Raw genomic sequence first — 72,089 nt, 5'->3', positions numbered from 1 at the left:
TCTACTGATATTACTCTTGCTATTGCTGCTGTTCAATTATTCAGCTTTCTTTTGACGTTGGACTTCTATGTCTATCAGCTTTGAATTGTCACATTAGGCAAAATATGGACTCTCATTTTTGCCCCTTAAGGATTTCCACACCTCCTCTCTCTAGAAAAATGGGCTCATGGTGAAAATTTTTCAAATTAACTCAGAAGTGAGTGGAGTTTGTACATTTGGAATCTTCTCTTCAAGACCTTTCCAATGATATATTGCATGATGGGAAATTTTGCATAGTTACATGCCACGTAATCACCGATTTGGGGACTTCTTGAATATGCAAAATTGCCCATCATGCTATATATCATTGGAAAGGTCTCGAAGGGTAGATTCCGAATGTACAATCTTTGCCAACTTTTGATTTGATTTGTAGAAATTTCACCATGAGCTCACTTTTCTAGAGAGAGGAGGTGTGGAAATCCTTAAGGGGTAAAAATGAGAGTTCGTATTTCACCTAATGGCTTCTCAGCATTCTTTTTGGGTATTTTACTTTTGCATTAGTTGTTTTTTCTTTGTTAGCTCATTTCACTGTGCCAGTGAGGTATTGCTTTGTATGTAGCTCAGTCCTTCGATTTATGCATTGAGTGTTTGGCTTTCAGTATTTGCATTCAGCACTTTGCTCTTCGATTTCATCGCGTGGCTCTTGGCTTTCAGCATTTAGCACTTTGCTTTAAATTCAAAAGTCTATTTTTCTACTTATGATTTCCTACCTTCAGTAGTCAGCGCTTCACATTCTGATTTTAGCACTTGGCCAGGTTTACTTTTTAGGCCCAGGTTTGCTTTCAGCATAGTTAGATTACATGTTTGTCGAATCAGGTCTGTTGACACCACCACATCAACATTAGCCCTACTGTATCAAACCTACTGCTTCAGATCTGCTAATGACACATCAGCATCAGCCTTGCTGTTTCATAACTGCTGACTTCTCTACGTCAGCTTTGGATCTAACGATGCCACATCACCTTTAGAATTGCTGACTCCACGTCAGCGTCGTTAGACCTGTTGATTCCACATTTGCTTCTATCTTGCTGATTCCTCGTTAGCTTCCGATCAGCTAATTTAGACCTGCTGCTCCCCAATCTAACTCCGCACACCTGCTGATTTAGCAACCCGCTTCTGGTAAGTTTACACATCTATGTATAGACATTTAAAGTAATTTGACTCCCCTATAGAGATACTCCCGATGTCAGATAGACTTCAACCTATATATTCCTTTGTTGTGCACTATGTCTAGAAACACTAATGAATTGTTCAGCATGTTGTCCATGAAGGATAAGTTGGATGGAACCAACTATCCCATGTGGGTATATCTGATGCATCATGTTCTAGTGGAAAAGAACTTGAGGGTATATGTATCTGGTAGTGACACTCGACCTGTTGAGCCCGCTTCTGCTGTCAGCACGTTCTCTGGATCCGCTATTGGAACCAATGACTCTGGTTCTAGTGGCAGTGTACAGCCTGCACCTGCTCTTCCTACCGCAGAACAACTTAGATAATTTTGGGGCTCCATCTCATGCTAGGCCTAAGAGCAAAGCACCAACCCAATTAGATAACCCTAAGCCCAAAGAGAAGCCAACTGAGAAGAAGAAGAGATGCAATTACTATCAAAAACTTGGTCATTTTTTAGAGGACTATAAGAGCGGAAGGAGAGTGAAAAGAGGAAAAAACAGCAAGGACTTGCTACAAGTGACAATGAAGAGGAAGGAAATTTTGCACATTCTGGCTATGCACTACTTTCCTCTTGTTTTTCCTTGTCAAATGCTAACTAGTACTTAAATTCTGGTGCCACTAAGCACATTACATCATGCAAACTGCTATTTTCTACCTTGAGATATGCTCCATTAGGTGGAATAGTTTTGTGTGCTAACAATGCATCCTTGGCCATTAAAGGCATTGGTGATGTGGAATTGACCTCATTCTCTGGGGATCCTTATACTCTTGCTGCTGACACCACATTGTATGTACCTGAAATTTGCAAGAATCTCATTCTGTCTCTGCACTTTTGCCAAAGCTCGCTTGAAGATTCAGTTTTTTTATTATTGTTGTTCCATTCATGGCAAAATTGATTTTGATGCGCTTATCTTATCTGGTACATTGTGCAATGGTTGGGGGCCGATCGTGGTATCGTATAGTAGTCTACTACAACCCTTTACACTGACAATCAGATCACATTAGCAGTTGCATGGAATCTAGTATTCCATGCACAGACGAAGCATATTGAGGTGCATTATCACTATGTCAAGAAATGGCTCCATGCTAGAGAGATAGCCTTGACCTATGTGCCGACACAGGCCAATGTGGTAGATGGATTTACCAATCACCTTTCTAGGGAGAAGTTTGAAGCTTTCTGACAAGATTTGAACTTATTACCTCTACCAAGGTAGTATACTACACCTTGTATCCGTGTAAATAGATAGAGCAAAAGCATTGAGCTTTCCACTATGATCTTGCTCAGCTATGTGGAGGTGTGAGAGAGAATCATCGCTTATAGGGCCTTGAAACCATCATTGAGCTTTTCAAAAGCTCTCAATCTCTCCAATAAAAAAGGTACCATAGCCTTGGAAGGTGGCCCGCCTGGTGTGGAAGAAGGAAAAGTTGTCAATGAGCCTTTAACCTTAGAGTTTTTGTTTCTTACTATTTTCACTTCACACCCATTAGATTCCCCCACTATCCACCATTGGGCACACCTTACCCATCTACTCATGGACATTATAGTGGACACCAAGAAGAGGTATCAACATGGAAAAGTGGGATTAGTGCATTGTGGTGAATTTTGGTGACTTGATGGTGTGTATATGCATATGTGCAGTGGGCAGCTTTGGGTAGCTTTGGTCATGTTTGTGTATTGTTTAGGCTTGTTCACATTGGGTATGAGGTTTTAGACATGGTGGTGCATTTGTTTGGCATGTTTTGAGCTTGCATTGGAGTTTTTCACATGTAGTTTAGATCTAGGGAAATTTTGTGCATTCTTAGCCTCCTTGATCAGTTGATTTGTGCATTATGGTGGTGTTCACACTCTTGTTGTGTGAGGGGTTTTCACATGCCTCTGATTTGTGGACATTGTTCACATCAGCATTGATACCGAGCTCTTTTGTGGATTTGTTCACACCCATCAATTTTTGTTTAGGGATTCATGATGGGATATTTGGCTGAGATCGAGGATTTTTATGCATCATCGTGGAGGTGCTTTAGGATGATGTGGGCGATGTTGTCACATGTACTCACCACCATGAGTATGAATTATCATAAGAGTTTTGGGATGGTTGGATGATGCGTTGTTGTGATGTTGGTGTTGTTAATTTTTAACCCATTTTATTGTTAACAAGGTTGCCACACCCAATTTTATGCCAAAGCATGAGTAATCTACATCAAATGTCAAGGATGGACATACCAAACTCATGTACAAACAAGCCACGAAGCAATGGTGTCCAAATCTCAAACTTGGACGGTTTCTCATAAAGGTTCAATGGATAATTAATGGCATTTCCCGCTCCAAGAGCGTGTGGTAGTGAGCTAGGATATGTTCTCTAGTGTTATAATGCTTCAATGTATTATGAGATGAAGCAATGTACAAGAAATTGGCCAAAAAAAAAATCTTTGAGTGCCTGTGTGAACATAGTTTAAATGTCTATAAGGCAATTTCTCTCATAATGTAAGGACTCTCTCTTATTATGGAATTGAGCTTTCCCTCCTCCTAAACCTGTCTCTAATCTTCTCTTAAATGCATCCTAGTGAGTGTGTGTGAATGATTTGAGGTGAGAGGATGGAGTAGTGCCCATAGTGCAACGCGACGACGGTGTGATAACGTTCATGGGAGAAAGTGAATGGTAAGATACCCATTGTGGTGTTAAGCTTGGATATATGAAGGGTTACAAGCTTGGCCATTGGAAAGATCCCCAAGACTCATTGAGGTGAGTGGTTCCCTCGAATGTATCTCTTAGCCTTACCATTTTTGGTGCCACTGTCGGGAAGAGATCCCTTGGCTTTATCATTTATTTTTCTCTAATCTATGGTTTACCCATTGCTCACACTCTTGAATAGTGGAGTGCCACAAGTGAGAGTGGGATTATATGGAGATTTATGTGGAAATGGTGTGGTTTTGCTTTCTTTTTACTCTCGTTTTTATGTGTTAAGGTAAAGCTTAGATGCTTAACTTTTACATGATAGGTTTTTTGTTTTATTTGATTGCACTAGCATGTTAGCATTCATACTAGGTAGGTTAATCAACAAAAAAAATCATATAAAATAAAATAAAACTCTTGATTTTTGCTAATTTTTACTAGCACACTAGTTTTTTGATTAGTGAAGTCAAGAGATAAAAATCATAAAAATGGAGTTTCGAGAGTAGATTGGCTCCATTGAATATATATTCATGCTCTTCATGCTTATGAGTCCCATATTGGATAATGTGGTCAAGAAAAAATATCAAAAACTTTACAAAACTTGAATTTCAATGAAATCTTATAATAGGATTTTCTATTAAATATTAATGCAAGTTTAAGTTTGAACTCTATCACCTAGAGGTATCTGAAAATCATGTGTGGCATTTAGACTAAGGGGTCCTGTATGCTAGAAACCTAATAGGAAAGGGAGCTCCTTAGTCTAAAACCCCCGATGAGCCCAGCACAGCTGATCTTCACAAACCTATCCCCACTTAAGGATTCAGCCTTGGAAGACACACCTACAGAAATAGAACGAGAACCAGCAGCATCAATTCCAGTGCAGAGGCTGAGGAATCGCAAGGCATTAAGATAGCAATGGCCCTAGTGTATGATCTAGCATCCCATAGAGATACAAGCAAAAGACCAAGAAGTGAAGAGCCATCAAGATTGAGCAAAAGACGGCGTCTGGAGGGTGAAGAAAGACTACCCCAAATGTCCTTCCTACAAAATGTCGATTATGAACAGTTCATATGCAGGAAACAATGGAAGGTTTGGATGAACTGTTAAACCTACCGCATGCTGGAATCGAAGAAGGCCCAAGCACAAGTGCACCATGGGAGCACGAGCAAAAATTGTGATTTTGCCACCTCCTCACAACACACATGCTGCATGATCATAACGTTGCCCTTTGGAAGCAGGTTAACAAGTCAAACACACAAGTGCGGACCTTAAAGGACCACTTGGCAGTAGTAGAGGCCACGCATCGGGATGTCATAATGAAAAGTTTGAAGGCCACAGAGGAGCAAGAGTCTAGATACAAGGCACTGGAGAGAGCAATAATGTGGTCCTTAGCCAAACCATTGTTTAGAGAATCAAAGAAAATGCAGACCTCAAGGCAAAGTTGGAACAAGGTAAAGAGCAACTCTAGAAGGAGGTCACCCACAACCACGAGCTCATAGCCCTTCATGCCCATCAAGTACAAGAACTCTAGCACAAATCTAGGGCCAAAGAAGAGGAGCTACAAACAACAAATCCAACAGTTATCCTCAAATCTAAAGGAAGCAGAGGACAAAGCCACTCACTTATAGCAAGAGAGAGAACAATCAAATAAGGCACATGCAGAGAAAGTGAGAGCACTTAATGATGCCATCAGTGCCAGTCAAGTCGAGATGCAAAGTATGGTATTAGCACACCAAGAGGCAATGGCACAAATCACGCAGCAATTAGAAGACAGTCAGAAGACAGTCAGAGGCTGGCTGCCGAAAGGCTCCAAAGAATCAAAAAAGCTCAAGAAAGTGAAGCAACAGCCAGGCGAGCCCAAGAGGAAGCAACCCGAAGATTCGAGGAATTGGATGCTGCAAGGATTGTTCGTGAAACTGCAATATCAAACCTCCTCAGCAACAATGATTGTCGTCTTCAAGAGTTGGAACGCAAGTTGGTGATACAAGACCAAAGTCAACGATCAGAGCCTACAGATGACCTATGCCTACTCCTTGAGCGTCTCTCGGAGCTGGGTCAACCAATAACTCCTCGGGCCCCTCCTCAGACTCCTACTCTGTTTTTGTCTACACTAACCCTCTCTTTACTTCAATACTATATAAATCTATATGAAGACCTAGGCCTAGGTGAACTAACCCTCATTAAGCAAAATACTCAATGCGTTACTGACCCTACAATTATAATGGGAATTTTACAGGGGTACAGTCTGAACTATTCCACAAGATATCTTCGTTTATCCATTACATCCTATTGTGTTACACCTTTGTAGTTGGTGTCAGGTACTCCAAAATTCTGAAATTCTAGACAACAGTGTCAAAAAATTAGACATGTTTGTCCCAGATGACATTCCTGAGACACCGGCCAACTACGAGGTGGTAGGCACATAGCTATCAATGGATTATAAGCCATGGGTGGCTCGAAGTATACAATACTCACCAACATCTCAACTTATGTGAGTCTACCTTATATCATCCTTTTAGAATTCTAAAAGTATACTCTAATATCTACAAACACTTAGAATCCATGTTAACCAATGTATACTACAATTTTGATGCCACCCATATTGAATATCCTACCATAAATCCTGAGGATATCCCTGACCTACAAGAGTTTATGAAATCTCACAAGCCTACCCACCCCCCTTAGCACAGGTCATGGTCAGTAAGAAGCCTTGTCTTCATCTTCAATCTCCAATTACCCCATATATTCTAATGTCGCTAGTAAAGTCCTTAATCCCTATCCTAAGGCCCCACCTACTAACATATCTCAAGCCGACTGCATATTCTCTACTTTCACTCCTCTCAGCAGATAGATTTTCCCACTAACCCTCTCGCCCCCGAGGAGATACTGGCACCTCACCCATCTCCCCAATAGCGGCAACCTTAGGAGATACGCTATCCTATTCCCCCAGGACAATATTAAAGCTTTCATTGATGATAAAATTTTGGAATCATTGTCTGCTGGTGCAGAATATGAGGGCTTCATTCGCGCTGGCAATCCTCTATTAAAGCCCAAGTTAATGTTCAAAGTGCTAATGCAAGTAACACCCTTTGAACCAACTCGAAGGATTCTGCCGTGCCAGAAGCCTACTGCAAGGTCACACCAAAACAGCATATGTGCCATACCCTCTACAAGCACCTCACCCTGATTTAAAAGAATCACTTCCCTTAGCTGGAGAAGGTACATTATGGGCTAATGTGGCACGGTACACAAAACTGGCCAATCCCCAATTGGCTGACCTACTAGAAATCAGGATTGTCACTTTCATGATGATCAGCTATTGCTTTCGCAGGTGGAGAAGAAAGGCTCACCCCATACACACAAGAGGCGACTATGCCACAATTGTCACGGTTGAGGCACAGTCCTCGCCCAAACTAGAGGATTTTGGAATACAGCCAGAGTGAGGAAAAGAGTACTTAACAATTCCAGAGTACAACCACGTCTATATGTGCGCGCCACCAACTCAGTGGGTATACCCATTGTACATGCCCCTTAAGAGAATATGGACTCCACTGGAATTTCAGGAGGCCAAGCGGTGTGATTCCTATGTCTGTTACAATTTCTTGGTCTTCATGCCAGCAACCTTTCCAGACATATGGGAGCAAAGGAAACAAATGCTTACTTGGATACGATCATGGCGACGTATCTCCTCGGACCCAGCAATCGTGGCAAGTGTTTGATTTTTAAAATTGCTAGTCGTCCTGATTGATCAATCCAAAGAGCCCTATGTGGCTATGAAGCTGAGCAACTGAAGTTTGACATGAATCAAGGCCCATCTGACTAGGGCATGATGCTCTATTATCATCGTTCTAAGGTGTCTTCCGGCTTACATGCATGTCACGTTCGAAGACATGGTGGGCACAAGGTTCTGGCGCTCACACTCTACATTCAGACGCACCCTCAGAAAGCATCAATCATGCCAAAACTTCTATCAACATAAGTTCAGTGACCAGGACTTTAGACCTCGGTAATAACAGGCTCTGAGGACAGAACCTACATCAGGTAGGGGGGATGTTAATCCCATTTTGGATTAACAAGCATGCTCCTCCAATTGAGGACATTAATAAGTGTCATGAAACGGCACTATAAAAGTTTTACATTATGAGATACTAGCCACCCAAGGCCTAGTTAAGGAAGTTTTGGGCACCAACTGTGAATAAGGGCCACCCAAGGCCTAGTTAAGTAAGTTTTTGGCGCCCAACTGTGAATAAGGGCCAAATGTATATAAGGCATTTTCTCATAATGAAAAGACACAATCCCCCTTTGTGCTATTGAGAGCTCTTCCTTGTGTCTTGAGAGAGATTGAGAGAGAGAGCATTCTAGCATTTGTGCCTCTTCTATGCTTGTATGATTCATGCTTGTGTGGGAGAGTGAGAGAGTGAGATTTCCTTATGCGATGGTGTGAGCGACTCTACAGTGACAGCGTGGAGGTGGTGCTTAGAGGTTTGGAGCTTAACAAGTGAGCTTGGAGGCCTCAAGGGACTCAAGTTCAAAACATTGGTAAGTGTCCTACAACGGTTGTGTTCTATTATTGCTCATCCTTTAGGTGAATGCATTGAGTTCGCTCTTGGAGGTTTGGTAGCCCATAACACGAGACAAAGGTGATCAATATTGGAGTTTAGTCCCAAGTGGAGAGGGTCCACCACTTCTAAATTGAAGTCTGCATATGACAAGGAGAATAAAATGTTATTATTAAGGCATAAATAATAAACTTGTGCTTACCTAAGGAATGCCTTCTCAAAGTGTGTCTTCCTAAAAGCCTTCAGAGCGTCCATGATACCCACCAGTTTATGTCCTCTCCTTGTAAACACTGACTCCATCTCCTTGAGGACGTCTATATAATGCTTTTCAAACATGTCTCGATTTTGGTACTCTCTACTACCTCACTCAAGCAAGCTAATAATCTTCTTTTGCTATGTGCCATCAAATTAAGACTGCAATACATTTCTATTTTAGAAACAACATCTACATAAATCAAAGTACCACATTGTAGGGTGTTTTTGAGGCAAGGACATACCTTGAAAACCAGTTGAGAGAAGAGTGCCATAGGAAGCTTTAGCCATTTAGATTTGTGAGGACCCTAAGCTTTAGATCTTTCTCTTCCCATGTGAACAATCCTCATTGCTAAAATTTGACAACAACAAATGTGGATTGGCTAGCCCCATACGTTGCATCATGAATATATCATGTGCGGTTGTGTATGAATGCTAGTCACCCTTACATGCATAAGAAAATGTTTTTAGTAGAATGATCACATATACATTCTTTATTCATTTTAAACACATGAATAACAATATTAAAGTTCACTTACTTGTTTATCCTACGGAGAACCATTAGGAACTCTGTCTTCTCCACCTGTATGAATTGCACCATCCTACAATTCACCTTTGAAACCATGTCTCTGTCAGGTCATGTGGTTCTTGCCCATTCTTGCCAAGATCTGAGATGATGGTTGCCATACCAGACAACAAACATAATCTCGGCCATGTGTTACCATCCCTCTATCTTCTCTAGTAGCATATCATACTCCCCCAATAGTGATAGTTTGGGGCCATGACAATCAAATAAAATGGGCTTTTTTCTTGGGAAACTCTCCGAGATAATGAACACCACCATTGTCGTCTAGTAAATACTCTCTTCGGATGCTTTTTGTGTGTGTGTGTGCAAGCACGTGTGTGTGTGTGCATGTGTGTGTGTGTGTGTGTGTGTGTGTGTGTGTGTGTGTGTGTGAGAGAGAGAGAGAGAGCTAGTGGGGGCATGCTGGTGGGGGGGGGAAGAGAGAGCAATTCTTGCTTGTTGTAAAGAGGGATTTAATTTAAATTTGACATGTTGCACTAGTGATGTTGAGCTCTCTTTCCTTCTCTTCTTTTCCATGACTTTTTTCCTTGGGATAGAGCTTTGGGAATAGCACTATGTGATGTAGAGTAGTAAATAGAAAACACTACCATTATGTACGTGTATTATGCAAGTACTCGATTATCAATGTGCACATTTTGCACCTTGATTTTACCTCTCATTATTTTTCTTTTTATCAATTTTCTATATGCCTATAGGATTACATATTCTTCATGCAATGTGCACATTTAGGCCTTCACCTTCACATTAAAAAAAATTCCCATTTATTTAATTAGTCTTTTTCTTAAGCCTTTGTATAAAGTTTGACTCTCTGCTAGTTATCTTCTCCTTACACTATCCTTAAGGTACAGATGTATGCATGGGGTTCGGACATAAATTTTCACAAACTAATTTATCTACCTTACCATATTATTTTTCAACTAAAGTTTGGAAGAATCTGGACATATTTTGAATATTCTCTCACTAAAATATTTTTAGAAGTGAAGTTTATTTAGAATTATTATAGATACCTATAAGAGGGATCTTACACTCACAAAACACCCCATGTGTAAACACCACCACAATGCACAAGTCCACCCAATCAATGCCACAATCTGTGTGAAACCACATCACAACATGAACAAGCCCCAATGCATGTGAAACCATCTCACGAGACGACACATGAACATGCTCAAATCTGCTCAAATGACTAACATGTATGTGAACAAACTACAAACAATACACAAGCATGCCCAAAGTGGCCCGCTCTCTGCATGTATGCATGTATACACCCTCAAGTAACCAAAATCCACCAAAATGCACTAGTCCCACTACTACATATGAATAGTCCTTCTTGGTGTCCATTGTAATGGCCAAGAGTAGATGGGCAAGGTGTAACCAATGGTGGATAGTAGGGGAATTGAATGGGTGTGAAGAGGGAAAAGTGTGAAACCCCTAAGGTTAAAGGCTCTTTGACATTTTTTTCTTCTTCAAACCCTCATTGGTGTGGCCACACCTTCCAAGGCTATGATGTCTTTGCCTTTTTTCTTGGAGATACTAAGAGTTTTTGAAAAGCTCAATGGTGATTTCAAGACTGCAGATTCGTGTGGACAGCCGGTTCCTTGAGCAGCAATGATGTGCAGCCAAAAATTGTTGAAGGCTTAGCTTATGCTTGCAAGCTTCAAATACTGTGGCTTTGGTGCTCCTGCTGTGAGTAAGCATGGTCCTATTGGGCTCTCCCTACTAGGGTTATAAAAATAAAAATAAAAATTATCGTGTCTTTGAAGGAAAGCAGCTCAATCCTTCACATAACCTAAGCAAAGACCTTGGAGGCAGACTCAAAGATGGCTTGCACTACCATCTTCTGAGATTCTTCTTGCTTAGCTACAAAGAGAAGTGTTGTTGGTTGTGAGTAGTAGGTCTTCTTTAGTTTTATTGTTTACCATATCTTGCGAAGAACAATTCTGTGGCTATATAATGCATTACATGTCTATTGTGTTGGACATTCGAAATTTGCTCACTATATGCTTGAAGAGAGTGTTTCTACTTATGCTTACTACATGCTAAAGCTTGGGTGAGAGAGCAAGCTAAATGCTTTTGATATATTGAAGCAAATTGAAGATGTCATTGCACCAAAGTAGATAGTTTATTCCATACCATGCTGATGATCTACTGCTCCACAAATTCCCCTCTCTCAATGTTGTCAAAGAGATATGTTGTATCCACAACCTATAGCTATTATGATGGTTTGTTGCCTAATATCAAGATTGAGGTCCTTTACTTGATATCTCATGAAATTTAAAAGGCATCAATATTGTTATACTGGAACAGTGATTATCTGAAGTATTTGATGTAGCTTTTTATAGGCTTTTCCATTGCATATTACTCTGCAAGCTATCCCTATTGTTGACAATTACATGTTGATCTTCTTCTAGATTAGTGCACCAAGATGCCAAGTAATCTTGTTGCTAATCTATTATTCATGTACTATTAAGCATTTATCCTCATGTTGCACCTTATTGTTGATAGTTTGAGTGAACCATGCAATGAAGGAATCCTCCAAGAGTAGTGACTACTATCATTTCTTGCTCACAAGCAACTATTTCTTACTTGGTCCCCTTTTCAATACATGCTGCCCTTGCCTTAATCCACCATTAACTCTGTTAATTACTATTAGGTATTACTAAGACCTCTTAATGTAGTGATCCATTATAATTAGCTTATTGCACCTTATTTAATGATTTGATGATTTGAGTAGGTCTTGATAAGATTAACATTAATCTCATTTCTTAATCAAGAAATTGTCTAAATAAGTAATGTCATATTTATCACTAATCACCTTGATTAAGCCTCAAACTTGCTTAATGTCTGCATAAACCAACATAACTACTTGATGTCCACTTGTTTTGTCCCCTTTCAACCTTTCTTTGCACAACAATGATTCTTTACATAATTAACCAAGACTTGAAAAGCGTTGAAAGACTGATCACGTAATGTATTGCACTCCAAATCTTTGTTGAAATCTGATTTTGCACAAGAATTTTGACTTTGCAGACGTTCTTGATCAAGATTTACAACCAGCACTCTAAGAGATCTTCCACCACAAAGACTTGCATAGCAACTAATCTGCTTGATTTCTCTATCAAGGTTCACACAACACCAAAGATCTTTGACCAATCCCTCATTAAAACAAGAAATCCCTCGAGATTTTCAAGAAAACGGTGGTTTTAGGATTTGGTGTAATACTGTGCAAAATTTATGGTTTAATGAAATTAAGGTTTAATCATGGATTATGGTAAAAAGAACTCTAATCAAGAAACAATGCAGATTAGAGTGTGAAAACTATGATCGACATATACTCGAAAATGATTATCATTACTAATCCACTCTCAACAAAGATCAGAGCAAATTTCATTACTAATCCACTCTCAACAAAGATCAAAGCAAATTTAAAAAACTGTGTAAAACCTAATCCAAAATGATTAAGCACTACACTCCCTAAACAAGGATCTAAGCAAAGCTCTGATACCAATGCAAGAAAGGTACATAGGTAGGGTAAAACTCATTAGCTAGAGTCCTCATAGCTTGCACCTCAATGTCTAGAGTTGCCATAGGATCATGGTGGAGAAAGCCATGAAAACTTGTTTGAGAAGCTACTAGCTCCAAAATGTAAATGTGTATATTATTGTCAAAAGAAACAAAAATTTCCCAATAACTGACTTACATAGTCGCTTAATCTAAAGATATGTCCATACTAGCCCATGCCCAAGATCTGTGTGCCTAAACCCCCATGTGTACATGTGCTAGTGGAAAATAGCTTTCTTACAAGAAATAGTCATATAAAGCCAAGTATGTCACCATAGTAAACATGTAAATAACATTGTGCTAGTGGAAAATAGCTTTCTTACAAGAAATAGTCATATAAAGCCAAGTATGTCACCATAGTAAACATGTAAATAACATTGTGAAGAGTAATCCTCTACTTCTCAACCCTCTCTCATATTATAGATCAAGCCTCACCATTGTACAAAACCAAGGAAAGGCAAGCATGGCTTTAGCTTACTACTATTTTAAGGCTGATTAGTTCCTTTACTTTTTAACAGGATGGATCCCAAGAAGGCTGAGGAAAGTGCCTCCAAATACAAGTCCCAATGCCCATTCACCTTAGAAGAGGAGGCGACCACACCCTATAAAGCAAGGAGAAGAAGGTAGAAGAGAAGAAGACATCATCAAAGTTTGCAAAAGGATGTGGAGACCCCCAAAGGGAGGTTCATTTCCCCTACCACTCACAAGAATGTCTCATGTTCTTGAAAGCCCCAACGTAAAGGCAAGCCTACAAAAGCATTTGGATTAAACAGGTATGCAGAGCAGCAAAGCTTCAAGGACTAGAATTAAAGAGATATATGTAGACATGTATGCAAAGTAGCTACCAAAGATATCAATCCATATTTGTGGGTAGAGTTTTTAAAGAAGTATGACCAAGGCACAAAGACCAGTGAGGTCATTCAGGAATATGGATAGCAAAATAAGGGTAACGAACAAAGAGAATGATATCCAGAATGAAATGCATCTACTACCACCACCAACAACCAGGACACATAGAGTGGAGAAAAAGGACTTTCCATTTGCAAATATGCTCAAAGAGAAAAAAATACAATACTAATAGAACAAAGTATGAATATAAAGAAGAACAAGTTGTAGAAAAGGCCTACCAAGCCTTGTAAATAATAATGTAGGTTAAACCTATGGAGGACAGGTACATCCGGGTGGATCTCTATAAGCTACAAAAAAGTGCATCCAGGTACACAATACGACTAGGCATATTACATCTACAAGGAGATGAATAGCTACCTACAAGCCCATCAAAGCAAAGTAGTAAGTCCTTACCTACTCACAAAGTTGATAAGTGATGTCACTGACATTCCTCTACCCATAGCACCACTGGAAGGAGAAACCACAGCACAATGGAAGGAGAAACTCCAGCACCATGTGTAGGTGGATATCAATGTTCCATCCTTATATTGTATTGCCCAGGCATCGGCTAGCCCATGTTTGTATAACCCCCATTATGAGGAGAAGCCATGATTGTAGCTCGAGCATGCCTAGCATCCTCGTATTCACATGGGATAGTGGCCTAGGAGGCCAGATGATTAGAGACAACTTGGATTAGATTTGGCACAGTTCCAAATAGGCTACACGCTACATTTGACTGTTATCTCATAACAGTCCACACATGGAGTAGGTAGACTTTACACTTGGACATACCTTCACCTGGTATTACGGTGCCCGAATGGAGGCAAGATAAGCCCAAACGGCCGTCATGGGATGTGAAAACATTGTGCAATTTTATCTAGTTCATCTTTATGGCCGGAGTCTACACCGCAAAACAGTGGCACACCAACTATAACCATGGAGCTACATGCGATCATGTCTTGCGTGTATATATATAGGCCTATATAGATAAACGACTTGCCCCTTTCTCCACACACTTCATCAATCTCCATCTTAGCAGCTCCACATCAGCCATCGAAGCTTTTGTCATGAGCACAAGGGTGTGGGTCACTTCAGTAATTCAATGCTCTTCTCTATCTTTATTATTTTGCAATTTGAGTTTTAAAGTTTGTGTTGTGAAAGATCCGACTTCTTGTGATGTGACTGATCTCTTGTATACACCTTACATTCGCACATTTGTATTCTTCTCTATCTCTATGATTGTGCAATTTGAGTTTTAAAGTTTTATGTTGTGAGAGATTCTACTTCTTGTGAATGTTTCCTTGTATACATCACACATGGTGTCCTCTTATATGATGGTATCAGATCTCTAGCTCGGTACAAAACTTCTTCGCTAAATTGCTATCTAGCAATCTCTTAGTAGAGAAATGGCATCTTTCACAAGAACCCGCCCACCACTATTCGGTGTTGATGGAAAGTGTAATAGCACTAATTATCCTCTCTGAAAGTTCAAGCTTAAGGTTATTATTTCCTCCTATGAGCTCTGGGGCACCTTCATTGGTGTTAATGTTCAACCCCCACCAACAAGGGATACAAACAATAACCCTATACAACCTGCTACTTGACCTTGTCCAAGATTGCAGACGAAGGAATGTAGATGCTCTCTGCACCATTGTCACTAGCATGGAAGATAGTATGATGACCATGGGTTCAGCATGGCTTCATAGTAGCTATAGAAGCATGGGCTTTGTTGCAAAGCCAATACCTGACCATAAATCCCTCAAGGATTTAGAATCTCGAAAATTGGCTTCAACAAATGAAGCTAGAAATAAAGGTGAAATGATGGAGAATTTTCTCACAATCAAAGATCTCCGTGACTAGATATACCTGCAAAATCGACATGAGTGTGCTCTCCCTAGATCTCGCTCATCGCTGTCTAAGGGTATTGCTGCCTAAGAATGATAGTTTTTTTACATCAATGTTGGTGATAGACCTACTCTTCTCACATTTAAGGAGTTCATCTTGTTACTTCAAGATAAGGAGATGTGGATGCAAAGTCACAATGGTGGCGCGACGACGATAGGCTTTCTCCGCTAACACAGAAGAAGGGTAAGGATTCTAACTCTTCAAATAACAAGAAAAAGGTTAAATGCTTTTATTGTAACAAGAAAGGGCACATAGCCAAAGAATGTAGGAAAAAGCAAGTAGATACCAAGAATGGCACTATAAGACCCAGGAAGAATCCAATCATGCTAGATGATAAGAGTTGTTTATTGCCATTAGAGTAGTGATAGCTAATGTTGCAGCACTTGATGATTCTTGGATCATCACTCAACAATGGGGCGTCTAGGCACACATGATTGGTATTCCTCCCTAAAGCCTATGGTTGGAGATGACATCTTAATGGCACTGTAACAAGGTAATGTTTTTCTATTGGTTCGGGATGCATTTCTTGGATCAGTAGCACTCTCGTCGAAAGAGGCTGAGTACAAAGCTGCATACTTTACATCATGTGAGGCATTATGGCTCAATAACAAGGCATTATTTTTCTCTTGGTTTAGGATGCATTTATTGGATAAGTAGCACTCTCATCTGACAGAGATTGAGTACAAAGCTGCATACTTTGCATCATGTGAGGCATTGTGGCTAAGGAGGATTCTACAGGATATGGGAGTGGTGCAACCTACAACCTTGCAATGTGACAACCAGAGTTGCATGGCCATTGCTCGAAATCGTGTGTTTCATGCTCACATGGAACACAATGAGATTCATTACCACTTTGTGCCCAAGCACCAGCTAGCTCATGTTTGTACGGCCCCCATTATGAGGAGGATCCCGGGCACCCGGCATCCCTGTATTCACACAGGAAGGTGGCCTAGGAGGCCAAATGGTTTAGAGATGGCTTGGAATAGATTTGGCGCATTGCCAAATAGGGTACATGCTACACTGGACCATAATATCCCAGTGTAGCCTATTTGTCACACTGATAGGCTACATGCTACACTGGACCATAACAATCCACACATGGAATAAGTAGACTTTACTCTTGGACACCATAACAGTCCACACATGGAGTAGGTAGACTTTACTCTTGGACACCATGTCCTGACATTATGGGGCTGAAACGGGGGCCAAGATAAGCTTGAATATTTGTGGAAGGTGGAAAACCTGCATAGCGTTATCTTGTAGGATTTGAACCCAAATGGAGGCTTTTAAATTCATGAGTTCTACCACTTATCATGGTGACTCAAGAGCGCCAAGATTTGAAACCCAAGTGAAGGCTTTTTTACTCGTGAGTTCTACCACTTACACTACACCACCGTGGTGACTAAGGTGTGAAAGTGATATTTGTATTTTATTACAATCCACACATGGAGTAAGTAGACTTTACTCTTGGACACCATGTCTTGATTCGAACGAGGGCCAAGATGAGCCCGAATGTCTGGAAAGCCTACGTAACATTATCTATTAGGATTTGAACCCAAGTGGAGGCTTTTAAATTCAAATGGAGGCTTTTAAATTCATGAGGTCTACCACTTATCGTGGTGACTCGAGAGCACTAGGATTTGAACCCAAGTGAAGGCTTTAAGACTCTTGAGTACAGTAATTTAAATTCAAGTGGAACCTTTCTCGACAGCTCTAGGACTTGCACCCAAGTGAAGGCTTTCAGACTCGTAAGTTCCACCACTTAGGATTTGAACCCAAGTGAAGGCTTTTAGACTCATGAGTTCTACCACTTACACTACACCACAGTGCACTGACACTACACCATAGTGGTGACTTAGGTGTGAAAGTAATATTTGTATTTTTACAATAATAAAGTAACATTCATATTTTCACCGTAATAATAGACATGCACCTTATTTAGATGTGTTGTTTGTATTGAGTGTGCACCTTATTTTCAGTATCCAAATTAAACTTTTGATACAATACCAAGAATATATTATCTCCTTATTAATGAAACCATTAAATTTATAGCACCATTTTGGAGTGTGCACCTTATTTTCAGTATTTAGATGGTTGAAATTGAACTTTTGTCTCCACATTGATAAATTAAACCATAAATTTTATTTTTTATTTATTTATAGAAATAAAACTAAGTACAGCACAAGCAGGAAAGTTAACCCAACAGAAAACGGGCTCTTTTTAGGATTTAAAGTCGGTCAATTATGAATCCCCTCCACCACCCCAGCCTTCTCCTGTCTGGATTCCCTTCTTCAGGAAAGGTTGGACAACACCTGAGCGCTGAGAGAGAGAGAGAGATCAACAACAAGGTAAATCAGGAGGATTCCTTCCTAAACAAGGGAGATCAACAACACTTTGAAAAAAAATAAAAGCTGTAATCCAAAGCAAGGTAAACTAAACAAAATGGAATATTCCACTATAATTAATCAATCCCCTCAAAAGTCGTGGCATTCGGGTTTGTGTTGCCCTATTTTTGGAAATTTTTATTTAAAAAATCAAGGGTTTTTTATTTTATAATGACACTAAGGCCTTCCTTTTTTTCAGAGGCAGGCTAATAGGACCTTCTTTGATTGTGAGAAATCCCCTAGGCACTGTGCAGTTGTTGTGGCTCATTTAGTGTTTCTGGGATTTTCCTAAACAGGATTGGGCCCAAATTGAAAGGGGTTACTTACAACACATTAATGCAGCAATGTAATGGCTTCTTTATATAATGTGAAGCTGACCTCAATGTGATCCTTAAGGCAAGATTGGCTACCGTTCATACCTAATCTATTTGGCTCGTCACTTGGATGGATTACTAATTTTGATCATAGGACTAAAGGATATTGAGGATGGAAATGATGCATAAGTCTATGGAAAGGAACACTTGTTAATTGTTGGAACAGGCCCCTAAAAGATGATTCGGATTGTTTCCATCGATATTCTCTTTAAGGGAGAAGCCAACCATTCAAATGCCCGCAGGCTCCCCGGAACATCCAGACTGTTTGTGGCTATAATTGTACCGCCTTTGGGTGGGAGACAAAGCCGCCTTCGGGTGGGCACTGAAGTTGTTACTACAAAGAATCTACTCAAGGGAAAAAGGGAGAAGCCAACCAAATTTGGACACTTTGGCAGTCAATACTTATTGAGAATAATCGATTGATCTAGTTGTCCTTGTGAGCCAACTAAGGTTGATTGAGAGTATACATTGATTTATGTAAGAGACTTTGTTTATCTTGAGTTTATTTAGAAAAACAAAACTCTAAGATTTCTAGATAGAGAGTTTGTTTGCACTTCTCATTTGGGTACAAAGACTCAAAAGGTTTTTTGTCAAACAAAAAAAAAGGTCATGCAGACTATTAACAAGTCTGTGAGCATATGTGATGGATTGAAGAGTCGATGGACTATGAATCTTGTATAAGCTCGGATACAAAGGGTTGATCCAAGTAGTCCCGATGGAGGTGATCTCTGAAAGAGAGAATCATGTAACAGTTTAGCTGAAGGCTATAGGGTTAACACTCCCCAAATACCATAGGTGCACCATGGTTTAACACTAGCTATTGATGAAAAGGGTATTGATAGATGCACCATTATTTAATAATGTGTAGTGTCTAAGTGAGTGACTGTGCATAAATAACCGTGTGGTCAATGATGTAAGCTCAAAGTGCATTCCCACCCACTCCTGTGCTTGGGGATTTTTGTTCGGCTATTCATGCACATATTTGGTCCACAAATGCATGTTGATCTGGTGAGTGTTTCAATGCTCACCATCAACATCATAGCTACTGTGCATGTAATGTAAGCCATAATAACCCCGAGAGTGGATCGTAAAATATAAGTTATGGGGACATTGAAAAGCGCAACACCAATAACTACGAAGATGTATGGGTCTCTCTGACCTAACTTTACGCTCTTCCAAGTCTATTTACATGCAGAGGCACTAAATAGTTTACTTAGCAAAGGGAAAAAACAAACCCCATAATGTGTCCTTTCTTTGAAAAAACTTTGTCTGATGCCACCCTCTTGAAAAGCCTTTTCAAGGAAAAAAAAATAGCGGGTCAAATTGGATTCAAACTAGAAGGGTCAGACTGCTTATAGACACATGAACAGAAAAATCATAAGCAAAACAGCCATGTAGCTAATAATTCAGAGTCCAATAGGAGATGTGTCTATGGTCCCACGCTTCCAAAAGAGCAGCTCCCTTCCGTTGACTTGATCTACATATGCCAAATGGTAATAGCCCATCAAACCTACACTACTGAAATGTCATGAAAAGAGTCAATGTTGGCGTCTACTCCCACCATTTGAATTTTGAGATTACTGGATAAAAACATCCATTTACAATCAGTTTATAATGGCATCCTGACTTAAACCAACTGCACTGATGCCTCAATTCTCAGAGCTCATTCAAAGGGGCACAAGGTTGGCACAACCCCATTTTTCCCACAGCAGACCCGGAGTACAGTCAGAAACACAAGGAATAAACTATCTCACTGAAGGAGACGTGCAACCTCGCAAGACCTTTCTGCAGGTGTTTATCTTGGGCTTTGAAAAACCCATGGCACTGTCACTATCAGCATCAAATATGAGTTTGTATACAAGAGAAAATAAATGCATATATATCTTATGCACCAATCAGCTCCCTGATTCACATCACATGCCCCATCCTTTGTCTCTTGGGCCATCATCAGGAAGGTCCCAACCATCATCAGCATCAGTACTGGAATTACGTTGACCCCATCCAGCATTACTCTCAGTATTAGTAACAGCCTGTCCCCAACCACCCCCACCATCTCTTCTTGTAGCACTGTCCGAAGCCTGTGCCCAACCACCATCACTTTGGCCTCCAATGTCCTTGCCAGCCTTCTTTTGAACCTGTCCCCAACCATCACTCTGTGCTCCAGTGTCCTTGCCGGCCTTATTTTGACCCCGTCCCCAACTGCCCCCATCATTTCTCCCCGAAGCTGTATCTTGATCAGGCCCCCAACCATCATCTTCTCCTACAATGCCTCTGTCAGTCTTGGCTTGAACTTGTGCCCAGCCGCCTCTTTCTTGTCCTTGTGCCCAGCTCCCTCTGTTGTTTTGTCCGTTTTCACGCCCCTCCCATCTTCCACCCCTTCCCCCAGCACCTCTTCCGCCCCTTCCACCCCCAAAATCCCCATTGAAGCCATCTCCCCTACCAGTTCTTCCTCCTGGTCTATACCCCCCACCAAACCTTCCTCCACTTCCCATGCCATCCCCTCTTCCACTCCTTCCCCCATAATAATCCAGCTGATCCCTCTCTCCCTCTCTTGTCCTCTCCCAGCCATCCTCACTTCTTCCTCTTCCCCAACCCTCAACGCCTCTACCACGACCGCTCCAATCACTAGCAGCACCAGCCCTTGAACCAGGTATAGATGCCCTTTCCCAATCGGTCTGGCCAGAACCCTTGGCTGCATTCCAACCATCGTTGTCCCAACCAGCTGAGCTCGGCCTATCCGATCCTCCCCATGTGCCACCACCTGCTGCACCTCCAGGTGCTGGACTCTTCATTGGCACCATGGCAGCAAGCGATCTGTTTGGTTCCGAAACAGGATCATTAACATGTTTTTGAAAATAACCCACAAGCTTGTCAATGTTATCAAACATCCTTTTCCGGAATCTGTATCCTTTTGGATACAAACTAATGTACTCGTGGTGAATGTTTGAACTCCGAAGGTAGGACAACATGAAGGCCCCGGGGTGCTCATGAGACACTGAGAAGGCATATACAATTCGCGATGGATTCGCCAACTTCTCTTGCTTCAGAAGAGCATCGATTTCTTCTTTCCTGCCACGTCGGAACTTTCGATAACGCAGCATTTCCTTCAAATTACTGACCAGGGGGTCAACATAGCGAGCAATGACCTGCACATGCAATCCATGATCAGCTAGTTTGAAGCATAAACTTAAAGAACCAGAACTTCAACCCAAAACTGTGTGTGTGTGTGTGTGTGTGTGACGTCTCAGGCCTGCGACCTCCCCCGTCTTCTTCCTGGACTGCATGTCGGCCCTGCAGCCCTCCCCGCAACCTCCTGGGGGTCCCCTTTGTGCGCGCGGGTTCTTCTTCTTCCCGCCTACCACCCTGTTTTCTCCTCTCCTCATCGCCGATCTGCCCCTCCTACTCTTCTACGCTTCCACGACCTGTGTGTGTGTGTGTGTGTGTGTGTGTACAGCCAGCCTGTGTACAGCTTGTGTGCGCGCGCGCGCGCGTGTGTGTGTGTGTGTGTGTGTGTGTGTGTGTGTGTGTACAGCTGTGTGTCTGTGTCTGTGTTTGCTGGTCAGGGCTTTCCTCATGGAGCCTGTGAAGACTTTTCAAAGAGTCAACCTTAAGCATCGCCAGGTTTTGGTTGATGATGCTCCTGCTCGCTGCGTGAATCCGGAATTACTGCCTTTTGCTGACACCTTACAATAAGGGTTTTCTGAAATTCAGCAAGCTTGGGATGAGCCAAAGCCGGCTTTTCGTGTTTCTATCCCAGGACAGGTCTTGTATGCTCCAGTAATGAGTTTGGCACAGAAAGCGGTTGTGCTGTTCCTCTCAGGACACATGCCGGATGCGGGGGATGTTGCACAGTGGATTAAGTCTTTGCTTAAAGGATGCTTTGTTGCAGGCTGTTACAAAGCTGCCTATGGTTTTTATGAGGTTATTTTTACTGAGCCACAATATAAGCAAATGCTTTTGGAGAAATCTCCCTTGTTTTATGGTCACCAGTTGCTGCATGTTTTTCCTTGGATGCCAACCGAGGACTATCAAAATCTTATCAGGCACAAATGCCCGGTTTGGGTGGAGGTGTTGGACTTGCCTTTGTACTGTAGACCTGCATTACCATTCTTCGTTGAGGCACTGGGGAAAGTTGTGTGTCCACCTCGTTTGAATGGCAATGTCAATCATTTTTGCGTACTGTGGGACATAGATAAACCCACTCCTCCCCATGTGGCGTTTCAGATTGATATGCATGGTATGCCCTCTCAGGAGGTCTTTTTAAACTCAAATGGGCTCCTGCTTTGAGTGTGGGAAGTTGGTCACATGCAATCTGACAGTCCCATCTTCCCTTAGGTATGCATTAGTAACCCATCCATCTGCATTCTTGCACAGCATATAGGGTTCCACATGGCTTGCATAGCAGTCAATCTTGCATCTGCAAGGCATAAATGTTTGCCCATGAATTCTCTGGGGAAGAATGACATCCATCATCAAAGGAGTACATAAGTTTTGGGCGTCAACTGGCAGCAGCAAGGGGTTCTCTTCCACAGAAGAAGACGGAAGTTGGCTCCAACATTGCCTCAGGAGGTTCAAAGCTTCAGGAACGACGGAGATGGTAGGTGAAAGGTTTCCACAGGCAGGCCAGGGGTGACTCAGGTATTTCCAAGCAGTTTTAGCAGCATTTGCCATTCAGTTGCCGCAGTAGATAAGGTCTTTGGCTCAAAGGATTCCACTCCTACAGACGACCTCAGTCCCGCCAGCAGAAGACAGAAGGGGGCAGTGATTCGATGGAGAAGGATCACCACAGGAGTCGAAAGGTTGCCAGGTATACCACCCAGCAACAGTTTAGCAGAGGGGAATGTCACGTGCACACCCATCAAGTGTAAAGTGACATGGCATCATTTCTAGCATCAGAATCATCGTCAAATATTTACCAGATATTTATGTATGATTTATCAGGCATTTTACAGGCATTAAAAGCATTTAATTCAGCTTGTACATCATTGTATGGGCCTGGAATGGCACCTACAACAGTGTACACATCATTTGCATCACATGGTTTATTTTATGCGATTTTTTAGGCACATTTCTGGGGCAGCCGACATGCAGATAAAGGCATTTATGCGAGTCGTGGGCATTTGCATCTGGCCGACAGCAGTTAGGCTGGCCGCCCAGCAGCCCTCACTCATATATAAACAGGCGCCTCTCCATTCAGCACCTTAAGCCCATTTTCAGCAAAGTTTTCTCCATCGTTTCTCCTCCAGGAAGCCTTGGGAGCAGCAGTTCAACCACGCATCCATCATCGTTAGCATTCATTCTCAGATCATCAGCGTTTTCAGCATTAAGTCCATCATCGCATCTGAGCGCATCAGTCCATCAGATCAGTAAACGCATAGAGCATCATCTCCGTCCGGAGAGCATCTGCGTTTCAGTTCAGCATCAGTTCCCAGCCATCCCTTCAGCGTTTCCTTCCCAGGAGACAAGGGAAAGATAGTGGGACAGAAGTACATTCAGCATATCAGTATATTCAGCATATAGGCAGCATATTCAGCATATAGTTCATCATTCCTATCTCCTACATAGAGGGAAGCCGGCATCGAAGGGTGGACCTCAGCATTGGAGCAAGGAACAGTCCTCAGCATCAGCATTCAGCCTATTCCTCTCATCCCGAGAAGGATAGTCATCTAGGACAGCATCATAGATCTATTCAGATCTCATCGTAACCCATCCATCTAATATAACTGCATTGCATTGCATTGACACTATCTGTCTTTCTTAAGCATCATTAAGGGCAGTTTAGTTAGACTAAGGTTGTGTTTACGACCGTCAAACTCCTCACATGTCACATTTTGTCTGAAGACCGAGGCCGGTTTACATCTTCCTTCACCGGTTTGATCTCTGGGAACCCCCTTCTCACATGTCCGCTGCTCCTTTTCAGGGCTGCAGCATCTGTTTTCCTCCGTTTTCTTCCCTACATGTGGTTCTTGTAGTTGTTAATGTTCTGAGTTGAGGATTGGTGGCTTCTGGTACCTGTGGTGGACACTTCTTCCGAGATTGTGCATTTTCTTTTGAGATTGAGCCCAAGCTTTTGTGATGGCTGCCCCGACTACACTTCATATGTTCTCTGAGTCTACAAAGTTGGATGGCTCCAACTACACTTTGTGGAAGGTGAAGGTGAAATCAGCCTTGCATGGCGTAGATCTCTGGGATTGGCTTGTTACACCTGCCAATGCTACCCCTCCCACCCTTTCTTCCGGTGGTGTGACTCAGGCACAGATTGATATTTGGTAGGCAAATGATCGTCGTGTTTTCTCTTTTCTAATGTTGAATTGTCAAGATTCTGTTCTCTCTCATGTGCATACAACAGACGCTGCACATGAAGTTTGGAAAGCATTTGCATATCTTTACGAGATTAAGGCTCCGGGACAGATTTTGGCTTTGGAAAAGCAGCTTATGAACTTTTCAGTTTCTGCCTTTCCATCTTTATTTGCTTTCATCTCGAAGACGAAAGATCTCCGGGACGAGCTTGTTGTTTGTGGCAAGGATATCTCTACAGAGGATATGGCTATTTGGCTTCTCTCCAAGCTTCCAGAGAGGTTTGATGCTTATTTTCAATCTCTTGTTTCTTCTCCTCGTCTTGTTCCAATTACTTGGGAGGAAGTTCTCCCCTCCATTATGCAAATTGAGTCTCGCTTTGAGGAGCAGACGGGCACCTCTGGTGGTTCTAATGGAGCTTTGGCTACACGAGGTAAAGGGAAGAATCAATAGAAGAAAGGAAAAGGGGGTTCTGACAAGAACTCCAAAGATAACGACAAGGATAAAGACAAAGACAAAAACAGATCTTCTAGAAACAAGGACATTGAGCATCATTACTGTGGCATCGTGTACTTGCTCTTGTGACTTCTCAATCGCGGTCATGGATTGTGGATAGCGTTGCTACTGCTCACATGACACCCCATCGAGATTGGTTCGAGAACTTCACTGCCACGACAGGCAAGATCACCTTGGGTGATTCTTCTTCCATGCTAGTGCATGGACATGGCACCATCCCCATCTTCCGCTCCTCCGAGACAAGAGGTACTTCTCTGACGTTCTGTACATTCTAGATTTGGCATTTGACCTTTTGTCAGTGAGTGCTCTTACAGCTCAGGGTGCAAAGGTGATCTTCTCTCGTGATGAAATTACAATTCGTGATAAGGAGATTGGTAGCATCTTGGCTCAGGGAGTCCAAGATAGTGGTTTGTACAAGTTGACTGCTTTGCTTTCTTCTGGTTCTTCTTCAGCTCTTTGGCATGCTCGGTTTGGCCATTTGAGCTCTCAGCTACTACAACGAGCTTCGAAGGATGGATTGGCTGAGGGTTTACCGACCATCAAGGCTCCATCTTCTGTTTGTTTCTCTTGTTTACAAGGAAAGCAACACTAAGCCGCCTTTCCGAAGGAGGCGACACACAGATGGTCCTATGAGCACCGATGAGGAGCGCCTGAGGCAGCCCTTGATTTGGAACCCCTTGATCCGACTTCCCAGTGGTCATATGGTTGGATCGCGATCTCATGTGTCGTGGGGCCCGTTGAGCTCCGGCCCAGCCCAGTCCTTAGACGATTGGATATGTTTTCAGCAGCTGCCTCTAGAGGTTCAGGAGAGGAGACTCAGCGGGATGAGGGGCAGAGAGTTGATGAGGCAGGACATTGAGGCGGCCATCCCCCGGGAGTGGCGGACTCCAGTACAGGACCCTCCACCTCCACAGTGGATGGGCGTCTTTTCTCGGCACATGATCCTTCTCGCGGTCTGCGGCTCAGCAGAGAGAGTCGCCCCACTCACCTTCGAGGTGGGAGAGGGAGGCCAGCTTCAGAGGACCCAACTGGATTTGGATGAGTTCCAGGGTTGTATCTTTCAGAGGGTGCGGGTGGTCGGCTTTCATCAGAGACAGTGGCATGTAGACCCCTCACCGGCCTCGAAAGGGGAGGACTATTCTTGGAGATTATGGGCTTGGGACAGCAGGCCTCTTATTCGCCTTCAGTGGGATCCAGGCGAGTGGCTTTGGCGAGATCCCTATTCGGCCCCTACCAGCCCAGGCACCCCCTTTTTCAGTACACAGCGAGGCTGGGGCGGCGGATCCAAAGGCAAAGGATAGAGGGCACCCCGGCGATTATCCCTCTTGGTTGACCTCGACCTACGGATCCGACACGGTTTCTAGTGCCTCTTTGGTATCCCTTTGTCCTTGGTCTTCTACTGTGGTACTCTTGTCCTCTTCCTTGGTCTTTACCACACTTGCTTCCATTGGAGTACTTTGACTCATCATGGCAAAAAGCTTCTTTATTTCTTTCCAATACTCTTCTTCACGTCTTTCGTCGTCTTTTCTTCTTTGCCTTGATTCTTGTTTACGTTGTTCCCTTCTGTGCCTTGCTTCTTCTACACGTTTTCTTTGGCGATCTTGGTCTTCACACGCTTGTTGGTAAAGCTTTTTCCTTTCCTGGGATTGGCATTCAAACATTGCCCAACTAGCTTCACTTTGCCATTTCATCAAAGCAAAAATATCCTCTTTGGCTACCATGAAGAAACGCTTGCTGTTGTTTTTGCTATAATCAGCCTCAAAATCTTAAACCTAGGCTTCTACATGCATCCTAGACACCCTAGAACCATGTGAGATTGAAATCTAGACTTTCTAGTACTATACTATGCTGACAATGAGCAAAAAGGCTGATTTGATGCAAAAACGCAAACCCTAATTTTGCTTGCAAACCCTAAAACACAAACCCTAATTTTTTGATTTACATGCAAACCCTAGCATTGATGAAAAACTTTTCCTAGGAAAAACCCAGACTATGCGGAAGCGATGATTAACGCTAATCACATGCTCATGACATAGAGGAGTAGAGAGAAGGAGAAGAGAGACTATTTACCTAACCTACTCCTACTATATATTATTGAATGAATGAGTAATTACAATGATTGTCATAGATCCAATGTAGATCTAGACTATGAATGAACTTATGCTTACTGTCCTCCACTGTGCGTTAATGAAAAATGCTGATTTGTAGATGTACTTGGCTGATCCAAACTGTTAGACTGCATGGCCTTGGTCTTGGCTTTGCAATCTCTGTCTTTGAATGATTATGAATGATCCCATGGCCTGCCTTTATATAGTAAAGTGATAGCAAGTCGTAATCAGGTCGGTTTTCACTTTTCAGGCCATAAAAAGTCATCAAAAATGCCCCAACCATTGGTGCATGTTCCGGGCACCTATAAGGCCACCAAATTGGCTCCAAACTACCCATATACAATCTCTAACTTTGCCCTTAAGGCGGCTATAAGGAATAATCATGTCTACGTGGCACCGGATTAAGGTGTGCACGTGACATTTGTGACAACAAGTGGCTGTGTTTCCCATCGGTGCTGCGTTTTCAGGTCCAGCCAACGGGCTGTTTGCTGCCGGCCAGTTTTGGTGGCTGTGTTTTCTCCTACAAAGGCGATCCGGCTAGTTCACTTGGCTGCGTTTTCTTCTACAGAGGTAAAAGGTGGAGTTGTGGCTGTGTTTTCTACACCAGCATCTATTTTTTGGTGAGTTCTTTGCATTTGGTGCTGCCAGACAAGTGGCCCTACATTGTCTTCTTCCTCCACGAATCCCTGCCCTTCCAATAGGCATTTCCCGATGGATCTTGGACTGTTTTGCTGCTGCCCCGCCTCTTTCTCTCTATGGTTTGTGTCACCACTTCTCTGGCAGACGTCTGGAATGATGTCATGATTGAATACATGTGGAAGGGCTCCATGGAAGGATTGGTATCCTGATGTGAGTTCCTGGCATGATTTATGAACTCATGGAAGCGTGATCACCCTCGTGAGTGACTCTGGACTCATGGAAGGGTGGTTACCCTGGTGAGTACTCTTTGGTCCTGTGTGGACGGCGCCTGTGAACGGGCTAGTTGGATGTACAAGATGTAAGTTGGGAGATTTCATCCACTATGTTTTTGCACCAGCACATGTATGTGAGTTGCACATGCATGGATGACTTGTTTTTGATGCCTCGACATTGCTTGGTATTTTGCCTGTGAATGTCCACGGGCACCGAGGACGCCTAGACAACCGTGGATACACGTGTGCACACCTGTTTGGGACTTATATGGTTTCCTTATGTGTTTTGCAGGTGGTAAGTGTGCACACTTAACCCAATTTATTCATTATTTCATGTTACTAAGGTTTATTGGGTGCAAGGTTCACATTCACTTAAAGTGTGGGCACACACACTTGTAATTTTATAAGAGTGCTCACATTAGGCTGGACTATTTTTAATGAACCAAGGCCAATTATGAGAGATGGGCACCCAGACACTCCCAAATAGCTCCACAGGTTGCTATTCTGGGTGTGGGAGGGCCAAAGTGGGCAAGCCCTGACTTGTAGAGCACTCATCTGAAAAACGTGGGCTGTTAGGAGCTGTTTGGACAGGAAACACAGCAAGTTTACTCGGTTTGCATGAGCTACAGGTGGAGTACATGCCAAGAGCAAGAGTCCCAGGGTTTGCTGGCTTCTCTCTCTCTCTCTCTCTCTCTCTCTCTCTCTCTACAGGGCTGGCCGACTGCATCTAGAGGGCGGCAGGCTGTTAGATTTGTTTCCAGAAACTGGCGCATGGCTGTTGGGACTGTTTTTGTGCTACTCTACTGAGAAAAGGGCTTGAACGGAGTGAACAGAGCCTAAACAGGAGCTGGCCAACTGTTGTAAGGACCATTGTTGGCTGTTTTTACAGGTTTGTAAGAGGTTTCTCGCGACGAAACTTGAGCACATGTCCCTAGACAAGTATCAGGCCTGGGGATGTGATCTGGTGGAACCTGTGGGTGGTCAATGAGCCAAAACCATGGCAGGTTACTGTTTTGCAGCTTTGGGACAGCACTTTGTTAGAGGGTTGGTGACCGCTCTATCAAAGTATAGGAGTGGTTGGTGATCACTCTACCCTAGTTGGTGACCGAGGGTATTTCTACGAAAGCGGTTGGTGATCGCTCAACCTTGGTGGTAACCAAGGGTGTTGCAACAGGAGTGGTTGGTGACCGAGGAGTTGCAGGTAATGTGTTTACCTATGTTTTCACAGTTGGATAAATCTGGTGTCGGCTAGATGAAAGTGTACTCTCCGGGCACCCACATCTTGTACATATAAATACTTCTCTTGGTAATAAAGATACCTCGGCGGGGGGGGGCTACCCCAACTTCAACCCCTAGTGCTGTGTCATGTGCAAGTTGGTTTATGTTTGCAGGATGTATATGCTCATGTAATGTTTCACAATGATGGTAATCATGTATATGCCAAGAACGGTTGATGTATGTATGCTGTTTTGGTAGTGAATTGGTTCCGTATACACGTGCCCGTTTGTGACAGTTTGAGAGGGGGCTGATTGTTCTTGGTGCCTCACTTCGTTGGAAAGCACTTGAGAGAAGTGTTTGAGAGCTGAGATTTGTTCTTTGCTGCTGTGGATATGGCTCCCCCCTTGTACGAACAAAGATGACAAGTTGAAAGGACCCAACTACGCTCATTGGAAGCTTCAAATGTGGATCTGGTTCATCCACAAGTGTTTGTGGGACATTGTTCAAGGCACTGAAAGGAAGCCCAAGGTGGACTCAAGATTAGGAGAATGAATTTGCTGGGGAATTACAAGACTGGGAGAATCGAGACTCGAAGGCGCATTCTATGCTTGTGCGGACCATCACCGAGGAGGTCTCACTAGCATCGCAAACCCTCACCAGTGCTCATCAGGTTTGGTCAAAAATGGAGGATCTCTTTGCACAAGATTCACCGATGAGGGCAGTTACCTTTGCAGGGGCAACTCTACGGCTTGTTATTTCTTGAAGGCAATTCAATGCCGTCTTTCCTCATGAAGGCCAAGATTATCCATGACCAGTTACTGGCTATGGGTGCTGCTTTGTCCTCTTCTCAGCTCTCTTCTCAGCTAGCTGCTCTTATCCACACCAAGCTTCCTCCGGACTATGATGTTATTTCTCGATCTTTGCGGTTCCAGGTCACATCCACTCAGTTGGATTTTGATGATCTTAGCTCCCTACTTTTGGAGGAGTCATCTGTTCTCATCTCACATGGTAAATTGAAGGTGTTAATCAACAATTCTGACCAGGCACTTTCCTCAATTCAGAAGAAAGGTCGGAGTCGCTGCTTCTCTTACCAGAAAAGAGGACATCTGTCCAAGGATTGGTTGTCCAAGAAGAAAGACAAGACCAAGGGCAAGGCTTCATCTCAGAGAAAAGACAAAGACACGACACAGGATAGTGAAACAGATTCTAGTACCACAGCTAGGGCTCCCACGGTGCTTCCGGCTCAGGAGACCAGATGGTGTGCTACTCTAGTACACATGCGGTTTCCCCCCATGTGCTTCCAGCCAGAAGAGGCTTGTGGGCGGAAGAGGGGGCTGATTACAGCTCCACCTACTGGTGCATGGGGATCGTGATTCGAAGTTTCAAGCATTAGACATCTGGCAGGACATGGTTATCTTTGGTACAGCAGAGATTATGAACTGGATCTATTCCAGGTTCATTGTTCGAGGCTTTTGGGAGGTGATGTGTTCCGTCCACTATTGGCGCGGTGTGTCCAGCAGCTCATCATCTATTTTTTGGAGTTCACTGCACAGTTGTGTAGAAATTCGTGGCCAAGCAAAGTTCCTTGCTGTTCGTGGTGGCATCTTGTTTCGAGAAAACAGGTTGGTGGGTGCTCTCTCCGAGGTGATTCCAGTATTCACGGTGCTGGAGGGTCCATGGTTACATCTTCATCGACTTATCTTCTTCCGACTCTTGCACACTATGAGCTGCAGAGGGGGTGTTAGAATTGCGCATCTCAGTGTACTAGGGCTTTACCATTTATCTCTAGTATTTTATTGTATTTCTCCTATTTATTTGTCTTGTGAGCAGGCAATCGGCCAGCCCTAGAGGCAGTCGGCTAGCTCACTCATGCACTATATAAGGAGTTCCCCATTATTTACTCCTTTATCCACTTCCCTTGCACATAGTTCAACACTCAGTTTGTAACTCGTAGCAGCGGTGCCCGGGGGACTAGGGCCTTTGACACACTTGTTGATACCATCAATGCATGTTAAAACATTTAAACATGGCCACAGCCTTAACACATATCCATCATCACTTTGCATAAAACATAAAGCAGGACAAAACATCCACAAATACTGAAAATGGAGCTTGCACGTGTGACACCGCATAGAGGCCGGAATGGGCCGACCCCCCCCCTTGGAGTATTTTATTACCCAAGGAGAATAATATCATGTACAAGCTTTGAGGGCCTTACTCTCCCCACGGGAGATGCCGGATTATCCCTATACAAATGCCATAGCATAGCCCAACACAAGGCTACCAAGCCGGAACATAGGCTGTAGAAATGCCGAGCCATCAATGTAATCCATATACCTCCGTGTGGGTACTGATTCTTCCCCAAAAACCACGGGTCTTCATGCAATAGAGCTAGTACAGCAAGTACAACTCTCCATTCAGCCGGTACAGCAGGTACAATGGCTGGTACAGCAGGTACAATGGCTGGTACAGCCGGTACGGTGGCTGGTACAGCAGGTACAATGGCTGGTACAGCCGGTATGGTGGGCGGTACAGTAGGTACAGCAAGTACAGAAGCTGGTACAACAAGTACAATGGTTGGTACAACAGGTACAGTGATTGGTACAGCAGGTACAACAAGTACAAATGCTGGTACAACACATACAATGGCTAGAAATCATAATAAATGATTGAATACCCTTGCCTTCAGTATTTCTTCGCGATGGAAGCCTCCAAAACAGCCGGTATTCTTCATGGGCAGCCTTCAAGAGAGAGAGAAAGAGAGTAGCCATCATTAGGGCAGCCTGTAACGGTGGTAGAGGCTAGTGTGCAGCAAGAGAGCCTCTATTAATGAAGAGAGAGGGCTCCAATTTATAGATTTGGGCCTCCCATGAGCTAAAATGGCAAGAGAAGGCTACAATGACAAGTGGAGAGCCACACAATAGCTGAAGTGACAAGTGTGAGGCCACTTGTCTCACTTTGATCCACTTTCTAACAAGTGTCAGGCCACTTGTCTCACTTTGGTCCACCTCCTTGCCACATGTCCCAATCTAAGAGATGGGTCCTTCCATAAACTTTATCTCTAAGAATATCCCAACTGGTAGACATTCTGTCATAGGCACTTTGCCAACTCTCGGTATCTGCTCAATTCCAGATGTAATGACGCGAACAGAATTTCCATCGGAGTCGGGCCAAAAATAGCAACTCTCCTAAATTTTAGGAGTGTGGTCCTTTGTATTCTAGGATAATCCCCCATTCCCAAAGCTTGTACTTTCCAAATATTTAAACATCCTGGAGTCCACCAAACCCCTTTCAGACTGGGAAATGTCCAGGCTGGTGACATCCTCCCCAACTTCTTAAAAGTTGTCCGCAACTTTAAGCTTCAAGCCATATATTCAAGATATAATCATGTCCCATCGATTGGGCGAGACGAGACAGTCTCAAAAAATCCAATATAACTGAAGAATCCATGTCCCAAAGAAATGGGCGAGACTAAATAAGTCTCCATAATACCAATATCAAAATCATGTCCCAAGATAAATGGGTGAGACAAAACAGTCCCATAAGTCCAGATAGCATAATCCATGCCAATGCATCTGAAATTCAACATTTAGAAAACAATGGTATGTCGATGTAGATCACCAAGGAACTGCCTTGACGCCCGGCCCGACTTCAGTGCCCATATTCTCTACCATTGGCTCTATGTTCTACCAAGCAAGGTAGCAACATCTTGAAAAGCACTTAGGTCAAGAGAAATACTACACAGGGCGGCTAAACAAGGAGTCCTGAAAACAATCACTCGCAGGCATAGATAACCTGGTGTTCCATACGCATTTCTGCTACACATAGTTTATAGGCATTTCGGCCACCAACTCACACTACCCTCTCAAGTGCCCATGTTCCCTTCCATCTGCTCTCTATTGTTCCACCCACACATGGTAGAAACAATCTTCAAGAGAGCACGTAGGACAAGAGAACACTACACAGGGTATGTTGTGCTTGTCACTACCCTTTGAAGTACCCATGGTTCCCTTCCATCTGCTCTCTATTGTTCCACCCTCACATGGTAAAAACAATCTTCAAGAGAGCACGTAGGACAAGAGAACACTACACAAGGTAAGTAAACCATGAGTTCCATAAGTCCAATGCATCCCAAATAAAGGGAGCCAAAAAGAATAATCCATCCCAGTAAAAGGGAGCCATAAACATAATCCATAAACCTGAGGATGGATCCAAATTCCTAGAAAAGAAGTCCAGGAATCCATACACCTGTATACCATAATCCTTGTATACCATAACTCTTACCACATACTCCGTGCTAACCACACACCTTGGAGTAGAGGTGAACTTAATCCATAAAAGCATCATATCCATGAGATAACCAAAGATTTCTTCTCTATAAACTCGAACAGATTCGTCCATAGAAATTGCCTGTTAAGCCCAATATCTATATAAATCTCGACAAGAAAGAAATCTCCATAGATATATTCCATCCCAATAAAGGGAGCCATGAAAAGAATTCATCCCATTAAACATAAACAATGTTTCCCTGAAACCATCTCAAGGCAAACAACAACACCTTTCTCCTTGCATAGCTATACAAGGATTAGTGAACATCAAAAACACTTCATAGTAAATAGCAAAAGCACCAACTTTGCAAACTCAAAGTATACTTAGCTATTCTTTGCCAGGTTGGTCATGAAGCCAACAAAAATATCTCGTCACCATATCCTTAAGATATCTTGAGATATATCTCCATATAGCTTGCCTGTAAGCTTGATAATATAATCCACAATATCCATATGGAAAGAGTGCTAAACGTGTGCACATAAAGCCAACTCCATACTTCCAAGATAAATTTTGTGAATTCATAAATCCTTAGATCAAGCTGTCTATTGTTCATGCTCTTGCTTCATAGGCTCTGAAGTGGCTGGCCATGCTTAATAGCAATGATGGTAAGTGTGGTCCCCACTCCAGATCTTTTCTCTTCCTTATTGATAGAAGGAAGCCTCCGCTTCCAAGAAAGCCTATGCTCTGATACCAATGTAACTCGTAGCAGCGGTGCCCGGGGGACTAGGGCCTTTGACACACTTGTTGATACCATCAATGCATGTTAAAACATTTAAACATGGCCACAGCCTTAACACATATCCATCATCACTTTGCATAAAACATAAAGCAGGACAAAACATCCACAAATGCTGAAAATGGAGCTTGCACGTGTGACACCGCATAGAGGCCGGAATGGGCCGACCCCCCCCCTTGGAGTATTTTATTACCCAAGGAGAATAATATCATGTACAAGCTTTGAGGGCCTTACTCTCCCCACGGGAGATGCCGGATTATCCCTATACAAATGCCATAGCATAGCCCAACACAAGGCTACCAAGCTCCGCGGAACATAGGCTGTAGAAATGCCGAGCCATCAATGTAATCCATATACCTCCGTGTGGGTACTGATTCTTCCCCAAAAACCACGGGTCTTCATGCAATAGAGCTAGTACAGCAAGTACAACTCTCCATTCAGCCGGTACAACAGGTACAATGACTGGTACAGCAGGTACAGTGGCTCGTACAGCCGGTACAGTGGCTGGTACTGTTGGGTTTTATGCTGTGTATGCACCCAGAGGAGTGCTAGTGATCATCAGTAGATTACTGGGGCACTTTTTACTTCAGTTAGTGGAGGTTTTTTCCCCCAGTTTAGTTCAGTTTCACTTATATGCAGTTTATAAGTGTTTTGGTCCACCCGGCACATTTATGGCCGGACATGTGAACACTTATCTTTTAGGGTCACTATCATGTGGCTATTGTACTTCACTTTTTGATCATTGAAGCATACTGAAGTCGTGTTCACTCTTCTCTTGGTTTCCACGCTTGCTTGAACCTGTGTAAACCCTAACCCTAACCCTTGAGTGCCTTCAATTGGTATCAGAGCATTGAAGCTCTGCATTGCCCTGCCCGTACACTGCCAAGCTTTTGCTGCATCTGCCCGTACAGCATCCGTACATCAAACCTGCGCAGCCTTCAGCTACACGTGTGCGCTAGCTGCCCGTACACCCAGTCTGCGCCGCCTGCATCCCCTTCAGTTCTTGTACCAGCCCGTACAGTCAAGCGCAGTACACTGCCCGTACACTGCCTCAGCATTGCCCAGCCCGTACAGTTAAGCGCAGCCTTCAGCCCGTACATCTGTGCGCCGCCTACTGTACTTGGTCGCCTACTGTACTTGGTCGCCGTCTTCAGTACCCGTACTGTACCTGCAGCACACGTGTATACTATACCTGCTTCGAATGACTGCGCCTGTCAGTATCAACACCAGCTCTTGTCAACGCTGGTCGCTTTAGAGTACTCAATCGACTCTGCTGCAACAGGCGCCCGTACAGTCAGCGCCAACCATCACCTGCGCAGAGAATCGTGCAGCATTCAGTGCTGCATACCTGGCGACTCTACATGCTGTGATACGACTGTGTGATACGACTGTACCTGCTGTGACCTGCAACTACCAGAATCAGTAAACTGTACCTACTAGTACAGTCAACTGTACCTGCAAGAATACCACAAGCTAACCAGTCATTCAGTGGTAAGCATTAAAATTCAGTTTTTGGGCATTTTTATTTTCTCTGTGAAAATATACAGGCACAACAGGCAGATTTTCTAGCACAGAACTATACAGGTTTTTTGCACAGTTTGGGTGCAGCAAATTTGGGCATTTTTGGGGCATTTTGGCATTGTGTACGCCATTTGCTGCTCTACTCAGTCATTGGTGCATTGAGCTGCACATTCAGAGGATTGAGAGTGCAGGCAGATTTGGGTGAACTGTATTCAGTGGAGTACAGTTATTATCAGGGTTTCTGCTATTGGGTTTTTTGGTAAACAGGTACAACATTGTGCGTAAAGCATAATGGCAAATCAACAGCAAAGTGAGGTATTCACATATTTGTCTAAGGAAGACAAATTGGATGGCACGAACTACTCCTTGTGGAGTTTTATGCTGAAAAATGTGCTTGTGGCAAAAGGTCTTTGGGATTTTGTTAGTGGTGATGAACCACGTCCAGGTCCATTGGCTCCAGAGACTCCTCCCCAAGGGGGTGCTCGTGGACGAGGACAACAGGTACAGGCTCCAGGACAGCCATTGCCTGTTCAGAGAACAAATGCTCAAAAGACATGGGATGCCAAGGATGCACAAGCTTTGTCACTCATTGCATTGTCAGTACAGAGGTCCATTATACCTCATATTCGTTCAGCTGGCTCTTCACAGAATGCATGGGTGACTTTGGAGCAGATGTATGCTGCTCGTAATGAGGCTAGGATCTCATTTTTGAAAAGAGAGCTGGAAAATCAGAAAATGAATGAAGGAGATGATATGTCTAGCCACTTAAACAAGCTGCAAGATTTGAGAGAGCAACTCATCAATGTGGATGAGATTATTCCTGAGACACAGCTTGTGTCCACCATCTTGCACTCTTTGCCAAGATCTTACTTGGCTTTCCATACCTCTTTGAACCTCAGCATGAGGAATGCTGTCCAACCCCTCAAGTATCAGGAACTTGTTGCTCTCTTACTACAAGAGGAGCAAATGAGGAAGAATATGAATATGAACACAAATGCTGAACAAGCATTTACTACAGGTCAAAAGGGGAAAGGAAAAACTCAGCCAAAGAGTGCAAATCAAAATTCAGGTGATGGTGGTTCTTCACAGGATACCAAGAAAGGTGATGGACAGCCCAAGAAGAAGGGCAAATGTCATTACTGTAAGAAGCCAGGTCACTACATCACGGAATGTAGGAAGAGGATTGCCAAAGAGAAGGCAAAGGAAGCTGGGATGTCAGTTAATGATACTTCTAAAGCTCCTCCAGAGACTGCTTCTTTTGTTGAGGACAGGGATTACTGTTTTTATACATGCAGCTATGATGCCTCTTGGTCTTCACAGGCACTCAGCTTGACAGAGCATGCATGTACTTGGTATTTTGATAGTGGTGCCTCAAAGCATATCACATCTCGCAGGGATTTGTTTAGTCATGTTGGCCCTGCCCCTGTTGGCAAAACTGTTCAGTGTGCCAACAATGCTTCATATCCAGTTCGTGGCATTGGGGAGATTAAGCTCATAGCCATTGATGGCTCCATTCTCCGCCTTACAGATGCCTTATATGTACCAGGGATAAAGAAGAATTTGTTGTCCATTTCTTCTTTAGCACATTGTGGTATGCAGGTCCACTTTGATGATGATAAATGCATGGTCAGAGACAAAGCTAATGCCTTGACCTTGATGCTTACTGGTATGTCATGGACTTTATCAGTTGGATGCATTTCAGCCAGTGGATCAGTCTGCTTATCATGCATTCACTCTTACTCCAGCTATGGTTGATGCGGAGTTATGGCATGCTCGCATGGGGCATGTAAATTTTGGGAGTCTTATGCTTATGCAGCGACATAATATGTTTACAGATCTACCTCTCATGGAGAAGCCTCCAGATCATATTTGTGAAGGATGTATTTTGGGAAAAATGCACAGGTTTTCCTTCCCACGTGATCAGGCTCTAAGAGCAACTGCAAAGTTGCAACTTATACATAGTGATCTTTGTGGTCCCATGCAGACAAAGTCATTAGGTGGTTGCTTTTATTTTGCAACATTTATTGATGACTTCTCTCGTATATGCTGGGTCTATCCTTTGACACAGAAATCACAGGTATATGATGCATTTTTGGCCTTTGTAGCACTTGCTGAGACAGAGTCAGGATGCAAGGTGAAGACTCTCCGTTCTGACCGAGGGGGGGAATATATGTCACATGTGCTGAATTCCTTTCTTGGGAGTAGAGGTATAAAACATCAGTATACTACTCCTTACACTCCACAGCAGAATGGGGTTGCAGAAAGGAAGAATCGGTCACTCATGGAGATGGCCAGATGTATGCTAAAGGCAAAAAGACTACCACATATCTTTTGGGTGGAAGCAGTAATGTGTGCTTGTCATATTTTGAATCGATGTCCCACAAAGGCATTGGTCTCTATTACTCCTTTTGAGGCTTGGCATGGCCGCAAGCCTTCTGTATCGCATTTTCGTATCTTTGGGTGTCTTGCGTATGCACACATACCCAAAGAGTTGAGGAGGAAGCTGGATGATAAAGCCACAAAATGCATTTTTGTTGGGTATAGCCGTGAGAGCAAGGGCTACAGGTTATATGACCCACTATCCAGGAAGATATTCATCAGTCGGGATGTGATTTTTGATGAAAAATCAGAAATATCCATGGCTGGTTATGAGGCAAATCAGGCTGAAAATGATATGTTTGAAGGTCTACTACCCATGGAGTTTCATTCCACAGTTGGTGATCCAACTCATGAGGGTACTGGACAGCCAACAAATGATGTAGGTGGTGCAGAAATTCAGCAGCCAAATGAGCCAGAAGCTGAACCAAATATGGGACAGCAGGCACCACAGGTCAGACATATACCTAGATGGGTATTTGAGGACATTACAGGACAGCCATTTAGAGGGTCCTCTTGCTGGTCGTACTCGTAGGGAGACAAGGACCAATGAGCATGCACACATCATGGATTTGAATCTGGTTATGGCAGCCAGTTTACAGGATGATGATGAGCCTGATTCATTTGTGGATGCACGAGATAATGTGCATTGGAACAAAGCCATGCAAGATGAGATTGATTCTATTAAAAAGAATCAAACATGGGATTTGGTTGATCTGCCCAAAGGCAAGAAAGCCATTGGTACTAAATGGGTCTATAAGTTGAAAAGACATGCAGATGGATCCATTGACAGGTACAAAGCCCGTCTAGTTGCAAAGGGCTATGCACAGACGAAGGGCATTGATTATGAGGAGACATTTGCTCCTGCATCCCGTATGTCGACACTTAGGTGTGTCATTGCATTGGCTGCACATCGTGGTTGGGTTGTTCACCAGTTGGACATAAAGACTGCATTCCTACATGGGGACCTCGAGGAGGAAGTTTATGTATTTCAGCCCATGGGATTTGCAGAACATGGTCATGAGGGGAAAGTTTGCAGGCTGAAAAAGGCCTTGTATGGTTTGAAACAAGCTCCACGAGCTTGGTATGCAAAAATAGATGCTTTTCTACTCACTCAGGGATTTGTGAACAGTCCATCAGAGGCCACTCTGTATGTAAAGAAAGAAGAGACAGATTTGCTGGTCATCAGTCTTTATGTGGATGATCTCTTGCTCATGGGATCAAATGATGACAAAATTGCAGCTTTTAAGGAGATACTGCAACAGACATTTGACATGTCTGACTTGGGCCTTGTACATTACTATTTGGGCATACAGTTTGTGCAGGATTACAGAGGCATTGGGTTGTTGCAATCACGCTATGTTGCTAAACTTCTGGAGAAGTTTAAATTTCAGGATTGCAAGCCTATTAGTACTCCTATGGAGCCTGGGATGAAACTGTCACTACAAGATGACAGTGTTTCCTTTGATGCCACTACATATGCTCAGGCTGTTGGGTGCCTCATTTACTTGTGTAATACAAGGCCAGACATTCAGTATGCAGTCTCTCAGTTGAGCAGATTCATGCACAGCCCACGGTTGTCACATTGGCAAGCTGTGAAGCGTGTATTCCGTTATTTGCAGGGTACCTTGTCTCTTGGGTTGCTTTATCCTGAGGGGGGTGACATGCAGTTACACGCTTACAGTGATTCAGATTGGGCTGGTGATTTTGATACCAGACATTCCACTAGTGGAAATTGTTTCTTCCTTGGCGCTTCATGCATTTCTTGGCTAAGCAAGAAATAGACCACAGTGGCCACTTCGTCTTGTGAGGCAGAGTACAGAGCAGCCTACACTACTACTGTTGAGTGTGTTTGGCTGCGTCGTCTTACGACTGATATGGATATTTCAGTGGAAGAGCCTACACCTATCTATACTGATAGTCAGAGTACCATTGCTGTGGCCAGGAATCCTGTGTTTCTGTCACGTGCATCCCGCACTTGGATGCCACGTAGACATTTCTGTACTGAAGGTCAAGGACCTGGGATGGTGAACTGGTCCCATGTGAGCCCAGTCCGGGACGAGTCAGCCAGGGATCCATCTCAGTCGTCCGAGGTCAGGTGTGCATTGTCCTGCACATGAGTCCAAGGTCAGGTGTGCATTGTCCTGCACATGAAGCAGTGCCAGTCCGCGCTGTGAGTCTCCCTCTGGAATGATGTCAGATGTGCTGTGTATCTGGTTTGCAACTGGATGCCAGGCCTCTGTAGGCATGTAGTTTGCATGTAGAGATGGGGCCAGCCCATAGGGCTACCCCAGTGCAAGGATTTGCAGCTTGCATACTTAGTCTGGGCATGGGGGAGGTGTAGAACCACCCCCAAGGGGCCAGGAGGGCCCAAGCCTTGCCCACCAGCCAAGGCAAGGGCTGGGAGGGGCTGTCGGCCAGATGTACTACTGCTGGACAGGCAGTCCTCTGGGTCCAAAGCCCTAAACAGCAGGCGGCCAAGTGTAGGGAACTGTCCCACACCTCTGCGCAGCATGCCCAGCAGCCAGGGTGCTGCCCAGAAGCATGCGCAGGCTGGACAGGGTCTAATATAGTGTGAAAACAGCATTATTTAAAGTGTGTGAGTATTTTATTAAAATACTCAGTCGTGGGCTGTCCTGAAGCCAGCCGACTGCATGAAGGGAGGGGTATAAAAGCCCAGCCAAGATCTCATTCATCTCATCTCATAATTCACCAAGAGCTCCAAGCAACCAAGGGCCAGGACAGCCAAGAACATTGCTAAAGCAAAGGGGTGAAGGACTGAAGGTCAAGGGCAGGTTTCCCAGCCAAGAAAAGGTCAAGTACTTTGTATTTGTTTCAGATTTACATCATTCTAATAAAGCAAATACACCATCCGTGGTGGGGGCCCTACAGAGGGTAATTGGGACCCAATACTGTGTCCTTCTCCATCTCCCCCTTCTCTCTCTATTTTCTGCACATCGTCTTTCAGGTTGTGCGTTAATTCCGTCGCGAAAAGAGTGCTGTTTTCTGAGCTTTGAAGTACCGATCCTTCTCCGAAGCTTCCGCATATTACAGTGGTATCAGAGCTCACTTCAAGGACAAAGATTCAGCAAAGAAAACCAGAAAATTTTTTCGCTCGTGTGGTTGGTTTTTAGACGCCGGTGGACTACCCCTTTCGGAGTGACTCCTGTCCCTCGAAGGACGGTTGGTTTTTAGCCTCCGGAAGCCTCCGGAAGTCTCCCACACAGATAGCCAGTAGCTTACATGTCTCGTAAGTTACTGCCCGCCGAAAAGAACTACTCAGTCTATGATCGTGAACTCCTAGTAGTTATACAGGCCTTGAAACATTGGAAACATTTCCTGTATGGCCGTGACTTCGAGGTTCGCACTGACCATCAGGCATTGCGCTGGATTCAGACGATGCCAAGTGCACAGTGGAGTGATCGACAACACCGCTGGAGTCAGATATTCCAGCCGTTTGGTGGCATGATTGAGTACCTTCCAGGAAAGGCCAATCCAGTGGCCGATGCTTTGAGCAGGAAGGGACAAGTATCTACGATTCAAACCACTAGACTGGACCTTGTTGGTACAGGACTAGAAGACATGAAGCACACGTACGCGAATTCCGAGGAATTCGGTACTCAGTGGGAACAGGCATTGGATGCCACAGGACCATGCCATTTTCTGATACGCGATGGTTGGCTTTACTACAAAGGCCGACTGTGTGTCATGAAATCATTCCGGGCAGCTCTTCTCCATGATGCCCATGACGCCATTACAGGTGGTCATAGGGGCATGAATTCGACTCTGGAGAAATTAGAACGGCTATACTATTGGCCAAAGATGAGGCGTGATGTGTTTACATATGTACAACGCTGTGACATTTGTCAAAAGGTGAAAGCTCCTCGTGGAAAGAAGATAGGGTTGTTACAGCCTTTGCCAATTCCTGAGGGTCCTTTCCAAGACATTTCGATGGACTTTGTCACAAATCTGCCTCCCAGTCCGAGTAAGCGTAATACACAGTGTTTGACTATTGTTGACAGGTTCAGCAAATTTGTGATGCTTATTCCTTGCAGGGCCAATGTGACCGCCGAGGATGTTGCCCGGCTATTCATTCGGCATTGGTACCCGATTGGTGGAATTCCTAGGACCATAGTGTCAGACCGAGATGCCAAGTTTACCAGTCATTTTTGGAGGACATTGTTTGATAATTTTGGTACTAAGTTGAATTTTTCCAGTGCATTCCACCCACAGACAGATGGCCAGACAGAGATATACAACCAGTTGGCCTTTGATGTGCTGAAGTGTTATGTCCACGATCAGCAAGGTAAGTGGGAATCGTTTTTGCCTTTAGTTCAAGCTGTTTTGAATGACTCTTTTTCTTCAGCTATTGGCAGGACTCCATATGAGGCAGCGTTTGGAAGGCCTTTCCAGTCGTTGTTAACCAGGACTACGTCTTCAGTACCGGAGGCGAACAGAGTGACAGAGTCTTACCAAGAGATCCTAGAGTCCGTTAAAGACAGATTGGCTAAAGCGCAAGAGGCCTACACTCGACAGGCCAATAAAGACCGAAGGGACATGAAGTTTTCGGAAGGAGATTGGGTATATCTTCGGATTATGAAGCAAAGATTGAAGCAGGTGGGCAAGCGATGCCCAAAGTTGTCTTTCAGGAGCTTCGGACCATTCCCCATCCGGAAAAAGATTAATGAGGTGTCTATGCAGTTAAAGCTACCTCCGAGTTGGACTATGCACGATGTATTTCATGTCAGTTGGTTAAAGCCATATGCAGGTCCACCCCCTTCAGAGGTCAAAGACGAAGCGGAACTAGACATCATTGATGAAGCAGAAGTAATGGTTCCAGAATAGATCCTTCTGCACCGTTTCAAGCATGGCTCAGGCCGAAGACTACGACAGTTCCTCACGAAGTTTCAGGACCGAGGAACTCATGAAGCGGTATGGCTCGACAAAGAATTTTTCGAAGACTATCCGGCTTTATTGACGGATTATTTGGAGGCTATGCAGCTTCCGTCAAGTTAAGCAGAAGGGGATGTCACGTGCATCCCGCACTTGGATGCCACGTAGACATTTCTGTACAGAAGGTGCAGGACCTGGGATGGTGAACTGGTCCCATGTGAGCCCAGTCCGGGACGAGTCAGCCAGGGATCCATCTCAGTCGTCCGAGGTCAGGTGTGCATTGTCCTGCACATGAGTCCAAGGTCAGGTGTGCATTGTCCTGCACATGAAGCAGTGCCAGTGCGCGCTGTGAGTCTCCCTCTGGAATGATGTCAGATGTGCTGTGTATCTGGTTTGCAACTGGATGCCAGGCCTCTGTAGGCATGTAGTTTGCATGTAGAGATGGGGCCAGCCCATAGGGCTACCCCAGTGCAAGGATTTGCCGCTTGCATACTTAGTCTGGGCATGGGGGAGGTGTAGAACCACCCCCAAGGGGCCAGGAGGGCCCAAGCCTTGCCCACCAGCCAAGGCAAGGGCTGGGAGGGGCTGTCGGCCAGATGTACTACTGCTGGACAGGCAGTCGTCTGGGTCCAAAGCCCTAAACAGCAGGCGGCCAAGTGTAGGGAACTGTCCCACACCTCTGCGCAGCATGCCCAGCAGCCAGGGTGCTGCCAAGAAGCATGCGCAGGCTGGACAGGGTCTAATATAGTGTGAAAACAGCATTATTTAAAAAGTGTGAGTATTTTATTAAAATACTCAGTCGTGGGCTGTCCTGAAGCCAGCCGACTGCATGAAGGGAGGGGTATAAAAGCCCAGCCAAGATCTCATTCATCTCATCTCATAATTCACCAAGAGCTCCAAGCAACCAAGGGCCAGGACAGCCAAGAACATTGCTAAAGCAAAGGGGTGAAGGACTGAAGGTCAAGGGCAGGTTTTCCAGCCAAGAAAAGGTCAAGTACTTTGTATTTGTTTCAGATTTACATCATTCTAATAAAGCAAATACACCATCCGTGGTGGGGGCCCTACAGAGGGTAATTGGGACCCAATACTGTGTCCTTCTCCATCTCCCCCTTCTCTCTCTATTTTCTGCACATCGTCTTTCAGGTTGTGCGTTAATTCCGTCGCGAAAAGAGTGCTGTTTTCTGAGCTTTGAAGTACCGATCCTTCTCCGAAGCTTCCGCATATTACAGTTTCATGCTCGCACGAAACACATTTGAGATTCACTATCATTTTGTTCGGGAGAGACTCCAGGCAGGAGATATCAGTCTGATATACTGTCCTACAGATCAAAGTGTGGCAGACATCTTCACCAAGGCATTACCACGTCCGAAATTTGAAGCATTCCGCAATGCTTTGAATTTGTTTCCTTTTGGTGGATGATGTACAGTGATCACATATCACTCCAGGGGGGTTTGTTGTCTGTTGGGTTTTATGCTGTGTATGCACCCAGAGGAGTGCTAGTGATCATCAGTAGATTACTGGGGCACTTTTTACTTCAGTTAGTGGAGGTTTTTTCCCCCAGTTTAGTTCAGTTTCACTTATATGCAGTTTATAAGTGTTTTGGTCCACCCGGCACATTTATGGCCGGACATGTGAACACTTATCTTTTAGGGTCACTATCATGTGGCTATTGTACTTCACTTTTTGATCATTGAAGCATACTGAAGTCGTGTTCACTCTTCTCTTGGTTTCCACGCTTGCTTGAACATGTGTAAACCCTAACCCTAACCCTTGAGTGCCTTCAGGTACAGCAAGTACAAAAGCTGGTACAGCAAGTACAGTGGCTGGTACAGCAGGTACAGTGGCTGGTACAGTCGGTATGGTGGGCGGTACAGCAAGTACAACAAGTACAGAAGCTGGTACAGCAAGTACAATGGTTGGTACAACAGGTACAGTGGCTGGTACAGCAGGTACAGCAAGTACAAATGCTGGTACAACACATACAATGGCTAGAAATCATAATAAATGATTGAATACCCTTGCCTTCAGTATTTCTTCGCGATGGAAGCCTCCAAAACAGCCGGTATTCTTCATGGGCAGCCTTCAAGAGAGAGCGAAAGAGAGTAGCCATCATTAGGGCAGCCTGTAACGGTGGTAGAGGCTAGTGTGCAGCAAGAGAGCCTCTATTAATGAAGAGAGAGGGCTCCAATTTATAGATTTGGGCCTCCCATGAGCTAAAATGGCAAGAGAAGGCTACAATGACAAGTGGAGAGCCACACAATAGCTGAAGTGACAAGTGTGAGGCCACTTGTCTCACTTTGATCCACTTTCTAACAAGTGTCAGGCCACTTGTCTCACTTTGGTCCACCTCCTTGCCACATGTCCCAATCTAAGAGATGGGTCCTTCCATAAACTTTATCTCTAAAAATATCCCAACTGGTAGACATTCTGTCATAGGCACTTTGCCAACTCTTGGTATCTGCTCAATTCCAGATGTAATGACGCGAACAGAATTTCCATCGGAGTCGGGCCAAAAATAGCAACTCTCCTAAATTTTAGGAGTGTGGTCCTTTGTATTCTAGGATAATCCCCCATTCCCAAAGCTTGTACTTTCCAAATATTTAAACATCCTGGAGTCCACCAAACCCCTTTCAGACTGGGAAATGTCCAGGCTGGTGACACAGTTGCTGGCCATTACCATTGTAGAGCTTTACTGATGTTATAAAAGATGATCTTGTCCAACTCTCTCATTCTCCTTTGCACTCTCATATGTTTACTGTTTATGCTTCCACCTGTGCTATCTCCTTCAGGAGAACTATTCCCCCTATTTTTAATTTGATGCCCTCCTTATACAAGTGGTGGGTTTCCCAGCATATTAGCTTCTGGAGGCATCAACACAAGGTAGATAGGGTAAGGTTCACCTGGATTTCTTCTAGGTTGCAAACAGTTGTACATATCATGGCCACATTCATTGCAATTCCAACACGCCAACTCTTGTTGTTGTTTCCTAGGCGCCCTGCCACCTTATGAGATCTTCTCAGCCTTTACACCCACTGCACATGGATCACACCTTTGGAGCTCCCACCAAGAGTATTACATATGTCGTTGCCCAGTATACTATGAGATCCGCAAAACGTTTCACTATTTGTTGCATGAGGAATTTGGCCCACTTTCCGAGATCATTGACATCCCGGACCAACGCTTCCTAGGGATCTTCCTGCTTGAGCTCCACAGACAAAGGACACTTTCTTAAGAGAGCTTCGGTCCAAGCCACCCCAACCCCTTCCTCACCATCCAACCATGACGAGCTTCTTCAAGACCCACGAGGAGGAGGAGCACACTGATACAGTGGATCTCGTGGACCCACATCTTAGCGCCCAGGAGGAGTTACCTTGGACCGGGCCTCCACATTCCAGCGCGCCGATGGTCGGCCCCCCCGGACAAGATCCCCTCATCAGCTACTACAGATTTAGAGCATGCTCCATCGCCATCGAGCTACCTTTCCACGTGACATAGCTGAGGGAGACCTCTTGGCCATACTCACTAGCCACATGCTTGGTATTTTGGAGCATAGTTGTTATGAGGCGCGCCTCTAACAGTTCGAGGCGTACGACTGCCCAATCGAGGCGTCCACCAAAAAAAAAAATTTGTGTTGGTTTGAGTCTTTAGACGGGGGCTTTAAGGGCCCAAGGCAGCCCCTCTCACACACTCTCTCTCCCTCTCTCATACATTCTCTCGCTCCCTCCCTTAAGCCTTTCTCAAGACCCAAAGTTCAAACTTCAAACTTCAAACACACTAGGATGATGATGTTTTTTATACCCACTGTTAGAGCTATCTCTATACTCCAGTTCATTTCAGTTCATTTCATTTTACTTTGTACCCTTGAATCTTGATGATGTATCCAGATGATGAGGATGGACTATTTTGGTCTCATAGGTCATTTTGGCCTTTTGCAGACATTTAATACAGCTTTCTTTCTTTCACACACACTCTCTCCCCCTCTCTCATACACACCCTCTCTCTCTCTCCCTCAAGGCTAATACACACACACTCCAGTCTCTCTCTCTCTCTCTCTCTCTCTCTCTCTCTCTCTCTCTCTCTCTATATATATATATATATATATATATATATATATATATATATAAAATAGACGCCTCTAATGTCTCTAAAAAATAGGAGTCTCCTCGTACCAAACGCCTCTGACGCCTCTAACAACCATGTTTTGGAGAGTGGTATACCATTTATTGGGGGCTGATGCTCCTCTCATGTTTCATGTTCCTTGTATTCCATGGTAAAATTTTCATGCCCAGTTTGTATCACTCCAGTGAGATAGTTCTGATTTGTTCTATTTTATTCTCCGTTCCATGATGATGAGATATGCCATGGACATTATTGTATTACTTTGGTCTCATACGCCCATTTGGTCTTTAGTAGACTCTCTCTCTCTCTCTCTCTCTCTCTCACACACACACACATAGCTTACCTCATCAAGATCTTCAAATGTTTCCTCGCCTATCTTTAAGCTTTTCCCGAGGCTCAACAAACTTGTGAAGTCTTTACTGTCTTTTCCACCTTCCAAAATATCTATGTGTGTATACACGCCATCATAAAACTTGAGGGTTATGGACAAGTGTGTCGGTCCTTTGCTGCTGGGGCGTATGATTATTTCCCCCATGTCCTTTTCGGCTAATCCCTGCAAAGCCAAATACCAATAGGAAACATTAACACATTAAATGGCAAATGATTGTTTCAAAAGCTTTAGGCACTCAAGCTATGATATACCTCTATGGCATCTGCCATTGATACATTTTGAAACTGAGGGTGCACGATCATGCGAGGCTTGAAGGACTTCCTCTTCTCATCGTCCTTCGCTTTCCTTGCTTTCTCTTGCTCATTGTGTGAGTTCAAGGCTTCTCGGGACAAATAGGGCTCCTTCATCCGGACCTTCTCCCAGTCATCACTCCGCATGGCACTGCCCTTACAAGTAAGATCTACTGAGTAATAACGAAACTGTTTTAATTTGTCATCATTGTGCTCCATCCTTTTGTTTATGTGTTTGATACGGCAGGTAATCATACTCCCAGCTGAGACCTTTTCTTGGTGATCAACATCAGTCTCATCAGAGAAATCATCCTTGTGTATAAAACCATGCAGGCCATTGCCCATATCACATTTGATTCCTCTTGGTATAACTTCCTTCACTCTCACAGTTACAAGCCTCCCTACACCCATGGTCTCATCATTCTCCCCAGTCATTAGAGTGAAGATCTCATCCTCGCTCGGCGAATGGTATGCATAACGCCACTCTCTGTACCCATGCAAAAGCTCCATCTGTATGTCCTTCAATGTCTCCAGCTTTGAAACTCCATCTCTTTCCTGTACCATCTTTGAATACTCCTCAACATCCAAGTTTCTAATAAGGAGGGGGTTCTCCTTCAGATGCTCTAGAGCCATTTCGATGAGCTCTTCATCTACATCTTCATTTTTCTGCTTCTGGCTTTCAATATACACTGTCTCTGCCATCTTCTTTGCAAGCTCATACGACTCCGGATGGATACGTGTGTCATCCAACGGATCCATTATCTGATTCCCAGAGGCGGCTTGCCCACTGCTGCGAATGCGAAGAAACCCACAAGCATTGATGAACACAGTTCTCTTCATGAGGCGAAGCGATGTAAGCATCTCTTTTCTTGTGGATATCCTTCCCACCCCCTGTATAGAACGCTGTATTGCTGATGCTTTCCGTGCCCCAAGGCCAGAGACGAACTGTAATGGTGCAAAGAGCCATTCATGGACTGCAGCCATATTGATGTCAACTCCCACCTGGTTTGTAATGGTGACCATCACCTGCTCTATTACATCATATCTCTCATCATCTGTGAGAAAACTCTGCAATTCATGAAGAGTACATGATAAAATCTCTCTATTTGGACCACACAAAGAGGCCACCATGGCAAGAGGATTTTGAAGGTACCGCCCCAGGTAGACGGCTCGTCTTACAATGCCTAAAAAAGGAGGTCAACAGCATCCTAGTCAGAAGCACAAACCATCAACTTATCCACCCACATAAAAAGATAGACATGATGATACCTGGCTGGCCTGGAAGTTGTTCCTTGGAAACACTTGAAGCTTCATAGATGCGTGCCAAAGACTCATCCACAAAGTCCTTATTTATGTTCTCCAGTCCTTCCCCCAAATCTTGAGGATGCACTTCTGTGATCTTGAAAATGACCTGCAGAAAAATGTGGATTTCAGTACAGAAGAATGCCCTGCCTGTCAGTAGGGTCCCCGAAGTACAGGCAATCTTGCCCATTAAGGCACCCAAGGAAATGCTCTTACCAAGCATTAATAGCACCTTGAGTAAGAGACTGAAAATTTCAAAAAAGTAGAAGGGAAAGGTGAGCAAGGGATTAGAGACCAACCGAAGTAATTTCTCTTCTGACATTCATAGATCTTTGGCCCACAGCACCCACAACCACTATTTGTGGTTGGTATTCTATCATGAACTTTGCAAGGCGCTGCGTGTCATTATGTTTTCTTGGATCCTGTTCAGAGCTGCTAACTTCAGAGACCAAATGTGGTGTATAGAGAGTATTGACAACCTCCCCAGCAGGGTCTAGCATCACAAAAGTAGTGGGGGGCTTCAGAGAGTCACTGTAACAGCAAGCCAGCACCCGGGGTGCTTCATCATCATCAGCACGTTCATCATGCTCAACTTGATACTTCCCTGGCGCAGTAGCAACTTTCTTCCATAGGGCAGTCCCGCACTCCCTTCCGACCCACTGCTTAGCTCGTATAGTCAACTGCATCCTTGCCTCTTTCTCAAGTAAGGGTAGAAGCATGCCTATGACTGCATCTTTGATAATCTGCCTACGTTGCTCGTTCCATAGCTGCACAGTTCGGCTCACGCCATCACTTAGGTAAAGCGTCTCAAACTCCTGCATGAGCACATTGCTCACTACATCCTTTGGTAAACCCACTGTCACCTCTATGAGCTTCTCCTCTTCAGCTTTTTGTATAATCAGCCATTGCCCATCCTTGAAACCATTAATCGGTTTATCAGAGATCCACTTCACCACAGCATAGTCGTGATACGGGTCAATGACAGTGTTCCCTTCTTTTGTCGGCCTGGTATTCACCACTGCTTTCTCCGAGAACATGTTCCGAACATATTCCCTGACAGCAGGCTCAGTGCTAATCTCAACTGCGGCCTGCACACACACAAGCAATAGCATCATGTTATGACATTAAATTTAAGATCTTAATATATGTAATCTTGTATCTAAGATCACAAACCATGTGCCGTCCTCCTCGCAGTACCGACTGAGCATCAGAAATCTCGCCCTCACTATGCTCCAACGCTATGTCTTCTGGCGTGGACGAGGAGTCCTCAACTTCATGCCTCTGAAAAGCGTCCAAGGCAACAAACCGGATTACCTAAAGATGTTCTCATCAACACAAAGCCACCGGGTATTGAGAGAGAAGGTCAAGTGCACCTTGTACATAGCTTGTAGGTTTTCACCGAATTGCTCTGGTGTAAGGCCAAATTGTCTTGCTATGACACTAAGTCCGGCCTTACGAAAAATGCTGTACAACGATCTCCGTTTTGGCCGCTTAAATTGGCCTTGATCAACCTCCACCTCATCAGGAGGGAAGTGAAGACTGTATTTAGCATCCACATCATCCACAGCCACCTGAGATCGAGCTTCCTGTAGGGCAGTCAGCAGCCTCTTCAACAAATCCAAATTTGCTGCATCCTTTTGCTCTTCAATCCGGGCACGCTTCTCATATGCTTCTCCAAGCACATCTTTTCTGCGTTGTAGCAACCACCATTTCTTGTCCATTGCGAAGATCTGCCATAGAAGCTTCACAAACCATGCCCCACAATGGAAGTCAGCCATGAAATTCCTTCAAAAAATATGACCTACTGCACAGAAAAAAGATCCAACCTTGAAGTCCCTCAGCTTTGATGCTTCCTCATCCTTTTTAGACTCTTTGGTAGGTAGTGGATCCCCTACAAGATGAAGGCATCCTTCTTTGCGATACATTCCAATAAAAGGAATCTACAATAGACAAAATTGTGCTGATATAAGTAATCATCTGCATCACGCCAGACATACATAGCACGCGACATTCACGACAACACGCTAACCTATATAGGTGCCCACCTCTAGCTTGTGGTCATGAAGCTGAGTCAAAACGAACACAATTTGTCGAACTACCTCAGACTTCTCCATTCCGTTAAGCAACTCAAATTCCTTTGGCATTCTCTTGAACGGGTACCCAAAACCTTGATCGTAGATCCATTCTGCTTCCTCAACTTTTGGCTCTTTTACAGGTATTGTACCGGTTAGGTCTTCAAGAAGCTATTAAAAAAAGGGGGGGACACATCTCAATATCAAATAAAACTGGGGGTAAAAAGATCCCCTTTTCCCCACCCAATTGTGTCAAGTACTTGTAAGAAGGTACTCACTTGCAACCTTTCCGGCACGTCCGTTTCTCTGATGTGATTATCCTTTTCTGTCATGTATTTCTCCTCCAACACACTCGGTTCAAACTCTTCCTCGAGTTTTTTCTTGGAAGACCTGCCCATGTGATACCCTTCCCTATCCTCATCTAGACCCTCCTCATCGAGTTGGTCAGCATTTAAACCAAATTTACGCCGATCCAACAACTCTGTGACATCACCAAAAATCTCTTGCGCTTCCTGTAGGGCCATTGAAGATATCCCTGCCGCCTGTCGTGGGCCTCTTCTCCGAGTCTTCCCTCGCCTGCCATTTCAACACAGAGAGACCAAACATTAAATATTCAATCAGAGCCATCCAAATGTTAAAATCGTGACCCTGAATGTGCCAAAATCTCCACCCTCCAAGTGTTTTTAATCCTAGCACTCCTAATCCTGATTCCCATGTACCAAAATATGTGATGATGAACAATGTTACCATTCCCTTTTTCTGTAAAAATGGTATCAGTAACTTCGCCTTGGAAGCTTACCTGACAGGCTGGCCATTCTCATCAACCTCTTCCTCATCGACAATAAAATCTGCCATCTCATCTTCTTCCCCAATATCTTCTTCCTCTTCTTCTGCTTCCTCCTCCTCCCCAATATCTTCAGGAGGCGCCCCTATTTTTTACACAGATTTTTCCAAAAACAAAGAAAAATTCCTCGATTAGTTTAAATAAGATGAAAGATCAAAGAAAAGTTCCTCCATTAGTTTAAATAAGATGAGAGATCAGCCAGTAATCTCCTCAGTTGGTTTCCTTGAGGTGAGAATCCAAACTGTTACATTTCTTTTGTACTGATTCTATCAGATGACACCTTGTGAATATTCTTGTGACAAAAGGTGCATAGAGTAAAGAGATATTAAAGCTTTTGAAAGATATATTTTTTACTTACAAAAAAAGTTGTGGAAAGCATTGCTATTTTCGACAGTAAGGGTAGGGCTCAAGTCAAGTAACCTAAATTTCATTAACTAAGTTAATCAATTGATTAATTAGCATAATATTAATCAGTAAATTAGTCAATTAATTCATTAACATAGATGAATTCAAGAACTCATGAAAAGAGAGGAAGGGGATAGAAAAAGGAAGGCGAGAGAGAGAGAGAGAGAGAGAAGAATATATATACAAATAATACCTCACTTAAGTTGCAAAAGGCGAGCCAAAATATTGAAAAAAAGAGAGAGAACGGAGGGCAGGGGGCCGCAAAAGGAGGAGGGGAGGGGGGGGGGGGAGGGGTGAGAGGCACAGGGGGCAATACCTTCGTCATCTCCAAACAAAGTACGTTTGAGCTCTTCCTCAGCAGTGCGACCATGCCTGCTGCCTTCTTCCATATCCTCGTCATCCGAAAACCCTGTTTGCACACCTCTCCCACCCTCACTTGCAACTCTACCTGCCTTCTTCAAGCGCTTGAACTTGGTTTTGCTACTCTGCTGCCAAGAAAATTTCAAGAACTTTCATGCTTCATTCTTTAGACTTATCACTTGAAAACACATTGAGACAACTTACTAATCAAAGAGCTTACAGATTTAGGGCGATGGAAACCAGTGACATTTGCTTCTTGCAGCAGCTCATAGTCATCTTCATCGAGCTCATAATTTTCTTCTGCATCTCTGTCAAGGTGAACACGTAATGGTTGCAAGCATTCTCCATGCATCACATAACCAACACTACCCGTACACCATGACCATAGCAGGATAAACACAAGAGAACGAGACATTTTTTTATGACGTGATTTATGAGCCCTTTCAATATCTCATGATGACATGAGATACCCCCCTTTGACCTATCAAGAGGTCATTTGTAGCAAGATAAACTTTCACCCAGACTAGAAGTGCATGCCTCCATACATCACCATAAGCATAGTCTGTTGAGTAGACGTGATGCCAAAGACCTCATATGCGACTTTGCCCCCTCGGAATCCTCACTATGTGACTTGTTATGAGGAATTAAATATAAAAGTAGGCATGTCCTAAATGCAAAAATCACCCCACATCGTCCCAATAATTTATAGAATCGAGAATTATAAGCCTAATCTTGGCTCAAATAAAGGAGAACACAAGAGTGCTTTGGTGCCAAGAAGTGCTCTTCTTTGCAAACCTGCCTATCCAACGGGTCAATTTCAGCAAGAGGAGGTCTGTAGCCAAGCCAAAGACCTTTTGGAGCTAGAACTCGTATGTCCAAGCAACTCTTCTTTTGGCTCCCAAGTCCCTAGTCTGAGATCATTCTCAAAGTATGTATCTTGTTATGAGGAATTAAATATAAAAGTAGGCATGTCCTAAATGCAAAAATCACACTACATCGTCCCAACAATTTATAGAATCATATATACCTAGATGAATCCAGGAACATGCCCAAATTCACCATATAAGAAAGTGCAATTTATAACCTCATGGTAGTCATCCACAAGAAAATAAACCATCAGGAAGAGCGTAAGAGTACTTTGGTGCCAAGGAGGGCTCCTCTTTGCAATCCTACCTATCCAATAGGTCAATTTCAACAAGAGGAGGTCTGTAGTCAAGCCAAAGACCTTTTGGAGCTCTCAAAGTGCTGCAAAGTAATGTTCCCATTTGGGTCACCTTACATACTCAATTGCATGATATGGTCCCAAATGGCTCCCAAGGTTAGACTACTGACGTGTCTTCAATGTTCAGAGTCGTCGATAAATCATTTTACGTATCAGAACACTCTTACATGTTGGGTACCCAACATCCTTATATTGTCATGTGTCCACTCCCCAAACCACCAATCTCAAATGTTGGGTACCCAAATACCCATACTATCGCAGGTGATCTTAAGAATACTCACACATTCTGGATACCCAAACGCTCTACTACCCGTATACTTAGTTTCTACATTACTCTTAACAGTTTTCTAGTATGCTGGGTATGTTTCCATACATTCTAATAAAATGAGGGCCCACAAAAGTACCTTTTTTTCCTCTTCTTCTTCTTCGCTTTGGCTTCCTCGTCACTGCTTGCACGAGCTTCCTCCTCTTCCTCCTCCTCCTCCACATCATCAACTATAAAGTCGTCTTTTTCATACTCATCCTGACCCTCCTCTTCTGCAGGACATCCCAAAAAAAAAGGGCAGGCCAAAAAGCAGCATGAGAAAGCAACTATACAACAATCAAGAGAAGAAAAAGCAGACCCGAAAGGCATCAAGAAAGGATCAAGATGAAAAATAACCCCCAAAAAAAGCAGCAGGCAGCAAAAAATAGTCCACCAAAAAAGGTTCAGCAGGGCAAACTCCAAGAATATCAAACCAATGGCCAATCAAAAGCCCAAAAAAAAAAGAGCAGACAATCCGGGGCCAGAAAGTAGCAGAGAAAAGAAGCCAAAACTAAAGCAGAAAAAAGAAGAACTCGGAGTTTACCTTCTTCGTCCTCCTCATTGTCATCGTCATCGGCAGCCGCCTCATTGTCTTCCACGTCTTCCTCTCTTTCTTCGACCTCTTCTGCAGAGCCATAGATAACCCTAATTACGAGACCCTAAAGTGGTATTGAAAATCTTTTTCCCCGCACAGATCCAAGAGAAAAAAAACCCTAGTTTCGCATTGAATGAAACAGCTTGCACTTACCCTCATCGGAGCTTACTGTGCGAGCCCCCATGGCGTCAAAAGCTGTGTGCAGAGTTTGCAGAATAGAAACCCACGAAGGCCAACGAGCCAAAAAAAACACAGAGTGAGGCAACGCCACAAAGAAGGCAAAAGAAAAAAAGAAAAAAAAACCACACAAAATATTACAAAACTCAAAAAGAAGTAATAAGAAGTAATGATAATGACAAACTTTATGAAGTAACGAGCAGTGGGGTAGAGCAATTGGTGAAGCGTGTGTGTGTTTGGGGTAAGGTCTAGTGATCGAGTCTTACTTCGAGCTCTCATCCGTAGTAAGGACACTCTTTGGTACAAATAAAAATCTCGCATTACAGAAAAAAAAACTTTATGAAGCCACAATAACGTTGGTTTTTATTTATTTTAGTTTTTGTTTTTGGGAACAATGATAGTTATATATTTATAAAAAAACTGTCCTTTACAAACAAAACCACTTTCAGCAAATCTCATAACCCTAGTATTTCAAGTCTCTGTTTAGCAACTCACATAATACCAAGTCCCACCTCCACAGCCAAATTTTAATTTGTGGAAACTATTCGATGGCTTCCCCATTCAAACATCAATCTCATCCTCCCACACAAATGAGGGTGGTGTTTAGCAGGTTGTCAACAGACCATCTGAGACATAGAAGGATTATTTGTCGACAAACATGGCTTCAGGAAACCACTTCTCTACAGCCATTCCTTTTCCTATCTCTTCTCCCGCTTCATCGCAGCGTGGATCCCCTGCTCCTGCCGCTCCACAGGTGGTTCCTATTTCCCAATCTTTCCTCTCTAAGTTTCTCTCATCCAGGTCTTGCTCCCACCCCCACCCACATACCATCCTACAATCCTCCCCAAGTCAGTGACTCCATGAAGCTTTCCGCAACCAAGTATCATACTTGGTCTTTTTACACTCAGTTGTTGTTGGAAGGAGCCGGTGTGTGGATGGCTATCTCCACACCTCACTTGGTGGACCCTGCTTTGAGAAGCATATAGGATGCTCGGGCTCATCTTATCATCATCCATTGCATGACTCCATCCATACAGGCACAGTTTGTCTCCTCCCGGAGTAATGCTCATCAGATGTGGACAAAGATCCAGAGGAGGTATGGGAGAGTTTTGATAGTGAAGATTGCCAAATTAGAGTCAGATCTGGAGAAGCTTACCACCATCATTAAGTCGGATAACTTGATTGAGAAGATTGGAGAGTTCTCCCGTATCAAGTTACAACTTAAGGAGTACGGAAGCACCATCAACAATCCCATCCATAAACTTCTTGGTTAGTTACCTGCTTCCTTTGACTCTTTCAGGGATAATATTTATTTCCATGATCCTCTCCCCCCTTTTGAGGAAGTCGTGAGGTATCTCCACGACTTTGCATCTGTAGGCTCCACATTTGTCAAGGCCTATGTTTGCATTGCCATCATAGATTCAAGAGGCACATCATGCTCTTCCTCATTGCTATTTTTTATCTTCTCTACCTTACCTTCCATTGTAGTAAGCTAAAACTTCAACAACATATCCTTCTATATGTGCTTGATCTCCACTTAAAATAGTTTTGAAAAAAAACTCCTTTTGAGAAACAAGAGAAATAATTAGCCTTCCCTTTGTGACAAGATGTATAACTACAATAACTGATGCATATAAGATCCAATCACCACCACACTTTATTAGACAAATCTAAAATATAAGGACCACAAGTGCATGCTTCACGGGAAAGGCAAGTTGGAGTCTACTTTTGTTGCCTTTGACAAGGGTAAGGGCAAAGGCAAAGGTGGAAAAGGGAACTACAACAACAACAAGCAGAAAGTCACCACAAAGTCATCTTTTGGACGGACGACGATTCTAACAATTCTAGCAGCATCAAGGGTTCCAGGATGAAGGATTCTTGTGAGTTTTGTGGCCGACTTGGTCATTCAAAGGCCAAATGTTTTGCCCAACAAGCTGCTTCCCCCGCAAAGCTAACGACATAAGAGAGTACGAAGTCTCATGCTAAGATGGCTTTTCTTGCTGTCTATGATCCCCCTACTCTTTCATCTTCATAGCAGCAGGACGAGTCCATCCTGGTGGTCACACAGGAGACTTCTTATTCAGAAGTCAGTGCCCTATCCGCAAAAGAGGATTATTTATAGAAGTTTCTAACAGAGACCTTATCAGTTCCTCTAATCCCTTTGGCTGACTTCTTATTCAGAAGTCAGTGCCCTATCCGCAAAAGAGGATTATTTACAGAAGTTTCTAACAGAGACCTTATCAGTTCCTCTAATCCCTTTGGATAAGTATCTTCCTTCCCTTGTGTTGTTTCAATGCTGATGCTATTGCAAATTTTCTATCCTCTCTTTCAGAGGAGGATAATGGTTCTTCTATAGAGTAGGTGGATGATTTTGTTGAGATATCCTCACATATTCTGGAGCTTCCTACTTTGTCAGCTTCTCTCCTTGCAGTTGCTTCTCCTTCTTATGTTTCAGAGGAGGCATCTTCCACTATCTTAAAGTCTGTTCCTACTTCGAACCTAGCAAATTCAGCTATCATTGATGATTAGTTTGTTCTAGTGGTTGTTTTATTTCCTTCTTCTTCAGAGGAGTATTCTACTTTGGTCCCGATACTTGTTTGCAGATGCAGAGGAGGTACCACATTTTCAGAGCCATCTATGGTTCCATCTCTTGAGGGCTTCTCTCTCTAGATTGATCCTGGTGTTTCGTTTTCGATATCTTCTCAATCTTCTCGTGGCTTCTTCCGGAGACCTTCTTGTCGGTATTCAGATGTACCATATCTTCACGAGCTTTGTGCCTTTTATGAGGAGGTTGTTCTTTCAAACTCTTTGGAGGATTTTTTGCAGCGTGCCAGAGTTGGTCCACCCATCTGGCGCTAAAGAGGAGGTGTTGGAAATTATTTCATCCCGAGATGGACTTTCCCATGCACATTCATGCTTGTATCTGGCTCCATATGAAGCCCTGCATATGCATCTAGGCACTACATATTTTTTTGCCTATTTTTAGACATTATTTCATTTTTTTTTGCATTGTCAGCCAGTCCTCTAATTTTCTACTGTGGCCGACCAGCTCCTCTCCCACCTATATAAAGGTGGCTATGCTTAGCATCATTCTTATCTCTCTTTTCAGCTTCTGCAGTGATAGGCAGCATCTACGGGACCTCCCTCATGCTGCACCACGTGATGTAGTACCTTTTCTAGTGATATTCAGCAGTGATCTTCTTTTCTCCTTTATGCTTGCTGTCCATATACAGTGTTGTACAGTTCTAGCAACATTTCTTTGTGGGTATCACAGCATAGTACCCATTCTTTTAGCTACTTTATCAAAGATCATCATATTTCTAGAAACCCATAGTCCCCACAAGCAACAAAATCTAATGATGTAAAATATAAGTTCCACCTCCTCTGGCCCACTCATCATTCTACCTAAGACCCAGTTCCCCCGTGAACCCTTAATTCCTAGGCTCTCCTCCACCCACTTGCCTATTTTGCTCCAAAATCCCTTGATTACAAGGCAATCCCAAAATGCATGTGTTTCCTTCTTCAATGGATGTTTTGCACCTGGGACATATTCGTGCAGTCAAATTTCTTTGAAGTAAATTAAACCCAAGAGGCAAGGCTAACAGACATACTCTCCAAAGAAATATTTGGACCTTTCATGGAACTGAGGACTTCCAAATTAATTTCCATCTCTTTTTCCAGGTGTTAAATCCCCATTTGACTTTCCAAGCCCTATTGCAATATCTAGCATTGATATTACTCTTACTCATATGCTCATATAAGGCTTTAGTGGATATTTTATCTAATTTGACCCCATTGAACCAGGTCCAATCCTACAAGAATTTCCATTAAAAGCAGTAGAAGTCTAGCGTTTCTCCAGCTCTTCCAACACCAAGTTCAACACCCCTATCTCATTTTGTTGGATTCTGAAATCTCTTTGTATCTGATGTGCAGATCTTTCCAACCCACTAGTACATAGTCCCATAAATCCCCTAATCTTCTTTACCCCCCCTATTATTTAGTTTTCTAGATGTTGTGACATTGATTTGAGCTAGGAGGGATTAAATCTGTGAGTCCACTAGATATTCAGATTAAGGTATGAGTTCCCATCCCGTTCAAGTAAGCCCATCACCTCTTTCCAGTTGAGACACAAGAATTTGCAGAAGGGAGAGCTAGCTATTTTCAGAGGTGCAAAAGATAGCATCTTTTCCCTTCAATCTAGCCCCACCCATTTGCCTTTAAATTGTATCTCTCCACCACCTCTCCCCATTTCTTTAGGCATGCTAACCTTGTCCAAGGCCAACCATGCAAGTACACTCTTACCATCCTTACCATTTCTCCACAAAAAGTCCCTAAATTGTGGAATAATCTTTTTCTAATGGCATTTTCAAAATTCAATCACAGGGCAGAGGAACATAATATAGGCATTCAGAACTGGCCAACCTGTCATGAAAATGGCACTTTGACCTCTTCCCATTTTTTAAGCTTACCATGAAATCTTTATATGGCCCAATTAGTTAGCTCCTTGTTAATCACACCCACCCCCAAAGGTATCCCCAGGTGCCTGATGATTTGACCTCTTATGGTGACTTCACATCCCCATCTTTCCATATCAAAGCTTTTCTCCTTTGTCAAGCCAATGATTCTGGATTTATGAATGTTACATTTGGAGCCAGAGGCTTTGACAAATAGCTGCACTATCTACAGAGCCTTCCACACATTCTCATTCTCAGCTTTCAAGAATAGCACAAGGAGTCATCAACAAAACATTGGATTATCATTTGTTCCCCATTCTTAAGTTTCAATCTTGATATTGCTCCTCTTTCTATAGCATCCTCTAGAGCAACAAGGAGAGGGTGGGAAGCCATAGCAAATAAAAGAGGGGCGAAAGGGGCAGCCTTGCCTCATTGATCTATTAATCTCAAATCCCCCAACCAATCTTCCATTTAATCACAACTTTGAAATATTTCCGACTATAAGAGTATATATACACGTGGCGATTCCATTCCCAAATCTCAATTTCTACACTCTTGCTACTAAAAGACCAATGTACTCTGTCAGAAACTTTTTCTAGATCCAGTTGAAGAATGACACATTCCACCAAATCTTTGCGAAATTTCCTTTCCTATTAATGCTGAGAAGATGTGATCATATATAGATCTTCCTTTGATGAACCCATGCTGTTTATTGGAAATCACCTCCTGTAAAGATGGGCTAATTCTCAATGCTATCACTTTGGCAAGAATTTTATACACTACATTGAGAAGAGTAATAGGTCTCCAGTGGATTAAAATTGCTACAGGAAATTTGTTTAGGTATCAATTTGATCATTCCCTCTCTTAGGTCATTGTCCATTCTTCCAATGGGGCAAAAGGTTTTTTGCAAGTGTACCATACCCAGTCCTTCAGGGGAACCCAAAAGGCAATAAAGAATTCTACTGACAGCCCATCCCATCTAGGAGACTTCTCTTTACCCAGCTTTTTGCAATGCCTCCCAGCATTCATCCATCTCAATGTCCCTCTCCAACCACCTAGCTCTATCACTTGGTATACCTTTCTTGACTAGATCTAGCAACTCAGTTTATGCCTGAAATCTATCTTGTGAAACATTATCCTTAAGGCTCACTATGTTGCCTAAGAAGTTTACCCATTTTGAAGCAATCTAATGGATGTCTCTCAGTTCTTGACCTATCTCATCACCAACTTGGCCATGTAATTCCTTGTTCCCACAATCTTTGGTTAACCCAAACAAATATCTAGATGGTTTTCTGCTAATATTCTCTTTCCTTAGCTAGCTTATCATCTTCTATCCTTAGATGTTCCTCACATTCTACATATTGATCAATCTCCCCACTCTTCTAATGATACCTTGTATTTCATTGGCAAACTTCCTCGAGGATCCCTCCCTTTCTCCTTTGTTCTTCGACCTATCGATAGCCTTTTCTGTGAGAAAAACAAATAATTCATCTTTCAGCAAAGCAAGTTATTTACTCTCAATTTCCTCACTAGTGGGAACTTTTTGAGTTCCTTCCCCTTCCAATTTGTTGTCTGCCAACCCCATAAGAAAGGCATATGATCAGATAACACATAGGAGGTTTCAATTGTAGCACAGAATGTATGTGGTACCCAAGAGGCTTGATGACTAAGGAACACCCTATCCAATCTAGAAGACGATGAAAGATATTATAAGCTAAAATAAGTATGTCCAAGGTCAGATCCCCGTGGTCCTATTTCCAACTATTATAAGCTAAAATAAGTATGTCCAAGGTCAGATCCCCGTGGTCCTATTTCCAACTATCAATCAGCCCCATCCTTCCTCTCAACAGTTCCCATTTATTTTTTTCATGTACCATCAATACTGTGCTACCCCCACATCTATCTCTCTGCTTCTCCACTGCGTTAAAGTCCCCCGTCATAATACAAGGACACTGAGCATCCAATATTGTTATCCACACCCACATCTCTCCTCTAATTTTGTGATTGTGAGTTCCATAAATGTTAATGATCCTCATCCATCCTCTCTCCTTCTATCTAAACTTCAATAACTATAATCTTGCTAGGATAATTAGCAATTATGCTGGGTATTAAGTTTTTTTTAAAATGATAATTAGAACTCCACTAAATCTAGCTTACAACACTACCCAACTCATAATTATGCTCGGATGATTAGCAATTATGTTGGGTTTCAAGTTTTTTTTAAAATGATAGTTAGAACCCCACTGAATCTAACTTACAACACTACCCAGTCTCTAAAGCTTTCCTTCCTCTGTACTCTAGTCCCAAAAAGGTTATGTTCTTGGATAGGCATTATAGGTAGATCCCAATCTTTAAAACTACCAATCCCCAGAAGACTAAACTTTTTTTAAATCTTTCAACCCCTTAACATTCCATGTGCATCCTTTAACCATGTTGTCCATGATCATTATATGGAAGTCGGGGAGCTAGGACCATCTCAACCTCCACCTCTTCTTCACCCCCTACTTCTACCCTTGTTTTTGTTTGAATTTCCCTCCAATCAGTGTCTACTTGCCAATTGAATTCCCCATTGATGACGTTTCACTATCCTCCCCAAGGGGGTTGAATGGGTTGGAATATACAGGAGGGCTCAACCCTTCCATGGCTTTGCTTCCCCCACTCCTTTATTACCTATTTTTATTATGTTTTTCTTTGCTTCACCTTTGATTTATCTCAAATTACTCCCACCCTTAGGCTTGTCTCTCACCTTTGTCCAACCTTTTCCTTCAAGTTCTAAATCCACTATGGTTTCCTTCCCTTTGCCTTAATGCATACCATGCACGCAACGTACCAAAACATGTGCGCCCACGTGTGAAATGAATGCCAAGGACACCCCATTCACTCCTATCCCAACTTGTGTTTTTTTAAAAATGGCTAAGGTTACAAAACTTAGCCTAAATGGTGAAAAAAAAATCAAAAAAACAAAGGTTACCTCCCCCCTCTCTCAATCTCTCCACACGCACTCACCATGGCTATCCTCCATTCACCATAGTCATGGCTTGATCCTTCGTCCCTCTCTTTGCTCTTGGCACCATGAATGCTAACATGGTATCAAAGCCACCTCATCTATGATTCATATATGTGTTTCTCATCAAAGCTTCCATTATCATCACTATGCTATGCTGCGTTTTTTTCTCCATATGAACCTCTACTTTTTTATTAGCCTATGCTGCGTTTTTATGCATTGCCCCGTGTACCTCTTCATGAGATGCCTATCGTCCACATATCCCATAGCCATCTCTCATTGTTTCTACACACCCTAGAGCATCTTGTAGAGCAGAAAACGTACCATCAAAGGGTGGCAAGGTTATAGCTATACCATCCAGTCCCAAACATAAGGCTAAAGTTGGGTTCTCATGCTAACTATCAGTGCAACAAAAGATAACACATCATCAAGTCAGCCAATAGAGTAAAAATGCAGCCCATCTTTAATGCAACAAAATGACCTCGACGACAGCTTGTAGTAGCAACCTTAAATGTAGCCACCAGGGTAGTCCTTTAAGGCTGGGGTAGCCAAGTGCAGGTACATTACTGAAATCTACAACCATTAACCCAAGGGGGAGAGCATGCCAATCACTATTCCACCTATGTCATATAACAAAATTGATGCTCACTTGGTAGAAAACGCAACTCCTACACTGGCTATGAAGCAAAATGCAGGTCTAACCAACCTATAGAAGCATAAATAAACATCATAAAACTATCTAGGAGATGTTACATCAAAGGGTCAACATTTGGCCCAACAGCACTAGCTCATCGAATTGAAGCTACTAATTTAGGGATATGTAAAAAATGATGCTTTTCCCAAATATGGAGAAGATTATCAAATTGGAGCTCCGACATTCATAAAAAATTAGGGTTTTTTTTTTAAATTGAGCCTCTTGCACCTACATCCATAAAAGTTTGGGGCCTTTCTAAAATCAAGCCTCCTACATCAAATTGGATCTTCTATGGTGCCATGGAAGGTCCAACCATCTACATTAAGGCATCATTGGCTTCGGTAACAAAATTTACATTGGCAATGATATGGAAACATTGCCGAAAGAGACTACTCTTCATCAACATCAAGCGTTTGAGGGGAAGTTTCCAAACTTCCAAAGAACTACGGAAGGAAGGAATTGCTGCTACGGTCACCTTTCAGAGATTAAATCTGAGATGTCACTATGGGCTTTCTTGATGCCACAGTCACCTTCTTTGACTGCTACCTGTTTGTAGAGGACTAAAGGGGTTGCTGGCATGAGGGCACTTATCACTAAAGACATGTTGCTCTCTCTCTCTCTCTCTCTCTCTCTCTCTCTCTCTCTCTCTCTCTCTCTCTCTCTCTCTCTCTCTCTCTCTCTCTCTTGTTGAGAGACACATTGTTGGCTTGTTGTATCATGAAGGCACTTGTGTTTATGCTGTAAAGGATTCTATCACTTGTGGAGTTAGAGCTCAAACAGCCATTATATTTTTTGATGCTTGCCTACAGAGAGTCTCTCAACCTTAACTGCTTGCCTACAGAGAGTCTCTCAACCTTAACTGCTTGGGCTTTGCAATTCTTGTCGACTTCTTTAATGAGCTAGATGAGAGCTGAAGTAGAAAATAAACTTTCAATCATTTGCCTAAATCTAGCCCCTAGGAGGCTCTAGTACCAACTTAAAGAACCTAATATGCAAGGGAGGATTAAGGCATATATTAAACTCCATTATTAAATAAAAGTACTGACACCTTGAATATCTCCATTATCATATGGTCTCACATGACCCAAGAATCTTCCTTCACCTATCATATTTTCGCTAATGATTTTAACCTTTCAATATATTTGATTTTACTTGCTTCAAGGATTTTACTTTGTTAAAGATCTTCGATCAATGGCTCAGGTAAATATATTGGCTCTTGAATAAGTAAACACATGACCTTAGTAATGTTTTTTCTTAATTGCATTTGCCCTCATCACTGGTATAGGTAGATGCTATTACTATTTTTATCACTATAATTGACCTCTATGGTCGATCAAGGATGCTTGTGACACCATTGTACTACCTACAGTATGTGGGTGACTGCACACATGGGTGATTCCCACATATTTTACATGGATAGTATGGTACTAACTTGTATTTCTTAGCCTAACTATTTACGTTTTTGTCACATGATTATTTGTATTTGTCGTAGGATTAATTGTGTATTAGGGCCACCTTTTGGACAAAACCAACTTTGTTCATGGAAATACCATGCCTCATGCTAAAACACCACTTTTTATTTGTTTGCATCTCCTTTAGATAAGAAGCTATAGATGTATTTCTCATGGTTTGAAACCCCTAATCCCACTCTCAAAAACCAAGCTTATGAAAAGAAAATTCACCCTTCTGAATCAACGGTGGGGCCAACACTTCTTTCCTTATTTTTTTTCCTTGTGCTAAAATCAGCATTGCGCTTTTCTTCCACACTTTTGCTTAAGCGATGCGCAAGATTAAAATGGCAATCACAAACGTGATGAGAGAGAAGACTTATGGGTATCTGTTATATGTACATTATGTATGCAATGTTTTGAGAGAGGGGAAGTATGTTATATGTACATTATGCGTGCTATGTTATATACACATTATGTGTGCATATACTAGGAGGCTAACCCACATTAGGCTTGTGAGCATGGGAGCATGGGAACAAGCTCTAGTGGAGCATGGGTTAGGACTAACCTTAAGGGTTAAGGTTAGGGTCAGGCATCCAAGGGTCACACATGAGAAATGGAAAGTCAAGAGTCACTTGAGGGCCCTCCTATATAATAGGGGCATGGGGCACACTCAAGGGAGCTTGGGGGCTTGGAGCTTGGAGGCTTGGAGGCTTATGCTATGGTCTCTTGTGTAGAGATCCATATCTACTCACCTACCATTTCACACTATAGCTACATGCTATTGGATTGTGTTATACCTCTTGATGGTATGGGACATCAAGGTAGAGGTATGATGTATTTCATTTATTATTCATGTGTGCATCCCTTGGGCTCGGGGGTGGTTGGGTGGTTGAGTTTATGCCTGATTTATGCATGTTTATGCATAACAATTATCTAGAGAGATCTTAGGGTTTTAACAGTGGTATCAGAGCAATCTCTATTTAATTGTTGTTGATTTTTTTTAGTAAATTTTAATATTTACTAATAAAAATGTTATTTTGTTGATTTGTGTTGATGAATTACACGTGGATCATCGATATGTTGATTGGAACGTGTGTAACTACAATTCAATGGTGGACGAATCGACGTTGCAGGGAAATTTCGTGAGTTAATGCTATTTTTTCTTATTTTTTTATGGTTAAAATCAAGCATTAATGGATTTTTTAACAAAAATACCATATAGTTTATGGTGGATATTTTTGATAGAATGGATTCCCTGAATTTCTAGAATTTTTAGAAATTTTTTCTAATTTTTAAGGAATTTTTTGAGCATTTTTATGATTAAAAATGTATTTTTATACATTTTTACGGGTTTTTCCTCGAGAATGCGATCAAATTTCTGTCAATTTTCTACTGAAATTCAGTAGGGGACAGCGTGTTGATGCATGAGATTCTCTCCCGTGTGCGTGGGACTCTCTCCATCTCTCAAATTTGATTTTTCCTTCTTTTTTCGTGAAATTTCTCTTAAAAAAGAATTTTTTAAATTAAACATTAATCATAATTAATGATTATGATTAAAAGTTTAATTAATCACCTTAATGAAAGATTATGTTAATCTCTGATTAACAGAGAAGGGAGGAGGAAAGAGAATGGAAGGAAGATGAGGGAGAGGAAAAAGGGGAGAAGAAGGAGAGGAGGGAGAGAATACTCCCTCCCTCTCATGTTTTTGCGCACAGGTGGGGGGGGGGGCCTGCGCTGCAGCCGGGCGAAAAAGAACGCCCCCTCCCCCTTAGAAAAAATCAAATCCAATAAAAGCTTATTAAAGCTTTTTTTATTTTTTTTAAAAAAAGAAGTTTTCTATTATTAAAAAAGCTTTTGGAGATTTTTCAAAAAAAAGCTTGGAAAAAAAGCCTAAAAATAGAGAAAATTTAGAATTTGAGAAAAAAAATTCTCTGAAAATTTCTTCTTAAAAATTTTTGGCTTTTCATCTTTCAGAAAACCTTTGGCTTTCTGTTTTCCCAAAACCTTTTGGCTTTCCGAATTCCAGAAAAACTTCTGATCTTCCGTATTTCGAAAACTTTTGACCTTTCACATTCCGATTTTTTTTGTCTTTTCATTTTCCCAAAACTTTTGGCTTTCCGTATTCCGGAAAAACCATTGGAATTCTGAAATTTTTTGACCGTTCATATACTAGGATTGATGAGTTGGCCACCAATTTTAATGCTTCTTTTGGCATGATTTATGTCCATTAGATGGTATGCATTGATTTTTATGATCAACTATGGTTTTTATGGATTTAAGGAGCTTCTATGCTTTTATCCATGGTTTTATAAGGATCTTTTGGATAATTTCGTGTGCCTTGAAGGTAGCATTTGCCTTCGTTTTTTTGCACATAATTTTGGAGTATATTTCTTATACTCTTGTACATATTCCAACTCGGATACCTAGTTGCTTATGTATCTAGGTGAGTTATTTTTCTACCCTAACTTTATTGTGTTTTGGGTAGTTATCATTAGAAAGGCGCCAATAATTCAATTTCTTTTCTAATGATGTACTCAGAAGGAGTTATTCCTTGATGTAGTCTCAGGTATATAGAGACAGGTTTTAGTATGTGAAAGTCTGGATAAGGCCATCTTATTCCTTTTATACAGGATTTTTATTCATATTTCCTAGACAGCATACTAGAGAGTTTCAAATTGTTAAAATATGTATGGGTGGTATGGGATGCTAGTGATCCCTCACATATATTATCTTATGGGATAATTTGGGCTCAAGATTGTTGCTTTGCTTACATTACTTAGCATGTTGACCACAACATTTAAAGACAATCTTATTTTCTAAATTCACTAGAAGTTATACTGTGGGCATTCTCTAGATAAACTTCTTTTATCTATAGCCTGCATGTTTTGATGAGGGAAATCTCGTCGGTATTTTCACTTGTTGAAATCTCTTTCTTTAGAGTTTAAACAAGTTTATCTTGTTGTGTTCGGATAAGGAAATTTGGATTCTTCCTTTGTTGGCATTTCTTTCTCTAGTTCCGTACTTTAGGTGATCTATATAGTTAACCTGATTGTTTATGGATGGACATATGTAACTCATCGAGACGTTGATGACTCTCTATGCTGATATGGGTAACTCGAGACGTCGATTATTCCATATGCAGATGTGGGTATGTCGGGGCGCCGATGAATCCCTGGTTTCTGTTGTTATAATGCCTTGCTTTCCTACTTTATTCTGAATGGTTTACAACGAGGAAGTTACTTTGAATATGAATTGCTCTGATCGTCTGCAGTCTGATGGGCAAACAGAGTGTATGAATCAGATTGTAGAGTATATGCTTCGTGCATATGTCTCTAGGAAATCATCATATTGGAAAAATTATTTTCCAATGATGGAATTTGCCTATAAACAATTTTAAATCTACGGCTATTATTTTTTAGTCCATGCATACTTATGTATGGGTATCAACCCAGGGCACCTATTGATGTTGGTCTTAAGGACATCGAGCTTGATGCATCGAGGGATTTCTTGTGTGAGATATGCAGGAAATGCTGACCGAAGCTCAGGATTCTATTAGGAGTGCTCATGATAGGGCACGGTTTTATGCTGATAGGGGACGCTCATCTCGATCTTTTGAACCAGGAGCGTTGGTTTATTTTAATGTTCCTAAAGATTTTCAGACTTTGTCAATGGAAAAATGCTCGAATTTATCTCCTAAATATTGTGGTCCATTTCGAGTTATGCATCGGATTGGCACGGTTGCGTAAGAACTAAAACTACCTCCAATTGTTAGAGTTCATCCAGTCTTTCATATCAATAGATTGAAAGGGAAACTGGGAGGTGAGGATAACAGAGTTACTCCTCAAGAACTCGTTGAAGTCGAAGATTTATCCTATGTTCCACATGAACCTGATATGGTACATGAATTCAGGGAAAGGAAACTTTGTAGTTGACTTATCCTTGAGGTTAAAATTAGGTGGAAAGATAGGGAAATTGAGGATTCGACTTGGGAGTCTGTTGAGATTGTTCAGCCTAGTTCTCCTTCTTTTCATTGCAAGAGTGCAATGTTTTGAGAGAGGGGAAGTATGTTATATGTACATTATGTGTGCAATGTTTTTAGAGAGGGAAGTATGTTATATGTACATTATGCGTGCTATGTTATATACACATTATGTGTGCATATACTAGGAGGCTAACCCACATTAGGCTTGTGAGCATGGGAGCATGGGAACAAGCTCTAGTGGAGCATGGGTTAGGACTAACCTTAAGGGTTAAGGTTAGGGTCAGGCATCCAAGGGTCACACATGAGAAATGAAAAGTCAAGAGTCACTTGAGGGCCCTCCTATATAATAGGGGCATGGGGCACACTCAAGGGAGCTGGGGGCTTGGAGCTTGGAGGCTTGGAGGCTTATGCTATGGTCTCTTGTGTAGAGGTCCATATCTACTCACCTACCATTTCACACTATAGCTACATGCTATTGGATTGTGTTATACCTCTTGATGGTATGGGACATCAAGGTAGAGGAATGATGTATTTCATTTATTATTCATGTGTGCATCCCTTAGGCTCGGGGGTGGTTGGGTGGTTGAGTTTATGCCTGATTTATGCATGTTTATGCATAACAATTATCTAGAGAGATCTTAGGGTATTAACAGTATCCGAGGCAGGGGATCCCTTGCCCACAAGCCGGCATGTATTTAAACGTAGGTAGGAAAGGTCGGGCTAGGCCACATTACTCCACCTCAAGGTGCTCCCATATAGATGCAACATATTCGGGGCACCCAAGCTCACCCTAAGAACACCATGTTTAGCTTAGTTAAGTTAAGACTAGGCTATACTCTAAGGTTATAAAAACTTTGACCCTAAAGCTTTACAACCATTCAAAAGCTATACTCTAAACTTGTTGACATCTTCAAAAAAAGAGGAAAATCAACAGCACCGTATGGGCTGTCAACAACAAACAAAATTTTACAAGATTGGGGGGCAAAAAAAAATTAAAAATCAGGGCCAACTAGCCTGAGCTTTTTGAAGACTTTAAAGATAGAATATCTTGAGTTCCTCATGGTGACTTCATACCCACTTTAATACTACTCGATGGACTCTTTTGTCGCTTGCGAATTATTCTTCTCATCGCACACTTGAATGATGACTTTTTATAATTTGTAGGTGAAAGTGATAAGTATTATCATCATTTGAGTAATTTTCATTTCTGTCTATTTTCATATAAAGTTTACACTTTTTTCTTTAAAATGTATATATATATTTTCTCTATCATGGCCACAAATCCTCAGCCTCCTTTTGTTGAAGAAGAACTCATGGCACTTTAATTCTAAATAGCTACCGAAAGGGAGAACAGAAGAAAACTAGAAAACTGCTTAAACCACAGAAAGAGGAGTCAAAGTGAAGCTTCAGCAGATTCAGAGGATGATCAAATTCAGAGAACTATCCTCATATCAAATTCAGAAAACCGTCATCAGAGTTGCCCATGCACGTCTGAGATGTCTGAGGGGACCGGCGGTCGAAGGGTTTGGAGGGCATCGGTGCCTGGTCAAAGCGGTCTCGGAGGCGGCGGTCGAAGGGCACTGGCGGTGATCGGAGCCATTGGAGGGCACTGGCGATGGTCGGAGTGGCCAGAGGGCACTGGCGGTCAGAGGGATTGAAGGGCACATGCAGTGACGGCGGTCGGAGCCATCGATAGAGGGCACTAGCGGTCAGAGCGGTTGAAGGGCACCGACGGTGATGGTGGTCGGAGCCATCGGAGGGCACCGGTGGGGACGACAGTCGAAGCCATGAGGGCACCGGTGGGGATGGCAGTCGAAGCCGCCGGTGAAGTGTGGAGGACCTGGCTTCCCATCCATAGGGTGGTTTCGGTTAGTGGGCCATAGTAGAATTTTAACTTGCTACCATTGAAATATCCCTCCATTTTAACACTGTCAAGTGTCTCTATGCGCACAACGACTTGCGGGGTTATCTTAGTGACTAGGAGGTCCTAAGGCTTTAAGGTTGAGTTTCTTTTTAACTTGCTACCATTGAAATATCCCTCCATTTTAACACTGTCAAGTGTCTCTATGCGCACAACGACTTGCGGGGTTATCTTAGTGACTAGGAGGTCCTAAGGCTTTAAGGTTGAGTTTCTTTTTATGTGTTTTGTGCTGAAGAGGAGGACCATGTCACATTCGTTCATTTGCTTGTGTTTTAGTTGGTCATCGAACCAATTTTTATTCCTTATCTTTTCTACAATCATGCTACATGTAGATAGGAGGCGTGTTTCATCAAGCTTTTCAAGCTTAAACATGCGACAGCCTAAGACATTCCCTGTGAGTTTTTCTTGTACAATAATGCATAAGCTTGGGACCAAGAACTCCATTGGCATAATCGCTTTAGTACCATAGGTTAAACTGAAGGGTGTGGCATTGGTAGCCATGTAGGAAGTTCGATAGGCCTAGAGTGCTACCGGCAACTTTTGTTCGTAATCGTTGTGGCTTGCCTAAACAGTTTAGGTGAGAATGGCACAAAAAACTTTGTTAGTGCTTTCTGCTTGGCCCCCATTAGCTTGGGGGTGATATGGGAAAGATTTTCTATGAGAGTGACAAGGAATTATTGTAAGAGGAATTGGATTACCTCATTAATAAAGTGCATTCCATTGTCACTCATAAGCTCAAGGGGACAACCGAATCGTGTGATTACTGACTCATATAGGAATTTTATGGTAGAGCATGCATTAGCTTTATGGTAGCCCGAGCTTTCGACCTATTTAGTGCAATAGTCCATGGCAATGATTATATAGCGGGCTTGAGTGTATCTTGTTTGCAGGACTAATGGGCCCAATGAAATTAATGCCCCACATTTTGAATGGTTGCAAGGACACAACTAGGTTCAGGGGCATGTTGTCCTTAAAGCAGGGGATTGCCACTCATTGGCATTCATTGTACCGCTTGATGTATTCTTCTACATCAACCATTAAGGTGGATCACCATAATCCGGATGTGAGGACTTTGCATGCAATGATATCTGCTTCTACAAAGTGCCCCCCAGCATAGGCAGAGTGAGCCTATTCTAGAAGGAAGACATATTCATCTTCAAGGACATAACGTCTGATAATCGTGTCTTTCCCTTGCCTATAGAGTTGG

At 42.9% G+C, this 72,089-nt stretch overlaps 1 protein-coding gene across 2 annotated transcripts; it reads right to left on the bottom strand.

Moving 5' to 3' along the window:
- Nucleotides 1-20,120: 20,120 nt before the first annotated feature.
- Nucleotides 20,121-55,539, bottom strand: LOC147635236 (transcription elongation factor SPT6-like). 2 transcript variants are annotated; one of them, XM_086802456.1, is made up of 16 exons: nt 55,353-55,539; nt 55,149-55,229; nt 54,705-54,837; nt 53,299-53,386; nt 53,035-53,206; nt 52,269-52,398; nt 51,748-52,045; nt 51,443-51,640; nt 51,224-51,337; nt 50,771-51,139; nt 50,571-50,678; nt 49,697-50,485; nt 49,365-49,506; nt 48,057-49,279; nt 47,758-47,967; nt 20,121-21,536 (listed from the first exon to the last, which is right to left on the bottom strand). In XM_086802456.1, the coding sequence occupies exons 1-16, from the start codon at nt 55,381-55,383 to the stop codon at nt 20,304-20,306; spliced, it is 5,319 nt and encodes a 1,772-aa protein (XP_086658582.1). In that variant the 5' UTR covers nt 55,384-55,539; the 3' UTR covers nt 20,121-20,303. The 2 variants fall into 2 exon arrangements, with proteins under 2 accessions (XP_086658582.1, XP_086658583.1); XM_086802457.1 differs by having other exon boundaries at nt 53,035-53,203; nt 55,353-55,507.
- Nucleotides 55,540-72,089: the final 16,550 nt, after the last annotated feature.

Source organism: Cibotium barometz, chromosome 9, assembly GCF_041138505.1.
Source record: "Cibotium barometz isolate CiBa-2024 chromosome 9, ASM4113850v1, whole genome shotgun sequence".
Lineage (NCBI taxonomy): Eukaryota > Viridiplantae > Streptophyta > Polypodiopsida > Cyatheales > Cibotiaceae > Cibotium > Cibotium barometz.
The sequence above is the reverse complement of the archived record's forward strand: the minus strand, read 5'-3'. Positions and strand labels throughout refer to the sequence as shown.

Coding starts and splice junctions, on each gene's coding strand:
- LOC147635236 (XM_086802456.1), bottom strand. CDS start 55,383: ATGGGGGCTCGCACAGTAAGCTCCGATGAGG. Junction 53,387..54,704: donor AAGAAGAAGAGGAAAAAAAG/GTACTTTTGTGG, acceptor TCACCTTGACAG/AGATGCAGAAGAAAATTATG. Junction 21,537..47,757: donor CATTTGAAGATCTTGATGAG/GTAAGCTATGTG, acceptor TTGCATGTGCAG/GTCATTGCTCGCTATGTTGA.